The sequence below is a fragment of the Crinia signifera genome, chromosome 3 (assembly GCF_055691185.1).
Source record: "Crinia signifera chromosome 3, ASM5569118v1, whole genome shotgun sequence".
NCBI classification, from domain to species: Eukaryota; Metazoa; Chordata; class Amphibia; order Anura; family Myobatrachidae; genus Crinia; species Crinia signifera.
This window is the reverse complement of record NC_139219.1, coordinates 332,539,259-332,611,347: the sequence shown is the minus strand read 5'-3', so window position 1 is coordinate 332,611,347 and position 72,089 is coordinate 332,539,259. Positions and strand designations below refer to the sequence as shown.

Below are 72,089 nucleotides of genomic sequence, written 5' to 3'. Positions count from 1 at the left end.
TTACACCCTACATAGCTACAACCGGGCTATCCAACAATATATTACAACCTGCATAGCTACAACCAGTGTAACCAACAATATATTATACCCTGCATAGCTACAACCAGGCTAACCAACAATATATTACACCCTGCATAGCTACAGCCGGGTTAACCAACAAAATATTACACCCTACATAGCTACAACAGGGCTAGCTAACAATATATTACACCCTGCATAACTACAACCAGGCTATCCAACAATATATTACACCCTGCATAGCTACAACCAGTGTAACCAACAATATATTACACCCTGCATAGCTACAACCGGGCTATCCAACAATATATTACACCCTGCATAGCTACAACCGGGCTAACCAACAATATATTACACCCTGCATAGCTACAACCAGGCTAACCAACAATATATTACACCCTGCATAGCTACAACCAGTGTAACCAACAATATATTACACCCTACATAGCTACTACAACCGGGCTATCCAACAATATATTACACCCTGCATAGCTACAACCGGGCTATCTAACAATATATTACACCCTGCATAGCTACAACCGGGCTAACCAATAATATATTACACCCTGCATAGCTACAACCGGAGTAACCAACAATATATTACACCCTACATAGCTACAACCGGGCTATCCGACAATATATTACACCCTGCATAGCTACAACCGGGCTATCCAACAATATATTACACCCAGCATAGCTACAACCGGGCTAACCAACAATATATTACACCCTGCATAGCTACAACCAGTGTAACCAACAATATATTACACCCTACATAGCTACTACAACCGGGCTACCCAACAATATATTACACCCTGCATAGCTACAACTGGACTAACCAACAATATATTACACCCTACATAGCTACAATCGGAGTAACCAACAATATATTACACCCTACATAACTACAACCAGGCTATCCAATAATATATTACACCCTACATAGCTACAACCAGGCTAACCAACAATATGTTACACTCTGCATAGCTATTACCAGGCTAACCAACAATATATTACACCCTGCATAGCTACTACCAGGCTAACCAACAATATATTACACCCTGCATAGCTACAACCAGGCTAACCAACAATATATTACACCCTGCATAGCTACAACCAGGCTAACCAACAATATATTACACCCTGCATAGCTACAACCGGGCTAACCAACAATATATTATACCCTGCATAGCTACAGCCAGACTAACAAACAAAATATTACACCCTACATAGCTACAACAGGAGTAACCAACAAAATATTATACCCTGCATAGCTACAGCCGGGCTAACCAACAAAATATTACACCCTACATAGCTACAACAGGGCTAGCCAACAATATATTACACCCTGCATAGCTACAACCGGGCTATCCAACAAAATATTACACCCTGCATAGCTACAACCGGGCTAACCAACAATATATTACACCCTGCATAGCTACAACCGGAGTAACCAACAATATATTACACCCGGCATAGCTACAACCGGAGTAACCAACAATATATTACACCCTACATAGCTACAACCGGGCTAGCCAACAATATATTACACCCTACATAGCTACAACCGGGCTATCCAACAATATATTACACCCTACATAGCTACAACCGGAGTAACCAACAATATATTACACCCTACATAGCTACAACCGGAGTAACCAACAATATATTACACCCTACACAGCTACAACCGGAGTAACCAACAATATATTACACCCTGCATAGCTACAACCGGGCTATCTAACAATATCTTACACCCTGCATAGCTACAACCGGGCTATACAACAATATATTACACCCTGCATAGCTACAACCGGGCTATCCAACAATATATTACACCCTGCATAGCTACAGCCGGGCTATCCAACAAAATATTACACCCTGCATAGCTACAACAGGGCTAGCCAACAATATATTACACCCTGCATAGCTACAGCCGGGCTAACCAACAAAATATTACACCCTACATAGCTACAACAGGGCTAGCCAACAATATATTACTCCCTGCATAGCTACAACCGGGCTATCCAACAACATATTACACCCTGCATAGCTACAACCGGGCTATCCAACAATATATTACACCCTGCATAGCTACAACCAGTGTAACCAACAATATATTACACCCAGCATAGCTACAACCGGGCTAACCAACAATATATTACACCCTGCATAGCTACAACCAGTGTAACCAACAATATATTACACCCTACATAGCTACTACAACCGGGCTACCCAACAATATATTACACCCTGCATAGCTACAACTGGACTAACCAACAATATATTACACCCTACATAGCTACAATCGGAGTAACCAACAATATATTACACCCTACATAACTACAACCAGGCTATCCAATAATATATTACACCCTACATAGCTACAACCAGGCTAACCAACAATATGTTACACTCTGCATAGCTATTACCAGGCTAACCAACAATATATTACACCCTGCATAGCTACTACCAGGCTAACCAACAATATATTACACCCTGCATAGCTACAACCAGGCTAACCAACAATATATTACACCCTGCATAGCTACAACCAGGCTAACCAACAATATATTACACCCTGCATAGCTACAACCGGGCTAACCAACAATATATTATACCCTGCATAGCTACAGCCAGACTAACAAACAAAATATTACACCCTACATAGCTACAACAGGAGTAACCAACAAAATATTATACCCTGCATAGCTACAGCCGGGCTAACCAACAAAATATTACACCCTACATAGCTACAACAGGGCTAGCCAACAATATATTACACCCTGCATAGCTACAACCGGGCTATCCAACAAAATATTACACCCTGCATAGCTACAACCGGGCTAACCAACAATATATTACACCCTGCATAGCTACAACCGGAGTAACCAACAATATATTACACCCGGCATAGCTACAACCGGAGTAACCAACAATATATTACACCCTACATAGCTACAACCGGGCTAGCCAACAATATATTACACCCTACATAGCTACAACCGGGCTATCCAACAATATATTACACCCTACATAGCTACAACCGGAGTAACCAACAATATATTACACCCTACATAGCTACAACCGGAGTAACCAACAATATATTACACCCTACACAGCTACAACCGGAGTAACCAACAATATATTACACCCTGCATAGCTACAACCGGGCTATCTAACAATATATTACACCCTGCATAGCTACAACCGGGCTAACCAACAATATATTACACCCTGCATAGCTACAACCGGGCTATACAACAATATATTACACCCTGCATAGCTACAACCGGGCTATCCAACAATATATTACACCCTGTGTCACGGACCCACCGGTCGCCTGCTCCGATACGTCAATCTGAGCAGCGCCGGCCGTGACTGGGGTTCACTCAGGACACTCGGGTCCTTTCCTTGAGGTACACTGCCACCAGCCAAAACCTGATTTTAGCGCCTGAAACTGCGCAAGGGGCGGCTTGGCTCGCCCCTGACCACACAATACAAGATAACAATGGTAACGTTTTTCAGCCGTTCTCTTCCGAGGCTAATGAGTCTTAGGAACACAGAACCAGAACTGGGAATATGTATTATTTATTCCTAGAAATACTACAGAGCTTTAGAAAATAGTTACAAGATTTTACAATGATTTTAAAAGTACACACAAGTTTTAAATGCAAATTTCAGAAATAAAATAAAAGGGAAAAAAGACAGAACCGTATCCTACAATCCTGAAGTGGGGGGGTCCTCCACAAGAAATCTCTCGTCGCCTACAGCCTGCTTGCTCGACCCCCAGGTAGTGACACTGACTATAGGGAGAAAGGTCTTAGTTATACCTTGCAGACTCCCTCATCCCTCCCACCCTTGGGATTCCACTCTTTCCATGCTGAAGGAGTGTGGAAGGTCCCTGGCAATGTATTTTTTACAGGCTGCTGTTTTCAAAGTGATTGATCCTCCTTCCTTGCATAGCAGACCCACTGATAAGAGATGTGGAGGAAGGGGACAAACTCTAACCTCTTCTTCTGGACCATGGTTTATGAGGGGCTCAGATCTTATCTTACATCCTAACTCCGGAGGAGTCCACAGATGTCACACTGAGGAAATACAGGCCTCAAACTCAAACCAGGGTCACCTACAGTTTACATACAAGACATGTCCTGATTCCAATACTCACAGGAGACATAACTATTACACCAATATCAGACATACATTGATTGAACAGATAATCATAACAGGAGGCATACGTTAATTTGATCGATTACCTGAACTGATCGTTACACCTCCCCCTTTTAAAATGGCGCACAGAGGCGGTGACCCACGTCATCGTCTCATCAGTGCGCTATTAACTACATCACCTGGACAGGTAGCAGTGGTCTCTGTGCTGATTGCCACTGATTCTGCTGAATTTGTACAAACACTTTCTTATACTTGACGTCTGTCATGGGACCACCGGACGCCATAGCCGTGGCTAGGGTGGGCAATGGGCATAGTCCCTGTCCCTCTCGCAGGAGATGGCAAACTAAAAGCACACAGGTGTCCTCGAACCCATAGTCTGTGAGCACACTGATATAGTGGGAGCTGTGTCCATCCCGGCTGGTATTGACACAGCCCACCACAGCTGTGCGTCGGACTCCTGGACACGGATTCTCCCCTGCAGCTGGCAGTTTGGCCTTACTCACTGAGATCAGTACCAGACCATTCCGCCACACCCCAAACGGCCATCCCCCTGGGACTCGTAACTCGGCACGTTTAACTATACCACAGGTGTGGGGCATTCTCCCAGCACTATATACAGACTTAAAAATGTCTTCCCAGCACCTCTCCTGAGCTGACTGACCCCCCCTCCCCTTCACTGGGGGGAAGGTCCACTCACTCAACACCTCACACCTCATCCTTTTGTGAGGAGATTCGCCCTCTGTGTCTGTGTGTGTGGATTGTGAAGGGGGGCACGTTTCTGCAAGGGGGAATACCAGCAGGTCCTTGTCCCCTGTCTTGGGAACATCCCAGCTCAGCTTTCCTGAGGTTAATATAGCTGAGTTTACCTGTGCTTCGCGGGCCCACCCACCCTTCTGGTTACACACAGCAGCTTCCCTACTAGCCACTGGCTCTATTCCTGAAACAACCCTCTCACTGTACCCAGGGGTATCTTTCCCACTTCCCCGGTATGGGGCAGCCTGTGCAGGGTTGGTTCTCAGTTCTGCGTGGAAAGCCAAGCTTTCCATGGCCGTCCAGGACACCTTCCTGAGCCTGACCTTCCCTCCCAGACCCGCAGGTTCTGTGGCTGGGGTGGTGCCACTGAGGTTATCAGGAGAGGCATCCGTTATCCAGTGATGCTGGAAAAATGCACTCTCTGGAGAGTTCTCAGTGTCTGGAGGGAACCCCTGCTGTGTTCCTGTATCTGTGTTTGTGTGTCTACAGGAAGGAGGGGGGTTTGGGGGGAAAGCTGCAGTAAGGGACACTCTCTCCTTATCTGACAGGTCTACAGTGCACACAGGACCCACCGGGTCACTTATTATACCTGGTACCACATTTCCCACAGTAGCGCAAGACATCACATTATCAACAGTAACATCAATATCATAACCTGGGGAGACATCCTGCAATACCTGCAAATTAGCCTGTGCATCTTCCACAACACATGGGGCCCATCCTGCTGGCTTACAATTGCACCGTGGCAAAAACGCTATATCTGGATCCCATTGTCTCTGAGCAGGAATGGGGTTATCTGAGCATGTTGTCACCAGTAACTTATTGGCAGGTACATGCTCTGCCTGCAACCAACTCAGATCTGTCCCATTTGTGCAGTTAGCGTCCCCTGGCACGATGTCACAACCAGACATCACTGGAAGAACAGGGTTAACGTCTGGCACAGCAACCTTAATGACATCACCATCAGCACTCCTACCACTGATGAGTGAGGGTGTCTCATTCCCAACTAGATTAGGGCATTCATTTAACCCCACAAACTGGCAAGGATTACCCACTATACCTGTCTCTAACTCACCCTCCACCTCTACCGAAGGTACGGCACTATCACAGATCATCCCAGGGGCTTCACACAAAATAACAACATTGCAATGTTCAGCATGGTTACATACTACCTGAGATGCATCATATGGTTCAGAAGGGTTAGCGACAGATATGTGTGGAGTTAATAAAAGTCCCACATCAGTAGTCCCACACATACTTGTGTGCATACAGTCAGAAAGTCCCATTCCTATTTCCGACATAGTCTCTTCCCTGCATACTTTCACTATGCAGTCAGAATACTCACTGGGCTCTTCTGGTGCTGTAGGGGATTGGTACTCTGCAGTCTCCCTGACTGCCACACATCCTACAGTCTCCCTGGTGCTAGCAGAGATGTCAGCTCTCTGAGCATCGGCTGTAGTGTCCAGGGCCAGATCATTATTCACAACCAAGCTGACACTCACTTGGCTTCCTCTGTCTGCTTCCAAGACAGGGAACTGTGCATGACGCGGTCCGGTGAAATTCGCGTCAGCGGTCATTTGGGACCTCTGTCCCTTGTTAGGCTCCCCATGATTGATAACAGAGTCCACATCATGATCCAACACATTATTTACTTCCACAGACAGTAAAAGTTCAGTACGAAGCCCATCTCCTGCTAACTCAGTAGCCACGGCAGATAAAGTCTCACGTAAAGGTTCGCCATCATGATGCCCTGTATCATCCTCCACTGGTTCACCAACAGCGATCAGCCCTCTGAGCCTCACCAGTTCCAACTGGTACTCACGCTCAGCCTGACGCTCTGCAGCCTCTCGTACGGCTTTGCGCTCCTCAGCCTCTCGTCTGGCTTTGCACTCCGCAGCCTCTCTGTCGACAATGGCTTTGCGCTCCGCAGCCTCTCTGTCGACAATGCCTTGGCAGAACTGCACCAGCTGCAAAGCGAATACGGGGTTCACATTCTTCAATTGCCTGCTAGCAGCTAGAAGGTCGCTCTGCAGTGTAGACTTGCTGGGTCCAGCAGAAGGGTTTAACCCTGGCGCGGCATCATTTGTACTGTCCAGTGCTGACTGAGCCCCTGGGGTAGGATTGTCCATGGACTGGTTTCCTCCAGCAGCTAGAGTCCGATCGGCATCCACTAGTGCCTGAATCATACGTTTTCTACTCTGGCCAGACCAAGGGATATTCCTCTGCACACACATGACCGCCAGGTCATCTCTCCTCATCTGCTGGTAATCAGCCATCCGGAGTCTCACACTTGTCAAATAAAATGATAGGAAAGAAAAACAAGAGAAGGGAGGGAACAGAAATTGCATCCACTGTGTGACTTTTAAAACTATAGTAAAGCTCTGAGTTCTGATTCTGGTGATGTGGGTATTTCACACAAAATTCTACCCACACTCACTTAAGTTCTTAAAGAGAAAAATAAATTCTCCACCCCACCGCTTGCCACCAAATGTCACGGACCCACCGGTCGCCTGCTCCGATACGTCAATCTGAGCAGCGCCGGCCGTGACTGGGGTTCACTCAGGACACTCGGGTCCTTTCCTTGAGGTACACTGCCACCAGCCAAAACCTGATTTTAGCGCCTGAAACTGCGCAAGGGGCGGCTTGGCTCGCCCCTGACCACACAATACAAGATAACAATGGTAACGTTTTTCAGCCGTTCTCTTCCGAGGCTAATGAGTCTTAGGAACACAGAACCAGAACTGGGAATATGTATTATTTATTCCTAGAAATACTACAGAGCTTTAGAAAATAGTTACAAGATTTTACAATGATTTTAAAAGTACACACAAGTTTTAAATGCAAATTTCAGAAATAAAATAAAAGGAAAAAAAGACAGAACCGTATCCTACAATCCTGAAGTGGGGGGGTCCTCCACAAGAAATCTCTCGTCGCCTACAGCCTGCTTGCTCGACCCCCAGGTAGTGACACTGACTATAGGGAGAAAGGTCTTAGTTATACCTTGCAGACTCCCTCATCCCTCCCACCCTTGGGATTCCACTCTTTCCATGCTGAAGGAGTGTGGAAGGTCCCTGGCAATGTATTTTTTACAGTCTGCTGTTTTCAAAGTGATTGATCCTCCTTCCTTGCATAGCAGACCCACTGATAAGAGATGTGGAGGAAGGGGACAAACTCTAACCTCTTCTTCTGGACCATGGTTTATGAGGGGCTCAGATCTTATCTTACATCCTAACTCCGGAGGAGTCCACAGATGTCACACTGAGGAAATACAGGCCTCAAACTCAAACCAGGGTCACCTACAGTTTACATACAAGACATGTCCTGATTCCAATACTCACAGGAGACATAACTATTACACCAATATCAGACATACATTGATTGAACAGATAATCATAACAGGAGGCATACGTTAATTTGATCGATTACCTGAACTGATCGTTACACCCTGCATAGCTACAGCCGGGCTATCCAACAAAATATTACACCCTGCATAGCTACAACAGGGCTAGCCAACAATATATTACACCCTGCATAGCTACAGCTGGGCTAACCAACAAAATATTACACCCTACATAGCTATAACAGGGCTAGCCAACAATATATTACACCCTGCATAGCTACAACCGGGCTATCCAACAACATATTACACCCTGCATAGCTACAACCGGGCTATCCAACAATATATTACACCCTGCATAGCTACAACCAGTGTAACCAACAATATATTACACCCTGCATAGCTACAACCGGGCTATCCAACAATATATTACACCCTGCATAGCGACAACTGGGCTATCCAACAATATATTACACCCTGCATAGCTACAACCGGGCTAACCAACAATATATTACACCCTGCATAGCTACAACCAGGCTAACCAACAATATATTACACCCTGCATAGCTACAACCAGTGTAACCAACAATATATTACACCCTACATAGCTACTACAACCGGGCTATCCAACAATATATTACACCCTGCATAGCTACAACCGGGCTATCCAACAATATATTGCATCCTGCATAGCTATAACCGGGCTAACCAACAATATTACACCCTGCATAGCTACAACCGGGCTATCCAACAATATATTACACCCTGCATAGCTAAAACCAGGCTAACCAACAATATATTACACCCTGCATAGCTACAACCAGAGTAACCAATAATATATTACACCCTGCATAGCTACATCCGGGCTATCCAACAATATATTACACCCTGCATAGCTACAACCGGGCTATCCAACAATATATTACACCCTGCATAGCTACAACCAGGCTAACCAACAATATATTACACCCTGCATAGCTACAACCGGAGTAACCAACAATATATTACACCCTGCGTAGCTACAACTGGGCTAATCAACAACATATTACACCCTGCACAGCAACAACCAGAGTAACCAACAATATATTACACCCTACATAGCTACAACCAGAGTAACCAATAATATATTACACCCTGCATAGCTACAACCGGGCTATCTAACAATATATTACACCCTGCATAGCTACAACCGGGCTATCCAACAATATATTACACCCTACATAGCTACAACCGGGCTAATCAACAATATATTACACCCTGCACAGCTACAACCAGAGTAACCAACAATATATTACACCCTACATAGCTACAACCAGAGTAACCAATAATATATTACACCCTGCATAGCTACAACCGGTCTATCCAACAATATATTACACCCTACATAGCTACAACCCGGCTATCCAACAATATATTACACCCTGTATAGCTACAACCGGGCTATCCAACAATATATTACACCCTGCATAGCTACAACCGGGCTATCCAGCAATATATTACACCCTGCATAGCTACAACCAGGATAACCAACAATATATTACACCCTGCATAGCTACAACCGGAGTAACCAACAATATATTACACCCTACGTAGCTACAACAGGGCTAATCAACAACATATTACACCCTACATAGCTACAACCGGGCTAATCAACAATATATTACACCCTGCACAGCTACAACCAGAGTTACCAACAATATATTACACCCTACATAGCTACAACCAGAGTAACCAATAATATATTACACCCTGCATAGCTACAACCCGGCTATCTAACAATATATTACACCCTGCATAGCTACAAACGGGCTATCCAACAATATATTACACCCTGCATAGCTACAACCGGGCTATCTAACAATATATTACACCCTGCATAGCTACAACCGGGCTAACCAACAATATATTACACCCTGCATAGCTACAACCGGGCTATACAACAATATATTACACCCTGCATAGCTACAACCGGGCTATCCAACAATATATTACACCCTGCATAGCTACAGCCGGGCTATCCAACAAAATATTACACCCTGCATAGCTACAACAGGGCTAGCCAACAATATATTACACCCTGCATAGCTACAGCTGGGCTAACCAACAAAATATTACACCCTACATAGCTATAACAGGGCTAGCCAACAATATATTACACCCTGCATAGCTACAACCGGGCTATCCAACAACATATTACACCCTGCATAGCTACAACCGGGCTATCCAACAATATATTACACCCTGCATAGCTACAACCAGTGTAACCAACAATATATTACACCCTGCATAGCTACAACCGGGCTATCCAACAATATATTACACCCTGCATAGCGACAACCGGGCTATCCAACAATATATTACACCCTGCATAGCTACAATCGGGCTAACCAACAATATATTACACCCTGCATAGCTACAACCAGGCTAACCAACAATATATTACACCCTGCATAGCTACAACCAGTGTAACCAACAATATATTACACCCTACATAGCTACTACAACCGGGCTATCCAACAATATATTACACCCTGCATAGCTACAACCGGGCTAGCCAACAATATATTACACCCTGCATAGCTACAACCGGGCTATCCAACAATATATTACACCCTGCATAGCTACAACCGGGCTATCCAGCAATATATTACACCCTGCATAGCTACAACCAGGCTAACCAACAATATATTACACCCTGCATAGCTACAACCGGAGTAACCAACAATATATTACACCCTGCGTAGCTACAACCGGGCTAATCAACAACATATTACACCCTACATAGCTACAACCGGGCTAATCAACAATATATTACACCCTGCACAGCTACAACCAGAGTAACCAACAATATATTACACTCTACATAGCTACAACCAGAGTAACCAATAATATATTACACCCTGCATAGCTACAACCGGGCTATCTAACAATATATTACACCCTGCATAGCTACAACCGGGCTATCCAACAATATATTACACCCTACATAGCTACAACCGGGCTAATCAACAATATATTACACCCTGCACAGCTACAACCAGAGTAACCAACAATATATTACACCCTACATAGCTACAACCAGAGTAACCAATAATATATTACACCCTGCATAGCTACAACCGGTCTATCCAACAATATATTACACCCTACATAGCTACAACCCGGCTATCCAACAATATATTACACCCTGTATAGCTACAACCGGGCTATCCAACAATATATTACACCCTGCATAGCTACAACCGGGCTATCCAGCAATATATTACACCCTGCATAGCTACAACCAGGATGTCCAACAATATATTACACCCTGCATAGCTACAACCGGAGTAACCAACAATATATTACACCCTACGTAGCTACAACAGGGCTAATCAACAACATATTACACCCTACATAGCTACAACCGGGCTAATCAACAATATATTACACCCTGCACAGCTACAACCAGAGTTACCAACAATATATTACACCCTACATAGCTACAACCAGAGTAACCAATAATATATTACACCCTGCATAGCTACAACCCGGCTATCTAACAATATATTACACCCTGCATAGCTACAAACGGGCTATCCAACAATATATTACACCCTGCATAGCTACAACCGGGCTATCTAACAATATATTACACCCTGCATAGCTACAACCGGGCTAACCAACAATATATTACACCCTGCATAGCTACAACCGGGCTATACAACAATATATTACACCCTGCATAGCTACAACCGGGCTATCCAACAATATATTACACCCTGCATAGCTACAGCCGGGCTATCCAACAAAATATTACACCCTGCATAGCTACAACAGGGCTAGCCAACAATATATTACACCCTGCATAGCTACAGCTGGGCTAACCAACAAAATATTACACCCTACATAGCTATAACAGGGCTAGCCAACAATATATTACACCCTGCATAGCTACAACCGGGCTATCCAACAACATATTACACCCTGCATAGCTACAACCGGGCTATCCAACAATATATTACACCCTGCATAGCTACAACCAGTGTAACCAACAATATATTACACCCTGCATAGCTACAACCGGGCTATCCAACAATATATTACACCCTGCATAGCGACAACCGGGCTATCCAACAATATATTACACCCTGCATAGCTACAATCGGGCTAACCAACAATATATTACACCCTGCATAGCTACAACCAGGCTAACCAACAATATATTACACCCTGCATAGCTACAACCAGTGTAACCAACAATATATTACACCCTACATAGCTACTACAACCGGGCTATCCAACAATATATTACACCCTGCATAGCTACAACCGGGCTAGCCAACAATATATTACACCCTGCATAGCTACAACCGGGCTATCCAACAATATATTACACCCTGCATAGCTACAACCGGGCTATCCAGCAATATATTACACCCTGCATAGCTACAACCAGGCTAACCAACAATATATTACACCCTGCATAGCTACAACCGGAGTAACCAACAATATATTACACCCTGCGTAGCTACAACCGGGCTAATCAACAACATATTACACCCTACATAGCTACAACCGGGCTAATCAACAATATATTACACCCTGCACAGCTACAACCAGAGTAACCAACAATATATTACACTCTACATAGCTACAACCAGAGTAACCAATAATATATTACACCCTGCATAGCTACAACCGGGCTATCTAACAATATATTACACCCTGCATAGCTACAACCGGGCTATCCAACAATATATTACACCCTGCATAGCTACAACCGGGCTATCTAACAATATATTACACCCTGCATAGCTACAACCGGGCTAACCAACAATATCTTACACCCTGCATAGCTACAACCGGGCTATACAACAATATATTACACCCTGCATAGCTACAACCGGGCTATCCAACAATATATTACACCCTGCATAGCTACAGCCGGGCTATCCAACAAAATATTACACCCTGCATAGCTACAACAGGGCTAGCCAACAATATATTACACCCTGCATAGCTACAGCCGGGCTAACCAACAAAATATTACACCCTACATAGCTACAACAGGGCTAGCCAACAATATATTACTCCCTGCATAGCTACAACCGGGCTATCCAACAACATATTACACCCTGCATAGCTACAACCGGGCTATCCAACAATATATTACACCCTGCATAGCTACAACCAGTGTAACCAACAATATATTACACCCTGCATAGCTACAACCGGGCTATCCAACAATATATTACACCCTGCATAGCTGCAACAGGGCTAGCCAACAATATATTACACCCTACATAGCTACAACCGGGCTATCCAACAATATATTACAACCTGCATAGCTACAACCAGTGTAACCAACAATATATTATACCCTGCATAGCTACAACCAGGCTAACCAACAATATATTACACCCTGCATAGCTACAGCCGGGTTAACCAACAAAATATTACACCCTACATAGCTACAACAGGGCTAGCTAACAATATATTACACCCTGCATAACTACAACCAGGCTATCCAACAATATATTACACCCTGCATAGCTACAACCAGTGTAACCAACAATATATTACACCCTGCATAGCTACAACCGGGCTATCCAACAATATATTACACCCTGCATAGCTACAACCGGGCTAACCAACAATATATTACACCCTGCATAGCTACAACCAGGCTAACCAACAATATATTACACCCTGCATAGCTACAACCAGTGTAACCAACAATATATTACACCCTACATAGCTACTACAACCGGGCTATCCAACAATATATTACACCCTGCATAGCTACAACCGGGCTATCTAACAATATATTACACCCTGCATAGCTACAACCGGAGTAACCAACAATATATTACACCCTACATAGCTACAACCGGGCTATCCGACAATATATTACACCCTGCATAGCTACAACCGGGCTATCCAACAATATATTACACCCAGCATAGCTACAACCGGGCTAACCAACAATATATTACACCCTGCATAGCTACAACCAGTGTAACCAACAATATATTACACCCTACATAGCTACTACAACCGGGCTACCCAACAATATATTACACCCTGCATAGCTACAACTGGACTAACCAACAATATATTACACCCTACATAGCTACAATCGGAGTAACCAACAATATATTACACCCTACATAACTACAACCAGGCTATCCAATAATATATTACACCCTACATAGCTACAACCAGGCTAACCAACAATATGTTACACTCTGCATAGCTATTACCAGGCTAACCAACAATATATTACACCCTGCATAGCTACTACCAGGCTAACCAACAATATATTACACCCTGCATAGCTACAACCAGGCTAACCAACAATATATTACACCCTGCATAGCTACAACCAGGCTAACCAACAATATATTACACCCTGCATAGCTACAACCGGGCTAACCAACAATATATTATACCCTGCATAGCTACAGCCAGACTAACAAACAAAATATTACACCCTACATAGCTACAACAGGAGTAACCAACAAAATATTATACCCTGCATAGCTACAGCCGGGCTAACCAACAAAATATTACACCCTACATAGCTACAACAGGGCTAGCCAACAATATATTACACCCTGCATAGCTACAACCGGGCTATCCAACAAAATATTACACCCTGCATAGCTACAACCGGGCTAACCAACAATATATTACACCCTGCATAGCTACAACCGGAGTAACCAACAATATATTACACCCGGCATAGCTACAACCGGAGTAACCAACAATATATTACACCCTACATAGCTACAACCGGGCTAGCCAACAATATATTACACCCTACATAGCTACAACCGGGCTATCCAACAATATATTACACCCTACATAGCTACAACCGGAGTAACCAACAATATATTACACCCTGCATAGCTACAACCGGAGTAACCAACAATATATTACACCCTACACAGCTACAACCGGAGTAACCAACAATATATTACACCCTGCATAGCTACAAATGGGCTATCCAACAAAATATTACACCCTAAATAGCTAAAACTGGGCTATCCAACCAAATATTACACCCTGCATAGCTACAACCAGGGCTAGCCAGCAAAATATTACACCCTGCATAGCTACAACCGGGCTATCCAACAATATATTACACCCTGATAACTAGAACCGGAGTAACCAACAATATATTATACCCTACATAGCTACAACCAGTGTAACCAACAATAGATTACACCCTACATAGCTACAACCGGGCTAACCAACAAAATAGAAACCTAGAAACATAGAATGTGACAGCAGATAAGAACCACTTGGCCCATCTAGTCTGCCCCTTTTTTAAACATGTTACCTCAAACCATATTTGATCCTTATTTCTTTGTGAGACACAGGGGCAGGGGTCAGTGTGAGACACATGGGCAGGGCAGGGGTCAGTGGGAGGAAATGAGCCAGGGCAGGGGTCAGTGTGAGGAAGTGAGACAGGGGTCAGTGTGAGACACAGCATCACAGGGGACAGGGATCAGTGTGATGCAGGGGGGCAGGAAAGGGTGACGTACAGTGGTAGCAGTCAGTGTGACGAAGGGGGTCAGAGTGATGCACAAGGGCAGAGGGTCAGGGATCAGTATGATACACAGGGGCAGTGTTACACACAGGGACAGCGGCAAAAGGGATCAGTGTGAGACATGGAGCAGGGGTCAGTATGATGCACAGGGGCAGATTTCAGAGTGAGGAACTGGGGCAGGGGTGGCAGGGATCAGTATGAGTCACAGGGATAGGGTGACGTACATGGGCAGGGGTCAGTGTGAGACAGGGATAGGGTGATGCACAGGGGCAGGGGTCAGTGTGAGACACGGGTAGGGTGATGCACAGGGGCAGGGGTCAGTGTCAGACACGGGTAGGGTGATGGTGAGGGTCAGGGGTCAGTGTGAGACAAATCTCAACTTCATGGGTCAGAATCGAGCTATTTGCTTAGTTTTCCACGTCCGCTCGCCTCGCTGCGCTCGCTACACTATATAAATTCAACTCCATGTTGACATGGATAGTGGGGGTATGAGCATACTAACTATAGTGGGCGCCCAACTAACATATAAGTACCGGAAATAGCAATGCAAGTGTGAAAACCTGCCAGGAACTTCTTTTTATAAGGAGGGCCTGCCAGGATGACATAAACAATTAGTGGCGCGGCCCCTTTAAGAGATTCTCCAGTGCGCGCCCTAGGGAGAACGCACACCTCCCGCGACCCTGAAGTCAGCAGCAACCATGCGCTCATCCCTGACGTTCGGCAAGAACCCGCCACTGCAGGGAGTTGCTTGCTTGGCCCTCACGGTCCCAGCCAGGAGAGGACCCAACAACCGCCCAGACACCTGCCGCCTCTGCCCACACCTCTAGTGCCCTCGGTCTCGGTAAGAACATCCCGTGGTCCAAGAGGCTGTGACAGACCCATTCCTTATCCTCCAGCATCTAAAGGACAGAAACCGGTACAAATTCAGAAAGGGGTGTGGTCATGTGCAAGGGGGGGGGGGCCTGGAGGCAGGCCCAACTCATACTTGCCTACTTTTAAAAACTAGTTTCAGGGAGATTATAGTTGGTAATATAATTTTTCACAGCGCCCATTGAGGGGGCGTGCCATGCTCCACCCAAAGGGCGTGTCTAGTTCCATATATGGAGAGATTGTGAAGAGAGATTGTGAACGTGGCCCCTAGAAGTGTGGGAGTGTACTGCTACATCTGAGGGGAATCTTTTAAAATAACTTATATCCAAATGTAGATGAGCCCCAGAGCAGTTAGTAAGAGATACTTCAGTATACTTGCTAAAGAAAAGTCACTGATACGTGTCAGGGATTGTGCATCTATTCCAATGCTGGGAAATGGTGCTGATGATTCAATGTAAATGTATCTATCTCTCATTCCTTTTTTTCTGAAAAATGTAACAGTGTAATGTGGGAGATTGCTGCTATTTCAGGGAGTCTCCTGCAGAATGCAGGAGGGGAGGTAACTATGATGTAACAGTGTAATGTGGGCTAGGTGACATGAGGGAGATTGCTAGACTAATGAGGGAGAGAGGGAGATTGCTGCTATTTCAGGGAGTCTCCTGCAGAATGCAGGAGGGGAAGTAACTATGATGTAACAGTGTAATGTGGGCTAGGTGACATGAGGGAGATTGCTAGACTAATGAGGGACAGAGGGAGATTGCAGCTATGTCAGGGAGTCTCCTGCAGAATGCAGGAGGGAAGCTAACTATGATGTAACAGTGTAATGTGGGCTAGGGGACATGAGGGAGATTACTAAACTGTTCAGAGAGAGAGGGAGATTGCTAGACTAATGAGGGAGAGAGGGAGATTGCTGTTATGTCACGGAATCTCCTGCAGAATGCAGGAGGGGAGGTAACTATGATGTGACCGTGTAATGTGGGCTAGTTGACATGAGGGAGATTGCTAGACTAATGAGGTAGAGAGAGAGATTGCTGCTATTTCAGGGAGTCTCCTGCAGAATGCAGGAGGGGAGGTAACTATGATGTAACAGTGTAATGTGGGCTAGGTGACATGAGGGAGATTGCTAGACTAATGAGGGACAGAGGGAGATTGCTGCTATGTCAGGGAGTCTCCTGCAGTATGCAGGAGGGGAGGTAACTATGATGTAACAGTGTAATGTGGGCTAGGTGACATGAGGGAGATTGCTAGACTAATGAGGGAGAAAGGGAGATTGCTGTTATGTCAGTGAGTCTCCTGCAGAATGCAGGAGGGGAGGTAACTATGGTGTAACAGTGTAATGCGGGCTAGGTGACATGAGGGAGATTAAAAAGAATAGTGCCTGCGCTGGCTGTTCCAAATAATTGTATCAGACGTTTCTCAAAAAATTAACAACAATTTATTAAAAACACTCAAATAAGTAAAAATCACACTAGGCATACAGATGACTTATAGTCCATATTATGGGGTATATTATCACTGGGATAGCGATTGTGCATATATTAGCTGAGAATGATAAGGTGCTGTGCGATTATATTACCATCCTGGTCGGTCTGGAAGATATTCGTTTAACCAGATGTGGGATCACAGTCCTGAATGTGCCCTATTTTGGGCAGGGGCTTAAACACTCCCCTCAGATGATAATGTCCTTTGGAGACTGGGATTTAGGGATCATGCAGATATCCCAAAAGCTGGAACTCCAGTTTTTCCAGGGAGGACGTCTGTAGATGGTAAATGGCTGTGTCCCTTGTTTTGACAGCAAAGTTCAAACGACCAAAGTTTGGATGTATCCCATTTAGGGAGATGCAGAGTCTCAGGCACCGGGTCTCAGCAGCACAATTGGGGTGTATTTGCAAGGCTCAACGCGTTTCCCTGGATGTAACCTCCGGCTTCTTCAGGAGCAAGTGTATCAATGTGAGTTCCCAGCTCACTATTTATACCTGAGGACTAATTGTCCATAACCTACACCTGAGTGTGATAACAATATAAAAACTTTAAATAACATGAGAAACGTCTCTAACTATATATGAAAGTACATTTTACTTTGAGATGGAGGCAGTCACACGTATACAAATATCTTTTTTATATAAGAAAAAACAGTTTCGTTCACAATTAGATGTTTCATTTTGCGGTCATGTGACCCGGAAGTCTCATACATTATGATAAACCTTGGAGCATGGAAACATAAGAACTGGGCATCAGAATAAGATGAGATCTGCGGCCGTGTGCCAGGGCGATCAGGGATGTGAGAAGGCCCGGGGCTCCACGCACCGATTGCCGGTATCGGTGACGCGATCGCCGCGGGACCTGTCAGCTTACCTGAACGCTGCTCTGTTGTTGCCCGGCAACGCTCCCGGTCATGTGCACGTCACATGACTCGGGGGCGTATCGGACGGCACACTGTGACACGTCTTCTCCTTCTCAGGAGGCCAGGGCGTATGACGCCCTATTCACGCACTGAGGCTCGCGAGAACAGACTGTTCTCATGTTTGTCCGTGCGTGTCTCCAGGTGAGGAGTGTCAGCGTCACTAGGTCGCCTAGCAACAAGCAGAGAGAAGGTCTAATAGACCAAAACACTGTCACGGCCGCATTATCATCAATCTATAGATTTTTCAATATTATAAATATCATACATTTGTACAAAAAAGATCTTATGGTTAAGTTAGTATGACTCTATTCTATTACTTAGTAGATCTTAATCATTCCTACTTTATTTCTTAAAGATGACAAAATCTAGATAGAAGGTATATAGATCAGTAATGATAATTTCCCAAATAATTACAAAAATATGTAATTTCTCAAAGATGTATTCTTTTGCATTTTTATAGAAATACAGAAATATAGAAACACAATAAAGGGTCAGATATGTAATTTAGACAGATTATGGTCTATCAAGATGGATTATACATGAGAAACAATGTGTTTTTATACATATATACATTATTATTCATTTTACAACACTGTGTTCAACTCTATTGATTCGTTTAATCCATCTGGGTGTAATGAATTATATTTGAGAGTCCAATAGATCTCCTGTTTACATAGGATGTTAAATCTATCCCCTCCTCGGGCTGTGTGTGCAATGTGTTCCAGACCTGTTATGGATAAACACGCCGGATTAGAATTGTGATGAATTTTATAGTGTCGTGAGACACTATGTTTTATGAAACCTTTTAGAATGTTACGACGGTGTTCCATAAAGCGAGTTCTCAATGATCTTGTTGTCCTTCCCACGTATGGGAGATTGCAACTACAACGTAACAAGTATATTATATATGTGGAGTCACAGTTCATGAAAGATCTTGGGTTTTCAAGTTTCTTTTGGTACATTTATTTTCTTCAAGAAGCTGGGTGCTAGTATTGTTTTCAAGGTTTTGTTCTTTTTATACACAAAGGCTGGTTGTTTCGGGATGATATTAGAAAGAACCTTGTCCTGATGCAGGACTCTATAGTTGCGAAAAATGATGTTTTTAATATCCCCTGCTCTGGTATTAAATTTGCTTATAAAAGCTATATCCTTTTTATTATTTACATCTTTGGAGGTATTTTTATTTTTGGTCTCATTTTTATTTTTTGTACTTAGAAGATCCTCTCTGCTCATTTTCAGTGCTTTGGAATAGGCTTCATTTAGAAGTTCCTCTGGGTATTCTCTCTCCCTGAAGGAGTTGAACATGGTTTCAGCTTGTATTACAAATTGATCCTCATCTGTACAATTGCGCCGTAGGCGCATAAATTGGCCTTTTGGGATGTTGGTTTTCCAAGGCATATAATGCGCACTTTTGAAATGTACATACACATTTGTATTCACGGGTTTTAGGTAATTTGAGGATATTATCTTATTTTCTCTAGTTTTGAGAGTCACGTCAAGAAAATCAACAGAAACCCTACTATAAGTGTGAGTGAACGATAAATTGTATGAATTCTGATTAAGTGAGTGAACAAATTGAGTGGCTGAGTCTAAATCCCCTTCCCAAATTATAAAAAGATCATCTATGTAGCGGCCATAGAAGACCAGGGTCGACGCCCAGCCGCTCCCCCACACAAGGGCCTCCTCCAACTCGCCCATGTATAGGTTTGCATAGCTGGGCTGTAAATAAAAATCACCGTGAAAAACAAAATAATTGTGTGTGAGAATGAAAGCTATACTGGCCTGAATAAAATCCCTATGTTCCGGCCTGAGGTCCCTGTCTTGAGACAGGTGTCTCTGCACAACTTCACATCCCAGTTTATGTGGGATGTGTGTGTACAGAGCGTTGACATCTAGAGTAAGGAAGGCATAATTTTCCTTCCATACTATCTTCTGGATTTTGGTCAACAGATCGGTGTTGTCTTTTATGTATGACCTCAGGTTCGGAACATAGGGCTGTAAAAGGAAATCTACATAGTGAGAAAGATTTGCTGTGATAGAACTAATACCTGATACTATGGGACGTCTGGGAGGTGAAAAAAGTGACTTGTGAATTTTGGGTAAAGGGAGGGACATGAGGGAGATTGCTGGACTAATGAGGGAGAGAAGGATATTGCTGCTATGTCAGGGAGTCTCCTGCAGAATGCAGGAGGGGAGGTAACTATGATGTAACAGTGTAATGTGGGCTAGGTGACATGAGGGAGATTGCTCACTAATCAGGGAGAGAGGGAGATTGCTGCTATGTCAGGGAGTCTCCTGCAGAATGTAGGATGGTAGGTAACTATGATGTAACAGTGTAATGTGGGCTAGGTGACATGAGGGAGATTGCTAGACTAATGAGGGAGAGAGGGAGATTGCTGCTATGTCAGGGAGTCTCCTGCAGAATGCAGGAGGGGAGGTAACTATGATGTAACAGTGTAATGTGGGCTAGGTGGCATGGGGGAGATTGCTAGACTAATGAGGGACAGAGGGAGATTGCTCCTATGTCAGGGAGTCTCCTGCAGAATGCAGGAGGGGAGATAACTATGGCTCAACGTTCTGGGATTTCAACCTGGGTCTTGACCAGGGTTGGACCCTGGACACTCGCGGGTCCAGGGGCAGTGTGAACATGTAACCCGGTCCCGTTAACTGCAATGTAAAGGTGCCACTGATATCTCCCAGCGCCGGCCTGAGCCCTGCCTCCTGATTGTGTACCTGGCTTGCAAGTGCTTTCTAATGGGAAAGGGGTATTAGAGGTAAGGCCAGGCACAGCTCGTTGGTTCCCTCCTGGAGAGGGTCATGTATCACACGGGTATTTATATACAGTCTGGCTGTCAGTGTCCGTCTGGCGGTGGTATAATAAAGCTCAGTGAGAGCAGTGACGTCATCAGGCGGGTTAGGACCCGTCATACTGCGCGCGCGTCCTCTCCTGGCTGTCACGCACCGTGCGTACGCGCTCCGGCGGGGCAGGGGCGTGCCGGCGTGCGCGCTCCCCGGGCTGCCGCTGCGGCAGGTGGCGCGCATTGGGGGAGGGGCCGCCATTTTGTACGGAGTCTCCCGGCGGCGAGGCCCATTAGCGAAGCGCAGGATCCGGTGTGAGCGGTGCTGAGGAGGCCCCGTGTATGAGGAGACCGCCGAGCGGCGGCAGCTAGTGACAGGGGGGGTCCCAGGCGGAGGCAGCCACACGGACACAGGGCCCATGGCGAAGAAGACGTACGACCTGCTCTTCAAGCTGCTGCTCATCGGGGACTCGGGGGTGGGCAAGACCTGCGTCCTCTTCCGCTTCTCCGACGATGCCTTCAACACCACCTTCATCTCCACCATCGGTAAGAGGGGGGGACGCTGGGCCCGGGGCCTGTGTGATAGAGGAGGGGAGACCTAGTGACCTGTGTGAAGGAGGAGGGAGGACGCCGGGGCCTGTGTGATGGAGGGGGGGGACGCCGGGGCCTGTGTGATGGAGGGGGGGGGCGGACGCCGGGGCCTGTGTGATGGAGGGGGGGACGCCGGGGCCTGTGTGACGGAGGGGGGGACTCTGGGGCCGGGGCCTGTGTGATGGAGAGGGGGACGCCGGGGCCTATGTGATGATGGGGATGGGGGCACTGGGACCTGTGTGATGGTGGGGGCACTGGGACCTGTGTGATGATGGAGGGGGGATGGGGGCACTGGGACCGGTGTGATGGGGGTGGGGGGCACTGGGACCGGTGTGACGGGGGTGGGGGGCACTGGGACCGGTGTGACGGGGGTGGGGGGCACTGGGACCGGTGTGACGGGGGTGGGGGGCACTGGGACCGGTGTGACGGGGGTGGGGGGCACTAGGGACCGGTGTGACGGGGGTGGGGGGCACTGGGACCGGTGTGACGGGGGTGGGGGGCACTGGGACCGGTGTGACGGGGGTGGGGGGCACTGGGACCGGTGTGACGGGGGTGGGGGGCACTGGGACCGGTGTGACGGGGGTGGGGGGCACTGGGACCGGTGTGACGGGGGTGGGGGGCACTGGGACCGGTGTGACGGGGGTGGGGGGCACTGGGACCGGTGTGACGGGGGTGGGGGGCACTGAGACCGGTGTGACGGGGGTGGGGGGCACTGGGACCGGTGTGACGGGGGTGGGGGGCACTGGGACCGGTGTGACGGGGGTGGGGGGCACTGGGACCGGTGTGACGGGGGTGGGGGCACTGGGTCCTGTGTGACGGAGGGGGGCGCTGGGCCCGGGGCCTGTGTGACGGAGGGGGGGACGCCGGGGCCTGTGTGACGGAGGGGGGGGACGCTGGGGCCTGTGTGACGGAGGGGGGGACGCTGGGGCCGGGGCCTGTGTGACGGAGGGGGGGACGCTGGCGCCGGGGCCTGTGTGACGGAGTGGGGGACGCTGGCGCCGGGGCCTGTGTGACGGAGGGGGGGACGCTGGGGCCGGGGCCTGTGTGACGGAAGGGGGGAAGCTGGGGCGTGTGTGACGGAAGGGGGAAGCTGGGGCGTGTGTGACGGAAGGGGGGGACGCTGGGGCCTGTGTGACGGAGGGGGGGACGCTGGGGCCGGGGCCTGTGTGACGGAGGGGGAGGATGCCGGGGCCTGCGTGATGGGGGGGACGGGAACGCTGGGGCTTGTGTGATGGACGGGGACGACGACGCCGGGGCTGGTTTGATGGAGGGGGGGACATAGTGACCGGGGCCTGTGTGATGGAGGAGGGGGGGGGGACTGGGACCTGTGTGATGGAGGGGGGGGGGGGGACTGGGACCTGTGTGATGATGGATGGATGGGGGGGGGGGCGGACTGGGACCGGGACCTGTGTGATGATGGATGGGGGGGGGGGGGGGCGGACTGGGACCTGTGTGATGATGGATGGGGGGGGGGGGGCGGACTGGGACCTGTGTGATGATGGATGGGGGGGGGGGCGGACTGGGACCTGTGTGATGATGGATGGGGGGGGGGGGGGCGGACTGGGACCTGTGTGATGATGGATGGGGGGGGGGGGTGCAGACTGGGACCTGTGTGATGATGGATGGGGGGGGGGGGGGCGGACTGGGACCTGTGTGATGATGGATGGGGGGGGGGCGCTGGGACCTGTGTGATGATGGATGGGGGGGACACCTGGGCCTGTGTGACGGAGGGGGGGACACTGGGGCCGGGGCCTATGACGGAGGGGTGGACGCTGGGGCCGGGGCCTGCGTGATGGGGGGGACGGGAACGCTGGGGCTTGTGTGATGGACGGGGACGACGACGCCGGGGCCGGTTTGATGGAGGGGGGGACATAGTGACCGGGGCCTGTGTGATGGAGGAGGGGGGGGGGGACTGGGATCTGTGTGATGGAGGGGGGGGGGGACTGGGACCTGTGTGATGATGGATGGGGGGGGGGGCGGACTGGGACCTGTGTGATGATGGATGGGGGACACACCGGGGCCTGTGTGACGGAGGGGGGGACGCTGGGGCCGGGGCCTATGACGGAGGGGGGGACGCTGGGGCCGTGGCCTGTGTGATGAGGGGGGGGGGGACGCTGGGGCCGGGGGCTGTGTGATGGAGGGACGGGACTCTGGGGCCGGGGGCTGTATGATGGAGGGGGGGGGACGCTGGAGCCTGTGATGGAGGGGGGGGGACGCTGGAGCCTGTGTGATGGAGGGGGGGACGCTGGGGTCGGTGCCTGTGTGATGGAGGGGGGGGATGACACGCTGGGGCCTATGTGATGGAGGAGGAGACGACGATGGGCCCGGGGCCTGTGTGATGGAGGGGGAGACACTGGGGCAGGGGCCTGTGTGATGGAGGGGGGGACGCCGGGGCCTGTGTGATGGAGGGGGGGACGCCGGGACCTGTGTGATGGAGGGGGGGACGCCGGGGCCTGTGTGATGGAGGGGGACGACGATGCTGGGGCCGGAGCCTGTTTGATGGAGGGGGGGGGGGCATAGTGACCGGGGCCTGTGTGGTGGTGGGGGAACATAGTGACCGGGGCCTGTGTGGTGGTGGGGGAACATAGTGACCGGGGCCTGTGTGGTGGTGGGGGAACATAGTGACCGGGGCCAGTGTGGTGGTGGGGGAACATAGTGACCGGGGCCTGTGTGGTGGTGGGGGAACATAGTGACCGGGGCCTGTGTGGTGGTGGGGGAACATAGTGACCGGGGCCTGTGTGGTGGTGGGGGAACATAGTGACCGGGGCCTGTGTGGTGGTGGGGGAACATAGTGACCGGGGCCTGTGTGGTGGTGGGGGAACATAGTGACCGGGGCCTGTGTGGTGGTGGGGGAACATAGTGACCGGGGCCTGTGTGGTGGTGGGGGAACATAGTGACCGGGGCCTGTGTGGTGGTGGGGGAACATAGTGACCGGGGCCTGTGTGGTGGTGGGGGAACATAGTGACCGGGGCCTGTGTGGTGGTGGGGGAACATAGTGACCGGGGCCTGTGTGGTGGTGGGGGAACATAGTGACCGGGGCCTGTGTGGTGGTGGGGGAACATAGTGACCGGGGCCTGTGTGGTGGTGGGGGAACATAGTGACCGTGGCCTGTGTGATGGAGTGGGGGGCATAGTGACCGGGGCCTGTGTGATGGAGTGGTAGGGGGGAACATAGTGACCAGGGCTTGTGTGATGGAGTGGGGGGAGCATAGTGACCGGGGCCTGTGTGATGGAGTGGGGGGGGGCATAGTGACCGGGGCCTGTGTGATGGAGTGGGAGGGGGGAACATAGTGACCAGGGCTTGTGTGATGGAGTGGGGGGAGCATAGTGACTGGGGCCTGTGTGATGGAGTGGGGGGGCATAGTGACCGGGGCCTGTGTGATGGAGGGGGGCACTGGGACCTGTGTGATGATTGGGGGGGGGGACACTGGGACCTGTGTGATGATGGGGGGGGATGACACTGGGACCTGTGTGATGATGGGGGGGGACGACGACACTGGGACCTGTGTGATGATGGGGGGGGACGACGACACTGGGACCTGTGTGATGATGGGGGACGACGACAACACTGGGACCTGTGTGATGGGGGGGACGACACTGGGACCTGTGTGAAGGGGGGGGGGGGGGGGCGACGACACTGGGACCTGTGTGATGGGGACGACGACACTGGGGCCTGTGTGATGGGGACGACGACACTGGGACCTGTGTGATGGGGGGGACGACACTGGGACCTGTGTGATGGGGGGGCGCACTGGGATCTGTGTGATGGGGGGAGGGGGCGCGCACTGGGATCTGTGTGATGGGAGGGGGGGCACTGGGATCTGTGTGATGGGAGGGGGGGGCACTGGGATCTGTGTGATGATGGGGGGTGGTGGCACTGGGACCTGTGTGATGATGGAGGGGGGGGGGGTGGATGACTCTGGGACCTGTGTGATGAGGGAGGGGACAGACATACATCGGTACCTTTGTGATGAAGAAGGGGGGGACCTGTGTGATGTGGACGTCTGATGTGGGTGAAATATATAGTAATGGTGTGATACATGGGCAGGGTACTCGGTAATTTGGAGGCTGTTGCACTTGTACTATAATGGTGTGACATTGATACAGGAATGTGTCATAGCGAATATCTTTAAATGAATGATTTTAGAAGTCACTTTGGATTTCCGCAGCCTCTGACTTCATCTTTGTGTTTACAGGTTATTGTGGTCTATTCTGTATGAGGTGCAACAAATGTCCTCAGCTGCGTACACATACCAAGTGTTTGTCATTAACAGGGAATTAGGTGTAGGGTAAGATGCACAGCAGAATGCCATAGTGTAAGTATCACACCGCAGATTGGGGCAGGACCCGTAGCCATGCCAAGTATTGGGCAACTCACTGGTTCGGAGGTGGGCACAGTGGCAGGGGGGGAGGGCGGCTCAATGCCTACATAAGTGGTGACCTCAGACTCCTCCAGCAGGTGTCTACGGGCGCAAATCCTGGAGGCCGCAACATCGGCAGATTATCATTCATCCGCTGGGTGCTGAATCTCTGCTGCGTAACTGAAGGGAGGAGGAGACAAGGGTGCAGAGCGTTGGGTACATGGTATGTGCTAGGGTAGAACAAGAGTGAAGCCCATCCTATCGGGAGAGGTTGGATTGGTGGAATGAGATAAATGATGGAAGGCAGCAGTGATCTTCTGAGTCTTACACATGGCTTATAGACACTTTTGGTTGTTTAATGGCACCCAAAATAGCATTTCCCCTTCATTTTATATGGGGCAATATGCAATTGTTGGTGTGGCCATTGTTTTATCGTGCTCATTGCGCCCTTTAACTGTATAATGGCTAAACCAGATTGAAGTGCCGGACGCGCCACCAGTAGTGTGGTTTGGGTGTCCAAGCGGGCCTTGGCACATTTCTGCTTGCCAGCAGGAGGCGCGTGAAGCAGAAATGGCGTCAGCGTGCCCGTTTATTGGTGTTATTCCTAGCATAGTCCTGCCTGATGCTAGTATAGTGCATTACACACTACCGGTGTATTGGTTACGGCCGCTGGGCCACGAAGTGACATCTAAGGACCAGCTAATTGCTGGGAGGTGACGAGTACTACCACAGCTGGCGTGTATGCAATGACTATTTCCGTTTGATGTTGTTTTATTGCGGTTGGTGACATAAACCTCGGTGACTGGCGCACTCCTCAGTCCCTGAGAAGTGTGGGGGTCCCCGAAGGGCTGTGCTCTTGGTGCTGCATGAGATGTAACCAGGCCCCTGGCTCAGTGACAGAACCGCATCATTGCTGATAAACAGAGCAAAGTTCAGCTGGGAGTTCTGTAACAGTCAGTGTTGTGTTTCCCGGCCAATAGGGGTGTGGCGTGTTTCACGCATTGGGTTCTGCAATGCAAACAGTGCACCTACTGCCCACGCATGGAAGATTGCAATTAGATTTGCCATGCAGGATGGTAGTGTCTGGCATCAGGGGGGCATTCGCTTTATTCAGAGCTAGCCTGGTCAACCTGTGCAACTACAAGTCCCAGGACGCACTGCCACAGTTTTTGCTTTTTCTGGTAGCGTGGCAGTGCATGCTGGAACTTGTAGTTGCACAACAACTGGCCAGATTGATTTGTCATGTGTCTGAACTGTAAAATGATTTTCCCCGGTGATGTGGTTTGGCAGCTGCACAATAGGGGGGGGGGGGGGGAGGGAAGGAAGGTTAGACACCTGTGTGTGATAGGGTCAGGGCCTATGTGCGCTGTAATCACTGCCGTTCGGCCTGGTCACTAAGCCTGCCCTAACATGGAGCAGTGGTAAGATGATAGCTGCACGTCGGGGAGGCCCGCACTGACTCATCACAAGCCCTGAGTGAGTCGCAGCGAGGGCCGCTGAGGGGAATGCCAAGTAATGCCCCAGGCTGCGTGTGAGCCACATGTCTAGGCCTGTAGTGCAGAGAGTGCCAGCGTCTGACATGCTGAGGCTCCATATAGCTGTGTCACTGCTTCCTATGGCCCTAGGGATCACCTGCACTGGCTGTGCTTAGAGTACACGTCATGGGGGAACCATGCAGCGTTAGGCCCCTGTGCATCCCTCACCGGGCCCGCCCTGTCCTTTGTTCCATAACTGTATGCCTGTAATAAGAGTATGAGGTCTGCTGTCTTATGTATAACATGGTAGCACTGGGCCCGAGCGAGCTGCAGTCATTTCCCTCCTGTCACACTGGGAATCACAGAAATAACCCGCTGCCGTCAATCTGTTCTGCTCTCAAAGGCAGCTGGTCCCATTGTCGTTAACCCTATGGTTGCCGTGTTATCTGGCTTGGGAGGCCCTGGAGTAGCTGTGGGGTGACTACAGGAGAATCCTCTGCATGCTGATGGTCAGAGGTGTAATCCCTGCACGTCCCCTCACAGTACGGAGAATCCGCCTTATATACAGTCATTTATATAGCGCATACATATTCCACAGCGCTGTACAGAGGTGATATGAGCAGTAACATCAGTCCCTGCCCCAGTGGAGCTTACAATCTATATTCCCTACCACATGTACACGCACACAGACATTTTAGGGTTAATTTTTGTTAGGAGCCAATTAACCTACCTGTATATTTTTGGATTGAGGGAGGAAACGGGAGTACCCGGAGGAAACCCACGCAAGCACGGGGAGAATATACAAACTCCACACATGCATCATGGCCTTGTTTACTATGGCCGCTGTCACTTAGTGAGTAATGATCGGTCCCCAGCATGATGTCAGTGTCACATGATGCATAGGTATAGCGTGGGATCACCTGTTCCAGGACGATGATGAGGATGGCTGCTGTGTCCACAGTGAAACGGATACCTGGAGCTGCTGGGGGCCGGAGATGGGGAAGAGATTTGGAAGAACTACTGTAACTGTATTGCTGTGTTCCTGCATAAATCTGACCCTGTGTGGCAGTGCCGGCTCCGTGTCCTGTACACACAGCGATGTACGTTAGGTGACTGCTGTGGGGGACTTTACATCCGTCACCCCCCGCGATTACTATCTGGGCTCTGCTGCAGCCCGCCGTCCCCATAGTGCCACCAGCGTTATGTATGGCTTACTTCACACATAAACCTTACTATAGCCCACCCACGTAGGCCTGGCCTCTATTTACCATCCCTGTAAACATTGGCAGCTGAAGGGTACCAGCGGAGGATGTCAATGCTGAAGTTAGTGTAGCATTATGTTCCTCATGTAGATTACAGGGGTGGCAGACCGGCTGGCATCAGTCAGATGGTGGGGGGTGGGTGTACCTGGCAGACCCCTAGTGCATCAGTCAGTAATTCGGATACCCCTTCCTTGCTTTATTCATACCTCAGATCTCTGTTATGCTGGGTACACACCACAACGATTTGGCCGCAATCCCTGAAATTTCCACCAATTAAATTGGACTTGTTTTAGATCCGGTCCCGATCCGCTGGTCGATTTGGGGATCCTACCTGCTGCAGTCAGGGCTTGTAAATGATCCCTTCTGCTGGGTACGGATGGTGATTGGATGGGATGCAGATCGTCTGCTTTAACAGAGCGTGCGACCATCGTACTATTGTCTAATGATGATGATCGTTCTGGTGTGTACCCTACATAAGGGTGCCTCACACCTCCTCCCCATCAGAACACGCGTGTGTGGTGTGTGTGTATTACATCTGTGTACACCTGTCAGCGCAGTGATTGTAGTCTGCCAGTCATTATACAGCCGCAGTGTTTGCTGGGGTCATGTGCAGACAGGGACATACTTTCTCTTTATGCCGGTGCTGTGTTATCTGATGTCAGCTCTGTCCACATTAATGCTGCATTATAACAATAGCATGTTGCTGAATTATTTATTGGTATGTGCTTGGGATGTAGGTGTATCAGATAACCCCCTCCTCGTTCTCCTGTCTGTTCCGTAGCTGTTGCTGTGTCTGTAGCACTGATGGTACATAAGGGGTAGATACACTGTCCTGCTGCTGGACATTACCGTAGGCCGGTCTGCACCTCCGTAGTGTCCGGTATCTCAGCTGTCCCTGTCCTCATCTCCATTGTGCAGTTGTCAGCCCTGTTGTGTGCTGATTGCTGGGCTGTTTCTGCACTGTCTCCTGTCACATGCTGCCTGATAGCCTGGCAGGTTCACCAGGCCTCCCTATATTGTGTGCTGGTTCTGTACAAGGTCTAGTCACCAGGTACGAGGCAGCTGGTGGCCTGGTGCGGGAGTCGGTGGGTGCATGGTAGCCGGTGGCCTGGTGCGGTAGTTGGTGGGTGCGTGGTAGCCGGTGGCCTGGTGCGGGAGTCGGTGGGTGCATGGTAGCCGGTGGCCTGGTGCGGGAGTTGGTGGGTGCGTGGTAGCCGGTGGCCTGGCGCGGGAGTTGGTGGGTGCGTGGTAGCCGGTGGCCTGGTGCGGGAGTCGGCGGGTGCGTGGTAGCCGGTGGCCTGGTGCGGGAGTCGGCGGGTGCGTGGTAGCCGGTGGCCTGGTGCGGGAGTCGGCGGGTGCGCGGCAGCCTGTAGCCAGAGTGAATCGTGGCTGGCGAAATATGGGAGCCTGTCCCTACTTTCATACTATGGCTAAGATGTGTCTGCTGGTTCCTAGTACTGTACCTGTGGGGATCGGCCTGCTGGATGAGGGCACAGTGCTCAATGTATAACTTGGCTTATCTGTGTAACGTTTTCATGTTTCCGGGCGTGAGAACGCTGTCTGTATAACGTGCTGCTTGTGACCCACAACCATTATGCCTCAGTCTCTCTGAGCTGCGTGTGAGCAGAGCTGCAATGTGCAGTGAAATGACCCTGACCGCGTGCCGTGGAGCCGCAGAGGTGCTGGGATCCGGGGCCACGCTACACAGATAAGGGTTTGCTATAAATACATGCCTGTGATATAATGGCTGAGGAATGCCTGGGTTATATACATTGTTACTTCCCTGACCTCCCGCTATACAGCGTTCCTATGGCGACCTCATCCCTGTGTCGGAATGTTCCTGTGGTCCGCCCCACTTACAGCTAGCATTGTGGCTTGTGCTGCAGGATGGGGCGATAAGCGCTGAGTAACGCAGTACGCACGGGCGCGAGTACAGAGCCGCTGCGGTGATCGCCATTGGCCCATGAGTTGCTGTTTTGCAGCCGTATTACAGGATAGTTATCCCCTCCTTACCTTGCAGCGCGCTCAGCCCATTGAGAAGCCTTCAGGAATTATCCCAATCCAGATTTTTGATGACCTTTTACCTGATTCTGGCACCCGTAATTACTGCCCACCGTCTCTTGGCGCTTTTCACACTTTATTTTTGTGGTGGTTACTTTAGCTGGGTTTGACGCGGTATAATCTAGTGCTTTTGGGAGGTGCCAAGCGCAGAAAACAATGGGCACCGTGCCGAGTGTCCACATACAGAACCATCTGAGGCATTTGGATCGCACCCTGTATATCTAGCCATAGCTGTGATACTAATACATCGTGCCGATGCTGTATGCCCGCAAGGACGCTCTGCTGTGTCATATGGGAATCTGTATGTGAATGGGCAGCACAGTGCTTGGCATTGCCCTCTGATGTTGGTTCAGTGTGTTTCCTCTCTGGGTGCTTTTTCTATTGCATGTACTGTGGGCATGTGTGTATGGCAGGGCATGTGTGTATGGCAGGGCATGTACTTGTACTGTGGGCATGTGTGCATGGCAGGGCATGTACTGGTACTGTGTGCATGGCAGGGCATGTACTGGTACTGTGGGCATGTGTGCATGGCAGGGCATGTACTGTGGGCATGTGTGTATGGCAGGGTATGTACTGGTACTGTGTGCATGTGTGTGTGGCAGGGCATGTAGCTCTGGCACAGATACTGACTCTCGTATGACCACTATATAAACATGTATGACGGTAATGATTGGTGTGGGCCCAGCATAACGTGCTCATTAGTGATTTCTGTTGTCCTATGTATGTGCGTGTAGTTGGGGGCCACAGCTGCCTGTTCTCAGCCACTGGTATAATCCGGCTTAGCAGGGCAAACCTACCCCTCCAGATTGTGCCACCAATTACATACAGCATGTCCGAATACATGGGTAAATGTATGGCGCTTATTGGCCATTCTGCTCCAATATGTAAATTGCCAGTTAGGAGCTGATTTTGTTTATGGGGATGCTAGACCCCACCCTCCCAGCTTCATACACTTATCCCACACTAGTGTAAGTTGCACGGTTTGGTGCCTGAGATAGCCGTGATAGGTAATACCCATGTTCAGCACCCACGTTTGTGTATTGGGCAGCCATCTGTGCCACTTGGCTACGTTCCCCAGTTATATAATAATGATGCTTTGTTAGACGTACGGTACTCTGTCGCGTATATAAATAGCAGGGAAGTGGATGCATCCTCGCTGCGTCCTGCGATCTGTAGTAGTTGGGTGATGGGCTCAGTGCATTCCTCGCTGAAATGTCTGCATTGATCTCTGGGCAATGAATGGAGAGCTGCCCTTTTGTTGCGCTCTTTCATACCAGTAGAAAACCCGTCTTTGTGTCTCAGTATAACATGTTACTTCCCTTCCCTGCTCTCCTCTCATACAATCATTCTGCCTTTGTGTGCGGCCCCTGGGAACCTGCGCTGGACGCTCTGCCCTTTCCCCACGTAGCTGTGTCACAGCTGGACTTCTGCTTCACCAGCACAAATCTGCGGCTGGGATAACATGGAAGTGATTGTGTAAGAGTAAGCGTGCCAGCTGATGGTGATCTCACGTGCTATTTCCAGGCTCACTATTGCCCAATGGTCCTGAGAGTAAGACTGGAGCATTGCTGCATAAATGTGACCAGGGATCCTGATATACTGCTCACCTGCTCCGGTATGAGGAGAATTACACCACCCACATAAAACGAGGCTCTGCGGGAGTGCTGGTTGGGTGCATAGTACTCTGTGCTGCATCTGTATGGTATAACAATGCTGGTTGGGTGCATAGTACTCTGTGCTACATCTGTATGGTATAACAATGCTGGTTGGGTGCATAGTACTGTGCTGCAGGGAGGCTGTGAGATCACTGTCAGCGCTCTGTACAGTATAATGCTGGTTGGGTGCATAGTATTCTGTGCTACATCTGTATGGTATAACAATGCTGGTTGGGTGCATAGTACTGTGCTGCAGAAAGGCTGTGAGATCACACTGTCGGCTCTCTGTACAGTATAATGCTGGTTGGGTGCATAGTACTGTGCTGCAGGGAGGCTGTGAGATCAGCGCTCTGTACATTATAACAATGCTGGTTGGGTGCATAGTACAGTGTTGCAGGGAGGCTGTGAGATCACACTGTCAGCACTGTGTACAGTATAACAATGCTGGTTGGGTGCATAGTACTGTGCCACAGGGAGGCTGTGAGATCACTGTCAGCACTGTGTACAGTATAACAATGCTGGTTGGGTGCATAGTACTGTGCTGCAGGGAGGCTGTGAGATCACACTGTCAGCGCTCTGTACAGTATAACAATGCTGGTTGGGTGCATAGTACAGTGCTGCAGGGAGGCTGTGCTGGTTGGGTGCATAGTACTCTGTGCTACATCTGTATGGTATAACAATGCTGGTTGGGGGCATTGTACTGTGCTGCAGGGAGGCTGTGGGATCACACTGGCGGCTCTCTGTACAGTATAATGCTGGTTGGGTGCATAGTACTGTGCCGCAGGGAGGCTGTGAGATCACACGGTCAGCACTGTGTACAGTATAACAATGCTGGTTGGGTGCATAGTACTGTGCTGCAGAGAGGCTGTGAGATCAGCACTCTGTACATTATAACAATGCTGGTTGGGTGCATAGTACAGTGTTGCAGGGAGGCTGTGAGATCACACTGTCAGCACTGTTTACAGTATAACAATGCTGATTGGGTGCATAGTACAGTGCTGCAGGGAGGCTGTGAGATCAGTCGGCTCTCTGTACAGTATAATGCTGGTTGGGTGCATAGTACTCTGTGCTACATCTGTATGGTATAACAATGCTGGTTGGGTGCATAGTACTGTGCTGCAGGGAGGCTGTGCTGGTTGGGTGCATAGTACTCTGTGCTACATCTGTATGGTATAACAATTCTGGTTGGGGGCATTGTACTGTGCTGCAGGGAGGCTGTGGGATCACACTGGCGGCTCTCTGTACAGTATAATGCTGGTTGGGTGCATAGTACTGTGCCGCAGGGAGGCTGTGAGATCACACGGTCAGCACTGTGTACAGTATAACAATGCTGGTTGGGTGCATAGTACTGTGCTGCAGAGAGGCTGTGAGATCAGCACTCTGTACATTATAACAATGCTGGTTGGGTGCATAGTACAGTGTTGCAGGGAGGCTGTGAGATCACACTGTCAGCACTGTGTACAGTATAACAATGCTGATTGGGTGCATAGTACAGTGCTGCAGGGAGGCTGTGAGATCAGTCGGCTCTCTGTACAGTATAATGCTGGTTGGGTGCATAGTACTCTGTGCTACATCTGTATGGTATAACAATGCTGGTTGGGTGCATAGTACTGTGCTGCAGGGAGGCTGTGCTGGTTGGGTGCATAGTACTCTGTGCTACATCTGTATGGTATAACAATGCTGGTTGGGTGCACAGTACTGTGCTGCAGGGAGGCTGTGAGATCACACTGTCAGAGCGTACAGTATAATGCTGGTTGGGTGCATAGTACTCTGTGCTACATCTGTATGGTATAACAATGCTGGGTGGGGGCATTGTACTGTGCTGCAGGGAGGCTGTGAGATCACACTGTCGGCTCTCTGTACAGTATAATGCTGGTTGGGTGCATAGTACTGTGCTGCAGGGAGGCTGTGAGATCACACTGTCAGCACTGTGTACAGTATAACAATGCTGGTTGGGTGCATAGTACTGTGCTGCAGGGAGGCTGTGAGATAGCACTGTGTACAGTATAACAATGCTGGTTGGGTGCATAGTACTGTGCTGCAGGGAGGCTGTGCTGGTTGGGTGCATAGTACTCTGTGCTACATCTGTATGGTATAACAATGCTGGTTGGGTGCACAGTACTGTGCTGCAGGGAGGCTGTGAGATCACACTGTCAGAGCGTACAGTATAATGCTGGTTGGGTGCATAGTACTCTGTGCTACATCTGTATGGTATAACAATGCTGGGTGGGGGCATTGTACTGTGCTGCAGGGAGGCTGTGAGATCACACTGTCGGCTCTCTGTACAGTATAATGCTGGTTGGGTGCATAGTACTGTGCTGCAGGGAGGCTGTGAGATCACACTGTCAGCACTGTGTACAGTATAACAATGCTGGTTGGGTGCATAGTACTGTGCTGCAGGGAGGCTGTGAGATAGCACTGTGTACAGTATAACAATGCTGGTTGGGTGCACAGTACTGTGCTGCACTGAGGCTGTGAGATAGCACTGTGTACAGTATAACAATGCTGGTTGGGTGCACAGTACTCTCGCGCCGGTTGCTGTGCACCACATCTAGCACAGTCCTGGGGAAAGGTTACCAGCATGTGACAGCTGTGATAAATGAGCACATTCCTGACATAATCTCTGTGGTTGGGTTCCCATATGTGGAAATGGTTAGTGTCCTATCACTGAGGGGGATAGACTCCATCCTGCTGCATGCTGTCATAGCTGGAAGTGTGTGCAGGGATCGCCCAGTCATTACCTCCCCTCATACTGCAGTCATCACAGCTGGGGCGTAATATTGTGAACGTGTGTAACAGCAGCCATTGTGGCAGTGAGCGTAGTCCTCTCCTCGGGGCCCTCTGGCATTATACCACCCAGGGACGGGCCGCCCCTGCTTACAGACTGTGCACGTGTGATACAAGGAAAGGGGGTTATGGATCTGCACAGACTTTGGTAGTCATTTAGAACATTCGAAAATGATCATTTATTTCACCAATATGAAGGACTACCTTTATAGATTATTGTAGTCATGACACATTTGTCTTACCGTTTGCCTCTTGCAAACAAACCCCCTCCTAGACTGTGCTTGTGTGTAACAATATGTGGGAGCTACTGCAGCAGCCATTGTGGCAGTGAGCATTTGTGTGCTCGCTGTGTGTACGGGACGCAGAGGGACGGGATGTGTGCTCGCTGTGTGTGCGGGACGCAGAGGGACGGGACTTGTGCTTGCTGTGTGTACGGGACGTGTGCTCGCTGTGTGTACGGGACGCAGAGGGACGGGACATGTTCTCGCTGTGTGTACGGGACGCAGAGGGACGGAACGTGTGCTCGCTGTGTGTACGGGACGCAGAGGGACGGAACGTGTGCTCGCTGTGTGTACGGGACGCAGAGGGACGGAACGTGTGCTCGATGTGTGTATGGGACGCAAAGGGACGGGACGTGTGCTCGATGTGTGTACGGGACGCAGAGGGATGGGACGTGCGCACGCTGTGTGTAGGGAACGCAGAGGGATGGGATGTGGGCTCGGGACGCAGAGGAATGGGACGTGGGCTCGGGACGCAGAGGAATGGGACGTGGGCTCGGGACGCAGAGGAATGGGACGTGGGCTCGGGACGCAGAGGGGTGGGACGTGTGCTTGCTGTGTGTTCAAGGGATCCAGGGTAGAACATACGATGTACTCGCTGTGTACGGTGGAAGATACTAATTGCATAATTGCATCTCTTTCAGGTATAGACTTCAAGATCAAAACTGTGGAATTACAAGGAAAGAAGATCAAACTACAGATCTGGTGAGTGATCGTTATGTGCTACAGCTGGAATTCTCCATTACACTTGGCAGCTCATGTATACAGGAGTATCTTGTAGTGTTCACTCTAGCAATTGGAGGGTGCTGACCGCCAGGCAGGGTGCTTTTTTCAATCGGGAGTGCATATTTTATATTAGAAATTTACATTACAAATAATTTTTTTTAATATAAAACCCACTAAGATTACGCCCGTTAATTGTCGTACTCTGCTATGCCCATTACATATTCTGTCGTAATGACAATTACACATTATGGCACACACTGTAATGCCTCCTACACATTATACCACCCACCATAATGCCCATTACACATGATGGCACACACCGAAAGTTCTCAGTGGCATGTCATTGTGGTGGGGGATAGCGTAAGGGCGCACAGTGCCACGCACAAAATGGGCAGGGTACGGCACCCTGCAAAAGAAGCTTAGAGGGAACACTAACTAGGTAGGTTATTGTGCCAGCTGTTTATGCACAGGGGAATCCTGTCACATGACCTGCTAGGCAAAGCTTAAACAATAGAGTTGGAAATACGTACAGTGCCCACTCGCTGGCATTCTCCGTTCCCCTCAGTTTGTGGCATAATGTGCTGTTACTTATGGTTTAACAATCTGTAGTTAATAAAAGCAATGTCTGTCCCTGATGGTGTGATGGACAGAGCGTGCTGTATGATGGTCCCTGGTATAAATAAATCCATTAGCGGTTGTTCAGCACATGCTGCAAAATCCACAGCATCGGTCACTGACTGTACATGACAGGTTATTTCCTAGGAGCTGGGTGTTACATGCCGGCTGTGCGGGTGAGGCTGATGGGTACGGGCAGAGTCTCTCCCAGCTGTGTTACATGCCGGCTGTGCGGTTGAGGCTGATGGGTACGGGCAGAGTCTCTCCCAGCTGTGTTACGTGCCGGCTGTGCGGGTGAGGCTGATGGGTACGGGCAGAGTCTCTCCCAGCTGTTACGTGCGGGTGAGGCTGATGGGTACGGGCAGAGTCTCTCCCAGCTGTTACGTGCGGGTGAGGCTGATGGGTACGGGCAGAGTCTCTCCCAGCTGTTACGTGCGGGTGAGGCTGATGGGTACGGGCAGAGTCTTTCCCCACTGGGTATTATGTGCGGGTGAGGCTGATGGGTACGGGCAGAGTCTCTCCCAGCTGTGTTACGTGCCGGCTGTGCGGGTGAGGCTGATGGGTACGGGCAGAGTCTCTCCCAGCTGTGTTACGTGCCGGCTGTGCGGGTGAGGCTGATGGGTACGGGCAGAGTCTCTCCCAGCTGTGTTACGTGCCGGCTGTGCGGGTGAGGCTGATGGGTACGGGCAGAGTCTCTCCCAGCTGTGTTACGTGCCGGCTGTGCGGGTGAGGCTGATGGGTACGGACAGAGTCTCTCCCAGCTGTGTTACGTGCCGGCTGTGCAGGTGAGGCAGATATCAGTTTGCCCAAGCAGTAGCTGGCACAGTTTATATGTATCTAGCAGTATGAAGCCTTTATCTCGCTCGTACATTGAATCTGTGATTGGTGGTTGTATTCGGGGCAAAGGTCCCTTCTGTGGTTATACGGCACCTATCAGTACACCATCAGAATGGCCGGAGTCCGTGTTATGTATCTGGTGATCCTTCCTTTGTGTGCTGGCAATAACCAGTACTCTGTGTATCAGTATCTTATGGTGCCCATACACGTCCCGATGCTGCCGTACTTTGTGCAGCACATACTTTTTGTACTATGCGATCAGATGCCGCTGGAGCGTGCATCTCAAAGCACACATCGCACTGGCAGTATCGGGACGTGTATGGGCACCTTTAGAATTATGTGATCTCTTACCTGTGACATGAGTACGTGAGGGGCTTCCATTGTCATAGACATGCAGGGGTCATTTACCTGTTCTCCTGCAACTTCTACATGTTACTAAATAGGATTGCTGAGAGTACATACAAGACGGGTACACGGCTACGTGTCGTGGTATACGGGTGCTGAGCGTACATACAGGACGGGTACACGGCTACGTGTCGTGGTATACGGGTGCTGAGCGTACATACAGGACGGGTACACGGCTACGTGTCGTGGTATATGGGTGCTGAGGGTACATACAGGGAGGGGTCACGGCTGCATGTTGCAGTGTAGGGGTGCTGAGCGTATATACAATGAGGGGTCACGGCTGCATGTTGCAGTGTAGGGGTGCTGAGCGTTTATACAATGAGGGGTCACGGCTGCATGTTGCAGTGTAGGGGTGCTGAACGTACCTACAGGGAGGGGACACGGCTGCATGTTGCAGTGTAGGGGGGGTGCTGAGCGTACATACAGGGAGGGGACACGGCTGCATGTTGCAGTGTAGGGGCGCTGAGCGGACATACAGGGAGTGGTTACGGCTGCATGTTGCAGTGTAGGGGTGCTCAGCGTACATACAGGGAGGGGTCACGGCTGCATGTTGCAGTGTAGGGGTGCTGAACGTACCTACAGGGAGGGGACACGGCTGGATGTTGCAGTGTAGGGGTGCTGAGCGGACATATAGGGAGGGGTCACGGCTGCATGATGCAGTGTAGGGGCGCTGAGCGTACATACAGGGAGGGGTCACGGCTGCATGTTGCAGTGTAGGGGCGCTGAGCGTACATACAGGGAGGGGTCACGGCTGCATGTTGCAGTGTAGGGGTGCTGAGCGTACATACAGGGAGGGGACACGGCTGCATGTTGCAGTGTAGGGGCGATGAGCGTACATACAGGGAGGGGTAGGGGCGCTGAGCGTACATACAGGGAGGGGTCACGGCTGCATGGTGCAGTGTAGGGGTGCTGAGCGTACATACAATGAGGGGACATGGCTGCATGTTGCATTGTAGGGGTGCTGAGCGTACATACAGGGAGGGGTCACGGCTGGATGTTGCAGTGTAGGGGTGCTGAGCGTACATACAGGGAGGGGTCACGGCTGCATGTTGCAGTGTAGGGGTGCTGAGCGTACATACAATGAGGGGACACGGATGCATGTTGCATTGTAGGGGTGCTGAGCATACATACAGGGAGGGGTCACGGCTGCATGTTGCAGTGTAGGGGTGCTGAGCGTACATACAGGGAGGGGTCACTGCTGCATGTTGCAGTGTAGGGGCGCTGAGCGTACCTACAGGGAGGGGTCACGGCTGCATGTTGCAGTGTAGGGGTGCTGAGCGGACATACAGGGAGGGGTCACGGCTGCATGTTGCAGTGTAGGGGCGCTGAGCGTACATACAGGGAGGGGACATGGCTGCATATTGCAGTGATGGGGTGCTGAGCGTACATACAGGGAGGGGTCACGGCGGCATGTTGCAGAGTAGGGGCGCTGAGCGTATATACAGGGAGGGGTCACGGCTGCATGTTGCAGAGTAGGGGCGCTGAGCGTACATACAGGGAGGGGTCACGGCTGCATGTTGCAGTGTAGGGGCGCTGAGCGTACATACAGGGAGGGGTCACGGCTGCATGTTGCAGTGTAGGGGTGCTGAGCGTACATACAGGGAGGGGTCACGGCTGGATGTTGCAGTGTAGGGGTGCTGAGCGTACATACAGGGAGGGGTCACGGCTGCATGTTGCAGTGTAGGGGTGCTGAGCGTACATACAATGAGGGGACACGGATGCATGTTGCATTGTAGGGGTGCTGAGCGTACATACAGGGAGGGGTCACGGCTGCATGTTGCAGTGTAGGGGTGCTGAGCGTACATACAGGGAGGGGTCACTGCTGCATGTTGCAGTGTAGGGGCGCTGAGCGTACCTACAGGGAGGGGTCACGGCTGCATGTTGCAGTGTAGGGGTGCTGAGCGGACATACAGGGAGGGGTCACGGCTGCATGTTGCAGTGTAGGGGCGCTGAGCGTACATACAGGGAGGGGACATGGCTGCATATTGCAGTGATGGGGTGCTGAGCGTACATACAGGGAGGGGTCACGGCGGCATGTTGCAGAGTAGGGGCGCTGAGCGTATATACAGGGAGGGGTCACGGCTGCATGTTGCAGAGTAGGGGCGCTGAGCGTACATACAGGGAGGGGTCACGGCTGCATGTTGCAGTGTAGGGGTGCTGAGCGTACATACAGGGAGGGGACACGGCTGCATGATGCAGTGTAGGGGTGCTGAGCGTACGTACAGGGAGGGGTCACGGCTGCATGATGCAGTGTAGGGGTGCTGAGCGTACGTACAGGGAGGGGTCACGGCTGCATGTTGCAGTGTAGGGGTGCTGAGCGTACGTACAATGAGGGGACACGGATGCATGTTGCATTGTAGGGGTGCTGAGCATACATACAGGGAGGGGTCACGGCTGCATGATGCAGTGTAGGGGTGCTGAGCGTACGTACAGGGAGGGGTCACGGCTGCATGTTGCAGTGTAGGGGTGCTGAGCGTACGTACAATGAGGGGACACGGCTGCATGTTGCAGTGTAGGGGCGCTGAGCGTGCGTACAGGGAGGGGTCACTGCTGCATGTTGCAGTGTAGGGGCGCTGAGCGGACACGGCTGCATGTTGCAGTGTAGGGGCGCTGAGCGTACATACAGGGAGGGGACACGGCTGCATGTTGCAGTGTAGGGGTGCTGAGCTGACATACAGGGAGTGGTTACGGCTGCATGTTGCAGTGTAGGGGTGCTGAGCGGACATACAGGGAGTAGTTACGGCTGCATGTTGCAGTGTAGGGGGGGTGCTGAGCGTACATACAGGGAGGGGACACGGCTGCATGTTGCAGTATAGGGGTGCTGAGTGTACCTACAGGGAGGGGTCACGGCGGCATGTTTCAGTGTAGGGGTGCTGAGCGTACATACAGGGAGGGGTCATGGCTGCATGTTGCAGTGTAGGGGTGCTGAGCGTACATACAGTGATGGGACGTATGATGTATGTTGCGTGTAGTTGGGTTGTGCTCAGAGTTGATCTGAACTGTTTCTCTCCCCTCCCCCACAGGGACACAGCCGGACAGGAGCGATTCCACACCATCACCACCTCCTATTACAGAGGGGCTATGGGAATCATGTTAGTCTATGACATCACCAATGCCAAAAGCTTTGAGAACATCAGCAAATGGCTCAGAAACATAGACGAGGTGAGTAGCTGGCTCTCTAATTATAGTCATGGCACAGCTTGTCCTGTAGGTGTCACTGTGTCAGTCTGCAGCATGTATGGTACGGTGACTTACAGGAAGGCCACATGACCTCACACAGGTATGACTGGACCGCTGAGGTGTACTGGCAGTGACTGCTGATAGTTATGGTGCACCCACTTCTGCAGCACGTACGGTGACTGTTACAGGAAGGACACATGACCTCACACAGGTATGACTGGACCGCTGAGGTGTGCTAGCAGTGACTGCTGATAGTTATGGTGCACCCACTTCTGCAGCACGTACGGTGACTGTTAGAGGAAGGACACATGATCTCACACAGGTATGACTGGACCGCTGAGGTGTGCTGGCAGTGACTGCTGATAGTTATGGTGCACCCACTTCTGCAGCACGTACGGTGACTGTTAGAGGAAGGACACATGATCTCACACAGGTATGACTGGACCGCTGAGGTGTACTGGCAGTGACTGCTGATGGTTATGGTGCACCCACTTCTGCAGCACGTACGGTGACTGTTACAGGAAGGACACATGACCTCACACAGGTATGACTGGACCGCTGAGGTGTGCTGGCAGTGACTGCTGATAGTTATGGTGCATCCACTTCTGCAGCACGTACGGTGACTGTTACAGGAAGGACACATGACCTCACACAGGTATGACTGGACCGCTGAGGTGTGCTGGCAGTGACTGCTGATAGTTATGGTGCACCTACTTCTGCAGCACGTACGGTGACTGTTACAGGAAGGACACATGACCTCACACGGGTATGACTGGACCGCTGAGGTGTGCTGGCAGTGACTGCTGATAGTTATGGTGCACCCACTTCTGCAGCACGTACGGTGACTGTTACAGGAAGGACACATGACCTCACACAGGTATGACTGGACCGCTGATGTGTGCTGGCAGTGACTGCTGATGGTTATGGTGCACCCACTTCTGCAGCACGTACGGTGACTGTTACAGGAAGGACACATGACCTCACACAGGTATGACTGGACCGCTGAGGTGTGCTGGCAGTGACTGCTGATAGTTATGGTGCACCCACTTCTGCAGCACGTACGGTGACTGTTACAGGAAGGTCACATGACCTCACACAGGTATGACTGGACCGCTGAGGTGTGCTGGCAGTGACTGCTGATAGTTATGGTGCACCCACTTCTGCAGCACGTACGGTGACTGTTACAGGAAGGACACATGACCTCACACAGGTATGACTGGACCGCTGAGGTGTGCTGGCAGTGACTGCTGATAGTTATGGTGCACCCACTTCTGCAGCACGTACGGTGACTGTTACAGGAAGGACACATGACCTCACACAGGTATGACTGGACCGCTGAGGTGTGCTGGCAGTGACTGCTGATAGTTATGGTGCACCCACTTCTGCAGCACGTACGGTGACTGTTACAGGAAGGTCACATGACCTCACACAGGTATGACTGGACCGCTGAGGTGTGCTGGCAGTGACTGCTGATAGTTATGGTGCACCCACTTCTGCAGCACGTACGGTGACTGTTACAGGAAGGACACATGACCTCACACAGGTATGACTGGACCGCTGAGGTGTGCTGGCAGTGACTGCTGATAGTTATGGTGCACCCACTTCTGCAGCACGTACGGTGACTGTTACAGGAAGGACACATGACCTCACACAGGTATGACTGGACCGCTGAGGTGTGCTGGCAGTGACTGCTGATAGTTATGGTGCACGTACGGTGACTGTTACAGGAAGGACACATGACCTCACACAGACTGCTGATAGGTTGTGGTGCTTCCACTTCTGCAGCAATTACTGCTTGTACCCTGAGTCCCTACTTTATACATTATTATTTTTTATTTTTTTTTATACAAAATGTATTTGCTGTTCCCCCATGTTCATAGCAATGGAGGTTTGGTCTCCACGCAGCTATTGGTTTGGGGGTGTGCTGTGGCAGTAGATGCAGAATTCTCCTACGGTCTGTAGGCTGCCCCCCCCCCCCCCCCCCCCCCCCTTTCTGTGACTACATCACCTACCTTCTTCCTCCTGTCTTACTGTACATCTATGCCAGTGATTGTACCCACTAGTATGAGTGCTGCTTCCATGTCTGTGCACCTGTGATCAGCACCCAGGGACCCCCATCACCTGAGCGCTACCTTACCGTCCATGTCTGTGCGCATACACCCTGGTGCCCTAGGAGATATCAGCATGAGCATTGTGTGGGGCTGTGACTCAGGCCTGATGCTTGGTTAGGTGGGGTGAGTGCTGGTGTGCCGCTGCGACGTCTGGTGTACCGCCCTGTGCGAGGATTAAGGAAATCCATATCTCACCCCTGACAGCATTTTTCCACTTGGTCAGGAATGCAGTGAGTAAGAAGGGGAGTGTCTGTGATCCTGCACACATACAGGCTGGGTACGAGAGCTGACAGCCACTGGCTGCATCCTGATTGTGACGTGCATGGCCCCCCCTTCTCCCACCACCTATACTGGAGGTGTGCAGTGTGTAAGACGGGGAGTGTCTGTGATCCTGCACATATACAGGCTGCATACGAGAGGTGACAGCCACTGGCTGCATCCTGATTGTGACATGCATGGCCCCCCCTTCTCCCACCACCTATACTGGAGGTGTGCAGTGTGTAAGACGGGGAGTGTCTGTGATCCTGCACACATACAGGCTGCATACGAGAGGTGACAGCCACTGGCTGCATCCTGATTGTGACGTGCATGGCCCCCCCTTCTCCCACCACCTATACTGGAGGTGTGCAGTGTGTAAGACGGGGAGTGTCTGTGATCCTGCACATATACAGGCTGCATACGAGAGGTGACAGCCACTGGCTGCATCCTGATTGTGACATGCATGGCCCCCCCTTCTCCCACCACCTATACTGGAGGTGTGCAGTGTGTAAGACGGGGAGTGTCTGTGATCCTGCACACATACAGGCTGCATACGAGAGGTGACGGCCACTGGCTGCATCCTGATTGTGACATGCATGGCCCCCCCTTCTCCCACCACCTATACTGGAGGTGTGCAGTGTGTAAGAAGGGGAGTGTCTGTGATCCTGCACACATACAGGCTGCATACGAGAGGTGACAGCCACTGGCTGCATCCTGATTGTGACGTGCATGGCCCCCCCTTCTCCCACCACCTATACTGGAGGTGTGCAGTGTGTAAGACGGGGAGTGTCTGTGATCCTGCACATATACAGGCTGCATACGAGAGGTGACAGCCACTGGCTGCATCCTGATTGTGACGTGCATGGCCCCCCCTTCTCCCACCACCTATACTGGAGGTGTGCAGTGTGTAAGACGGGGAGTGTCTGTGATCCTGCACATATACAGGCTGCATACGAGAGGTGACAGCCACTGGCTGCATCCTGATTGTGACGTGCATGGCCCCCCCTTCTCCCACCACCTATACTGGAGGTGTGCAGTGTGTAAGACGGGGAGTGTCTGTGATCCTGCACATATACAGGCTGCATACGAGAGGTGACAGCCACTGGCTGCATCCTGATTGTGACGTGCATGCCACCCCCCATATCTCCCACCACCTATACTGGAGGTGTGCAGTGTGTAAAAAGGGGAGTGTCTGTGATCCTGCACACGTGCATGGACCCCCCACCACCACCAACCACTATACTGGAGGTGTGCAGTGAAGTCTGCACCTGATTGGACGGTAGCCTCTGCGCTGCCGTCCCCTGCACACACCTAGCAGAGCGGGACCCTACAATTGTCTCATTCTGCTACTGACAGCTCTCACTGCGGCACCAGCTCCCGCCCCCAGCTTACAGGGAAGATGCTTCATTGACCAGCCTTGTAGGGGGATGGGGCTAGCTAAAAAAAAAGGGGTCATTGTCCTAAAGTAGCAAACCCTTCTTCAGTTTCACACAGGGGGGCCACTGCTGCCCATTCCCAGCTTGCACTGTTAGATGTGTGTGTAGAATGCTGCTGGTAATTGTTTGCACCCCCCACGGGTTGAAATGACTCATTGATTGGAGATTTGGCGGAGCCTTGGCCTCTGTTCAGTCAGTGACTGTTCGTCAGCGGCACCCAGTCACATTGCGCTGGAGGACGTGTTGGTATGTGTGTAGCAGGGCTCATCATGTAGAGCAATTAGGACAGCAGGGGGCAGCAGATACTGAGGCCCCGTTGTGATGATCCCGGGATCTTGCAGCAGCGCAGCGCGACTTATGCCTCACGCAGAGCCCCCAGGGTCACTCCGAGTTCCAAAGATCGCACAGGAATACACAATAGCAAAGGTACAAAAGTATTACCTTTATTTTACACACGGGTTATACATGTAAAATCAGCAATTACAGTCTATATACATTATATACAGAAAGGCCATCAGTATTAGTCACGTTATCAGAACCTTACCACGACACCACTCAGGTTAGCTTCAGATGGACAGGACCCGCAAGTCCACAACTTCCAGCGCTGACGCTCAGTCACTTCTCTCTCTTCTCTCCCTCCAAACACCCACTTACATCCCAAAAGCACCCCTCTCCCCCTCCCTCAGGAATTCTTAACCCTTCCTATGCTGGGTGCAGTTGCATGAATGTAACAGAGTCCCCTATTACCTGTCCAGGGGCTGATTAACTCGCTCCCTTCATCTGGCTTTGAAGCTTGTGTATGTGAGGGATTTCACACCTTCATGTAAACAGATCTCTTCTCTGGAGACTGACCCTGGTGTTATCCATCCTTTAGCTTCTTGTTATTTGGGGGGGAAGTGTATGTCTCTGCCACTACCTGTAGTCTCTGTTACTAAACAGCCTATAAAGAGGCCCTTTGATCCCTGAACCAAAAACTATAAACAAACTGACCAGATTCTAATCTAAGCGTTTGGTCCCTTCTAGCTGGACCATTTGTCTCCACATATACAGTTACAATATTTAAGTAATACGCATTTGGGAAGACTGCCATAATTAACTTCATAGTCACAAATCCCTTATTCATGATACCATCGCAGTTTACTAAGAACATTACCTGGAGGCAGTGACGTAACCACGGGCAACGCTGATCCTCCCTCCCAGTTTCTCCTGTGCCCAGAAACTATCTTCTTGTCTTTATATGCATATGTAACAGTATGGGATACAGTATACAAAGCTTTGGGAACATATTACAGTCATTTACATAACATGAGGGAATATTTCCCTCCAGTAGCACACATACTCAGCCTAATGGAATAACCTGTTTGGATTATTCAGTATAACATATTATTATTGTCTGACATACAGCCCTGTGATGTCCCCTGTATGCAGCAGTCTGGGGAACACAGCTCAGATATGATTACAGTCAGTATAACATCCTATTATTGTCCGACATACCGCCCTGTGATGTCCCCTGTATACAGCAGTCTGGGGAACACAGCTCAGATATGAATACAGTCAGTATAACATCCTATTATTGTCCGACATACAGCCCTGTGATGTCCCCTGTATACAGCAGTCTGGGGAACACAGCTCAGATATGAATACAGTCAGTGATAATATCCGGTTATCGCCGGCATTTTGCAATTCTCTTTGCTGAAGCGCAGAAAGAGGCGGGAGAACAACATATGACGGAAAGGGGCGTGGCCTGGTTCCGTCACACAGCACCCCTGTTGTTTACCGCCGCTGCGATTCACGGCTACACAATGTCCCTGCGTATTGCTTATCCCTGGCCCTCCTGGGCTCAGCCATTCACAGTTTATCGCACAACCTCCAGTACTCCTGGTACAGGGTTTTCCACTGTCAGGTGGGAATGTTTCCTCCTCGCCTTCCCTTTTGGTTGTTCCTCCTCCCTCCGCCTCTGGCGCAACTGGGAGGGGCCCGATCTGCGCACGCAGACCAGCATCCGGGAACCTGGCCGCTCTTAACAATAGTGCTGATGTTGGCTGCAGAGGAGCGGCGGGTACCGACAATGTCCCTCCCTCAAACGCTTTCACATCCACCCCACTTGGGTCTGAAACCTCCCCCAGCCCCTGAAGCTGCTGGGCCTCCCCTGGGCAACCTTCCATCCATGTCTGTTCATCCACCTTGCAGGGCCTCAGCACACTCTGCCCCCACCTGCCCTCAGCAGTAGGCAGTGGCCCAGGGAATTCTCCTTCACACCATGGCTGCAGAAGAGCAGGGGGTATCCGCAATCCTTCCCTGGCTCTTCCCTCAAAAGCCCCCACAAACACCTCCCCCAGTTCTATATGGTCCTCTGGACCCTTACGTGATGCTTGAAGGTCCTTGCTGGTGGGATCCTTCTCTCCCACCTCCCAGGGCCTGAGCACACCCAGCCTCCACCTGCCCTCAGCAGCAGGCAGCGGTCCTGGGGATTCTCCTTCACACAATGGCTGCAGAGAAGCAGGGGGTATCCGCGAGTCTCCCCCTGATTTACCCACAATCCCCCCCCATGGGTCGAACACCTCCCCCAGCCCTTTGAACAATAACTGCTGGGCCTCCCCTGGGCAAACTTCCATCTTCCCCAGGGTGCACTGCTTCCCCAGCCTGGCTATGAGAGGGACTGGTGGGGTGGCATTGTACGGCAGCACTGCTGGCATCTCCCTTACAGCCCCAGGTGCAAACTCACATTCTCTTGCTCGTGCCATGCTGGGTAGTGAGGTGTCTTCCTCTGAGGTGCAGGGGGGTGATGAGCTATGCCTCTGACCATCCCCTCCATGTTTGCTTGCTTGGCTGCCTGTTTGCTGCAGCGGCTCCCCGGGCACATAATTACAGTCAGTCACTCTTGCAGGGGACTCGCAGAAGCGCTGCACCCCAGCCTCTACTCCCTGCTCTGGCACCCCGGTCACATACCTGCCTTTTGACTTCAGCTCCTCCTGGCTCTGATGGCTAAGTGGGAACAGTCCTGGATAATCCTCCTGGGGTGGTAGAGTGGCAGAGTACCCACCAGACACATTTCCTTCCATCTCCCCCTGCTGAATATGCTGGGGCTCCTGGGGCAAGATGCCCTCATTCCCTGGGCCGCTGGTGGTCATGTAGGGGAGAAGTACTGCCCCCTCTGCTGGGGCACAATCCTTGCAGACCCTCTGGCCGCTAGTTTCAAAGTCTCCATCTCCCACATCTGCAAAAGGGAAGATGTACTGCCATTCTTCCTGGGGTGCCAATTTTGGGTGCACCCCCATCCTTTGGCTAGCTGCTTGGAGCAGTGGCTGACCACTGCTTTGTACCTCCTGTGGCGAGGACTCAGCCATCACAGTCCCAGCCTCCAAGATATGCTCTGCTCTGGGGCTATTCTCTGGGGCAGCCCCTGCACTGTATACTGGCACTGCTCCATCTATCACGGGCTCCGTGTGCACCAGTCCATCATCACCATGTGGGGCCACAGTGCCCAGCTCCGCCACACTACTTGGCACAATGCAGGGGGAATAAATATCCCCTCCCCGATATCCATCTGCCACAATCACAGTCCATGATGTTAGGGCTCCTTTAGAGTCCGGGGTCCCTGGTGCGATATCACAGGGACACTCCACAGCTAGTTCCTCATTTCCCAACTCACTGAATGGGAACAGTTCTGTGATTTCTCCCTGTGTCAGTGGGGGATCTAGTTCTGTGGCTCTCTGAGGATGCATAAGCTGCAGCAGCCGACGTTCCTCTGCCTCCACCCTCTGACACTGGTCCAGCCACTCTGTGGAATTCAGCTGTCCCTGTGCCCGGGCGACCCTCTCTGCATTCTCATAACAGTGCAGGAGACACTGCAACTGCTCCTGGACACTTCTCAGTTCTCCTGGACACAGGACATAGTTCCTATACACGCTGAATGCATGTAGTGGGTCCTCTTGTTGCTCGTACACCCATCGGATAAGAGTGCAGTGTGAGCGGCCTTCAGGGGGTGTGCTGCATCGTAGCCTCCATTCGTCAGTTAGGTCCTCCAGACTCATTCTCGCTAATGGAGCTCCAGATTCTGCAGGCCACAGTTCCTCTGCCTCCCCCCCTGGGATCTCGGTAGTGGACCCCTCGGTCATCCACCCCGGTGGCACCATCAACTCCTCCTCCCTTTGAGTTCTCTTCACGGGCTCCTTCCCAGGAACCACTTTACCCGGTGCTGGCACGCTGGCCGCAGCGATCCGGCTTCTATGCATTAGCTGATGCGTGGCGTTACTTACTTCTGTGACAAAAGTCTTCCACGCCACCGTATGCAGCAAGTTTCCTGCTGCAGCCTCAGATACGTACTGCTTAAATTCATCGGTCAGGTAAGCTGCTTTCACCTCTGTAGTAGCTCCTGTCCATACATTAATCCACCGATATGCTGCTTCCCAATCCTCCCAGAGGGGCTGCATCAGCGTGGATGGGCTTCTCCAGTCCCATTCCTCAGCCAGACGACTCCATGACGATTCCTCATCTATGAGCCTCACTGCTCTGGGTGACTGTGGGCACCTCTTGCCTCTCTTTGGACGTCTCTGTCCTTTTCCTGGAGCCATTCTCCACACGGGCTGCACTCGTAGAGCTTGGTCAGCGTCACTTGCTGGACCCCCTTACGTCAGCTTCCGCTTCTGGGCCACGGCACACTCCGCCGTTCCCTCGCTTGCAGGGATTGTCCCCTGGACAAGCCGGCACTTAAGCGGAATTCTTCCCTCGCTTAATGCCCTCGCAAAGTATACTTTTTCTTCTCCCCGGCATCCTTGTTAGCAACAATGGTTACCAGGTCCCTCAAACATGAGCTAATACTGGCCAATTACTGGCTATTGTGTTTCCAGAGCCTGGTCGCATCAAGATACGAGCCCCTAGCTCTCCCTCCTTTGGGTGTGCGATCCCCACCGCTTGCCACCAATTGTGATGATCCCGGGATCTTGCAGCAGCGCAGCGCGACTTATGCCTCACGCAGAGCCCCCAGGGTCACTCCGAGTTCCAAAGATCGCACAGGAATACACAATAGCAAAGGTACAAAAGTATTACCTTTATTTTACACACGGGTTATACATGTAAAATCAGCAATTACAGTCTATATACATTATATACAGAAAGGCCATCAGTATTAGTCACGTTATCAGAACCTTACCACGACACCACTCAGGTTAGCTTCAGATGGACAGGACCCGCAAGTCCACAACTTCCAGCGCTGACGCTCAGTCACTTCTCTCTCTTCTCTCCCTCCAAACACCCACTTACATCCCAAAAGCACCCCTCTCCCCCTCCCTCAGGAATTCTTAACCCTTCCTATGCTGGGTGCAGTTGCATGAATGTAACAGAGTCCCCTATTACCTGTCCAGGGGCTGATTAACTCGCTCCCTTCATCTGGCTTTGAAGCTTGTGTATGTGAGGGATTTCACACCTTCATGTAAACAGATCTCTTCTCTGGAGACTGACCCTGGTGTTATCCATCCTTTAGCTTCTTGTTATTTGGGGGGGAAGTGTATGTCTCTGCCACTACCTGTAGTCTCTGTTACTAAACAGCCTATAAAGAGGCCCTTTGATCCCTGAACCAAAAACTATAAACAAACTGACCAGATTCTAATCTAAGCGTTTGGTCCCTTCTAGCTGGACCATTTGTCTCCACATATACAGTTACAATATTTAAGTAATACGCATTTGGGAAGACTGCCATAATTAACTTCATAGTCACAAATCCCTTATTCATGATACCATCGCAGTTTACTAAGAACATTACCTGGAGGCAGTGACGTAACCACGGGCAACGCTGATCCTCCCTCCCAGTTTCTCCTGTGCCCAGAAACTATCTTCTTGTCTTTATATGCATATGTAACAGTATGGGATACAGTATACAAAGCTTTGGGAACATATTACAGTCATTTACATAACATGAGGGAATATTTCCCTCCAGTAGCACACATACTCAGCCTAATGGAATAACCTGTTTGGATTATTCAGTATAACATATTATTATTGTCTGACATACAGCCCTGTGATGTCCCCTGTATGCAGCAGTCTGGGGAACACAGCTCAGATATGATTACAGTCAGTATAACATCCTATTATTGTCCGACATACCGCCCTGTGATGTCCCCTGTATACAGCAGTCTGGGGAACACAGCTCAGATATGAATACAGTCAGTATAACATCCTATTATTGTCCGACATACAGCCCTGTGATGTCCCCTGTATACAGCAGTCTGGGGAACACAGCTCAGATATGAATACAGTCAGTGATAATATCCGGTTATCGCCGGCATTTTGCAATTCTCTTTGCTGAAGCGCAGAAAGAGGCGGGAGAACAACATATGACGGAAAGGGGCGTGGCCTGGTTCCGTCACACCCGTCCTCCCAGCTTCATTCACCGACATGGAGTAAAAGAGCTGGTGATTCTGGCCACGCATGATCCCGGTCTCCTCATACAGGCCGCCATATGCTGTCCCTGTTCCAGATCCTGGCTCCAGTGCAATATACTAAGGAGGATGCAGCATCTCAGGGGTTACCTGCTGCTGTGGTAACCCCGGCATTGTGCCCTCCTGTCACTAATTACCGCATCCTCCCTCATAGTAAATAGGTAGCGCTGTAAGCAGAGTAATCAGTATCACTGTCCTGGGTTAGCCTGTAGTGCCGGGCTGCTGCTGTGGTGTCCTCGCTGGCAGTCACAGGGTCCCGCTGACTATGTAGGACTGCTACAGCTGTAGGCCTGGGCTGCTGCTGTGGTGTCCTCGCTGGCAGTCACAGGGTCCCGCTGACTATGTAGGACTGCTACAGCTGTAGGCCTGGGCTGCTGCTGTGGTGTCCTCGCTGGCAGTCACAGGGTCCCGCTGACTATGTAGGACTGCTACAGCTGTAGGCCTGGGCTGCTGCGGTGGTGTCCTTGCTGACTATGTAGTACTGCTACAGCTGTAGGCCTGGGCTGCTGCTGTGGTGTCCGCGCTGCCTGTCATAGGGTCCCACTGACTATGTAGTACTGCTCCAGCTGTAGGCCTGGGCTGCTGCTGTGGTGTCCTCGCTGGCAGTCACAGGGTCCCACTGACTATGTAGTACTGCTACAGCTGTAGGCCTGGGCTGCTGCGGTGGTGTGTTCGCTGCCCGTCACAGGGTCCCACTGACTATGTAGTACTGCTACAGCTGTAGGCCTGGGCTGCTGCTGTGTTGTCCTCGCTGGCAGTCACAGGGTCCCGCTGACTATGTAGTACTGCTACAGCTGTAGGCCTGGGCTGCTGCGGTGTCCTCGCTGCCCGTCACAGGGTCCCACTGACTATGTAGTACTGCTACAGCTGTAGGCCTGGGCTGCTGCTATTTTTTCAGAAGTGACATCATTGGTTCCTTATCAGGTTGAAGTTCCTAAAATAGCGCCAGGCCTGTGACCCAGCACTGAGTGAGGGGCGAGAGGTGTCGTGTCATTGCGTTTTACCTGTCAGTTCCTGTACCCTTTCCCTGCTTGTCTGTGTGATTCATGTATCTGAACCATGTGACATGTTTACCACGGAGTCACACTTACACCATGTCCCCCTCCTCTCTCCTAGCACGCCAATGAAGACGTGGAGCGTATGCTGCTAGGAAACAAGTGTGACATGGAGGACAAGAGAGTGGTGCCCAAAACAAAGGGAGAGCAGGTAACTAAACACCGTCCTGGGGTGAGAGTCGCTGGAGAGAGTGTGCGGCATAGGCTGGCGATGCACAATGCTACTGATGGTAACCTGAGGGGTGAATAGATGCACCCCCCCTGCTCTCTGTGCTGAGATCCAGGTCTGTACCACATGGCGCCTGTCTGCCACTTAATGTAAATGTGTGTACAATGGCGCCACATCCCTTCCTCGCATCTCCCAGGTAAGCAGAGCCTTACAGATGGCTGTGCCTGCCTAAATGTTTACATCCCACACCTCCCAGTACAGTACTGTATATAGTATATTCACAATATACTGCAATATGTGCACAGATCCCCGCAGGGGGACACCTCCCTGTATGTTACTGTATATAGTATATTTACCATATCTCCTATATATTTAGCCAGATCTGTCACTCATCCCCTGTGTGTATAACGTTCTTGCCCAGCGTTCTACACAAACCCGCCCCCCCCCCCCCCCTAGGGAAAAGACCAGTGTGATACACACCACCACCCCCTTGACATCACCTTCCCTGCCCAGCCAGGGCTACAGTACACGCCCACCATCACTCCACAGCCACCAGGTGACAAACCCCCCCCCACACACACACACACGATTTGCGGACCCCCGCGCCCCCTTCCACGATTCGTGGACCCCCCGCGCGATTCATGGTGCGCCTCTCCCGCGATTCATGGACCCCCCACAACCCCCCTCCTGCGATTCGCGGACCCCCGCAACCCCTCTTCAGCGATTCGCGGGCTCCTCCCGCCATTCACGGCACCCCGCGATTTGCGGACCCCCGTGACCCACCCTTCCCACAATTCACACCTGCTGCCCACCACCCCCCTCCCTTGATTCACGGCACCCCCGCGCCCCCTCCTCCAGCGATTCACGGACACCCACAACCACCACTCCGGCAATTTGCGGACCCCCCTTCCCGCGATTCACGCCCCCCCTCCCCCCCTCCCCCCCATCTGCGATTTACGGACCCAACCATCCCCCTTCCCGCAATCCCCCCCAGCGGACCCCCGGGAAAATGGGGAATCCTGTGCCGCCACAAGAAGGTGCCGCCACTAGGTGGGAAATCCGGCCCTGGCTGCTGCGCTGCAGGTTCCCCCACTGCCAGAAGCATCCCCACAACTTTTATCAGTGTCTTGCCCACATACCACTATTATACAGCCTCCTGCTCTCATGCACCCTCTCTCCCTCCCAGTGGGAGGAGATGCTCACCCACTGCCGGGAGCTGCATACTGTCCCCCACCCTCCTCCAGTTCTAGGGATGCCCATCGACCATCAATGATTTCAAATCATCAATGGTTTATGGCCGATGTTGAATACTTTTGCCATCAATGTGGGAGGACTAGATGGTTTCCCTACATCAATGGCAAAGGAGAACCGATCAAGTTTCAAATTTTTTTAAGGTGCAGAGACACGGAGCATAGCTCCGTCCCCCCCACACCCGGAAATCCCGCCACAGAGTTCTGATTGACCCACGGCCTATTCAGTCAGATACAATGGATGACCATCGATAGCTACAACAATCGATAGTTATCCAAGTAATATTTCACTACTATCGATGGCAGGGTGCAAAATCACCATCAATGACAGCCATCGATGGCGTCTGCACCAATGGCCATCCCTACTCTGCAACAGCCAAAAACCTTTACTACCCCTCATGCCCACACACCTCTATCACTGCCCTGCCTCCTGTTCTCCTGCCCCGTAACTTCCGCCAGTGGGGACCCGCTCACCCTGTGTTGTCCACATTCCCCTATCATGCTTTACCGCCCAGCCTCCTGCTCTCATGCATCCTAATGCCCACCCACTCAGGGCCACCGTCCTGTACTGCCACGCTGGACCCTCACCCACTGGCAGAAGCTGCAGAGTGTCCCCCACCCTCCTCTTTAGTCCCCCTTATGCCCACACACCCCTATCACTACCCAGCCTCCTGTTTTCCTGTGTCGTGACCTCCGCCAGTGGGGAGCCGCTGACTCAAAAACACCCTACTATACTATTGCACACACACCTAAACAACACGCACACACAGCCCCACACCCACAAATGTCACTGTACCCTCCACACTATCAATGTACATCTTACTCTGTAACCGCTTTATAATTAAACAAAACAATACACACCCCCTTCCACATCATATGCTCTCTATTTAACACATTTCACCTATAACTCAAGTTGCAATACAGGCATCTTTCATACAATTCTAACCATATTTCACACAATACAAACGTTCACAAATTAAGGTGGCGCAGCGCCTTACGACGGTGTGAAGAGCGCCCGTAGGGCGCGATGAATCACCTAGTACTGCAATATGTACACAGATCCCCGTAGGACGACAGCTCAGTACGTTACTGTATATAGTATATCACAATATACTGCATTATGTACACAGATCCCCACAGGGGGACAGCTCCGTACGTTACTGTATATAGTATTTTCACAATATACTGCAATATGTACACAGATCCCGCAGGGGGACAGCTCAGTACGTTACTGTATATAGTAAATCACCATATACTGCAATATGTGCACGGATCCCCGCAGGGGGACAGCTCAGTACGTTACTGTATATAGTATATCACAATATACTGCAGTATGTGCACAGATCCCCACAGGGGGACAGCTCCGTACGTTACTGTATATAGTATATCACAATATACTGCAATATGTACACAGATCCCCGCAGGGGGACAGCTCAGTACGTTACTGTATATAGTAAATCACCATATACTGCAATATGTGCACGGATCCCCGCAGGGGGACAGCTCAGTACGTTACTGTATATAGTATATCACAATATACTGCAATATGTACACAGATCCCCGCAGGGGGACAGCTCAGTACGGTACTGTATATAGTATATTCACCATATACTGCAATATGTGCACGGATCCCCGCAGGGGGACAGCTCGGTACGTTACTGTATATAGTATATCACAATATACTGCAATATGTACACAGATCCCCGCAGGGGGACAGCTCAGTACGTTACTGTATATAGTATATCACAATATACTGCAGTATGTGCACAGATCCCCGTAGGACAGCTCAGTACGTTACTGTATATAGTATATCACAATATACTGCAATATGTGCATGGATCACTGCAGGAGGACAGCTCAGTACGTTACTGTATATAGTATATCCACAATATACTGCATTATGTACACAGATCCCCGCAGGGGGACAGCTCAGTACGTTACGGTATATAGTATATTCACAATATACTGCAATATGTACACGGATCCCCGCAGGGGGACAGCTCAGTACGTTACTGTATATAGTATATCACCATATACTGCAATATGTACACAGATCCCCGCAGGGGGACAGCTCAGTACGTTACTGTATATAGTATATCACAATATACTGCAATATGTACACAGATCCCCGCAGGGGGACAGCTCAGTACGTTACTGTATATAGTATATCCACAATATACTGCATTATGTACACAGATCCCCGCAGGGGGACAGCTCAGTACGTTACGGTATATAGTATATTCACAATATACTGCAATATGTACACGGATCCCCGCAGGGGGACAGCTCAGTACGTTACTGTATATAGTATATCACAATATACTGCAATATGTACACAGATCCCCGCAGGGGGACAGCTCAGTACGTTACTGTATATAGTATATCACAATATACTGCATTATGTACACAGATCCCCGCAGGGGGACAGCTCAGTACGTTACTGTATATAGTATATTCACAATATACTGCAATATGTGCACAGATCCCCGCGGGGGGACAGCTCAGTACGTTGCAGTATATAGTATATTCACAATATACTGCAATATGTACACAGATCCCCGCGGGGGGACAGCTCAGTACGTTACTGTATATAGTATATTCACAATATACTGCAATATGTACACAGATCCCCGCGGGGGGACAGCTCAGTACGTTACTGTATATAGTATATTCACAATATACTGCAATATGTACACAGATCCCCGCAGGGGGACAGCTCAGTACGTTGCTGTATATAGTATATTCACAATATACTGCAATATGTGCACGGATCCCCGCAGGGGGACAGCTCAGTACGTTACTGTATATAGTATATTCACAATATACTGCAATATGTACACGGATCCCCACAGAGGGACGGCTCAGTACGTTACTGTATATAGTATATCACAATATACTGCAATATGTACACAGATCCCCGCAGGGGGACAGCTCAGTACGTTACTGTATATAGTATATCACAATATACTGCAGTATGTGCACAGATCCCCGTAGGACAGCTCAGTACGTTACTGTATATAGTATATCACAATATACTGCAATATGTGCATGGATCACTGCAGGAGGACAGCTCCGTACGTTACTGTATATAGTATATCCACAATATACTGCATTATGTACACAGATCCCCGCAGGGGGACAGCTCAGTACGGTACTGTATATGGTATATTCACAATATACTGCAATATGTGCACAGATCCCCACGGGGGGACAGCTCAGTACGTTACTGTATATAGTATATTCACAATATACTGCAATATGTGCACGGATCCCCGCAGGGGGACAGCTCAGTACGTTACTGTATATAGTATATCACAATATACTGCAATATGTGCACAGATCCCCACAGGGGGACAGCTCCGTACGTTACTGTATATAGTATATCACAATATACTGCAATATGTGCACGGATCCCCGCGGGGGGGGGGGGGGAGAGCTCAGTACGTTACGGTATACATTATATATTCCTTTACAGCAGCCAGAAGCGTTGCTGTGCACTGGGTTCTGACTCATTGTGCGGTAGTGATGCTGAGCCCACGCTGCCATCTTCTGGCCGGAGCTGGTATAGCTTCTCCCGGAACTACTGGCCGTATGGAGCCAGCGTACGCTGACAGGCCGGTGTCTAGGTACATATGCGTTCGGTTGACTTGCAAAAGGTCGACACTGACAATTTCGACACAAGCACATGGTAGAAGCATGTAAAAGTTGATAAGTTTTTCCCAGGTGTCCACGTGGTGGCCCAATTATCGGAGCGCGGACCCTCGCATGCCCTCGGCTCACTTTAATGTTCCTGATCGGATTCCACATGGATGGTTTAAGTATGGGAAGGAAAATTGTGAAAACTCATGTTTGCATTCTCATGTCGTCCCATTGCTTGTCAACCTTTTGTCAATGGCAACCTAGCACATGTTGTCGATTTTGGTGTTGACCTAGACCAGGCATGTCCAAATCATGGCCCTCCAGCTGTTAAGAAACTACACATCCCAGCATGCCTTGCCACAGTTTTAGCATTCCCTAATAGCAAAACTGCGTCAAGGCATGATGGGAGCTTCACAACAGCTGGAGGGCCATAGTTTGGCCTGACCCATGACCCAGATCCTGATAGGCCGCACACTCATGGGCGGTGCTTCAATGCTCCTCCTGCTGTAATGCTCAGGCTGTGGAGGCAGAGGAGTCAGGTGTCCTCTACCTGCAAGCTCCCATTGCATTGGCTCCAGGCGATCACATGAGCGCGGTGTCTCTGCCACTTGCCTTAGAGGGAGGTTCCCAGTTTGTTGATGTTTCTTCTTAGCAATGGGAGATGTTGTACGAATGCCAAAGCTGACACATTGATGTTCTGTTTCCTTCCAGATTGCTCGAGAGCACGGAATTAGGTTTTTTGAAACTAGTGCAAAAGCAAACGTAAACATTGAGAAGGCATTCCTCACGTTAGCAGAAGACATACTTCGAAAGGTACGAGATTCGTCCCGGTCCAATACCGTCCTCTTCTTCTTCTTCCTGGTGGTGTATTTGTAGCATTTGGGGGCGCACACATGGGCCTCCAGCCGGCGTGGCTTCACAGAGGGACATGCACAGGACCCCTATGGTGACACATGGTGAATGCTGAGTGCTATTACCTGTCCATTGATGAGGATTAGCTTGAGCAGCGCACTGTGTTGCCGGGTTATGCCTGTGGTAGAAGCGCCATGACTGTATGACCAGCCTGGCTTTATACCCGTGTGTGACTCTTCACCTGTCTAATGGCTTCCTCTGTCTCTTGTCTTGCAGACTCCAGTCAAAGAACCCAACAGTGAGAATGTAGATATCAGTAGTGGGGGAGGCGTCACAGGCTGGAAGAGCAAATGTTGTTGAGTCTTTTATTTGCAACATTCACCCATCCACTGCCCCCTACTCACCCTCTCCCCACCCGTGGTCCCCGCAGCCTAAACCACTGCCCCCTACTCACCCTCTCCCCACCCGTAATCCTCGCTGCATAAACCACTGCCCCCTTACCCGCCCCCCCTTTACATTTTAACTTTCCCATTGAATGTCTCCCTTCCCCGTCTCATGTTAGCATCCTCCCATCTATACGAGTGCTTGCTGGTGTCATTTCTCTGAAAACTCTACAGAACACGGAAGAAGACTCCTCCTCCGCACAGGAACATGTGAACAGCATCATGTGTGTGTGACATATATATCATTTTCCGGTCACCCCGGTCGCTACATTTTGGTTGTATTCTCATCGCCCCTTGTTCTGTTCTCACTAACAGACGCTAATCTCTTCTGGAATACAGATGTGTACCACAATAAACGTTAGAATGAACTCCTGCTTCCATGGTGTAGTGAGAACGGGCCAAGGGGAAGGGGGGTACTTGGCTATAGAGCTAGCACTCCAGTGCCTTCTGGCTGGCCCCCCGCCCCCCCTGATGTGCTGTTCCCCTCTCTTTGTGGTGATATTTTTGGGTTTCTTTTACGTAAGTGCTACACAGAATTTACATATAGGTGCAATAGGGGGAATAAGAAACCTACCCGCCTGTAGAGTCGGTAGATGCGACTACTCTGCCCTGCTGGCCAACACTTGAAATATAGATACCTGTGCCTGTTCATGCCAGTCCTGCCCGTGGCATCATTAGTGCATTTCGCCAGGTCGCCAGCCATGGTGGATTAGGTCCTGTGCCTTAAACAAGGCTTTAACCCTTAATCTGATGTTCCGTTGCAGCAAGCTGGTTATTCCAAGCACCATCCCTCTCCTGCTGGTCTGTGACTGGTGGCAATATCGCCCCCATAGTGCCCTCCAGGTGTCTGAGGTCAGTGTCTACACGAATCAGGGGACTTAGCTGCTGATGCCACTGTCCAGACTGTGTCATTATAATGTACAGTGACCTTAGGCTCAGCCAGCCTGACATCGCTGGCCACGCCTACACGCTTCATTGCATGATGTATACAGAGAGCACCAATCAGATTGCTAGTGACATCACTGTGGCAAAATGCCTCCTTTCTATCACTGGTACCCTGCAAACGGGACAAGCACGCTTCCCATGTAATGGCTCCATCCTATACTCAAACAGGGGTACAGATAAAGGTTGCCACATAATCGGATGTATTACAGTCGGCCAATTCCAGACTCACGACGCAGAGCAGGTTCCTTAGATCAGGGTTTGATGTGTTCCCGATGCGGTCTTGTTATGCCTTATTCCGTAATATCCCTGTGTGTACCGGTCTTCCTGCGGCCGTCACCTCACCGGAGGATTACCGTGCATGTCTGGGTATAGACCCTCAGGGTGGGGGACCAGGATAAGCGCAGAATACCCCAACTTCACCCAGAACCATTTTCTGCTCTTTGGTGGAATCTTCCTTCAACAAATGTTTTAGGAATTAACTGAATCTTCTTCTGGAAATGGGGGGGGGGGGGTAAAATGATTAGCGGAGGTCAAATTCGCCTTCACTTAAACGCATCTCACCAGCGACGGTCCCTACACTTAGATTAAGGGTTACTGCCCTCAGATATCGTTCTTCATCGTAGGACGGGAGCACGGCCATATTGAGGTCACGTTACAGGAAGTGTTGGTGTGATGGCTGTCATTAGGGTGGGATTGAGTGAGAACACGCCTCCTGCGGCTTCATTCTGTGACCTCACCGGCGTGGGTACAGTTGCACGCACAGGATGACATCAGCGGGGGGAATGATTTGGGATGTGGTCACCTGACCGGTGGCTTCGGGGTACGTGCTTGTCACGTGACTCCTGCTCTGCAGGCTCTCTTCAGTAAGGGACGTACAGCAGCCACTGACTCCTATGTATATATTTCTTTATAAGATGTATACTCTGCTTATAGTTTCTAGTAATGTACAATAACGTTATGGAAACCCTGACAGTATAACACTTTCATCTTAATGAACTTAAATATTTTTTTCTTTTTTTTTTTTGGTTAATCTCATGTTGTTCGTTATAAAGGAATAATCTACCAAGCTGTAGTTTGTCACGTTCTTTTCTCTCTCTCGGCGTGCCCCGTGGAGTTTTGGCAGCGGCTGAAGGTTGCGGTACTCGGGTGAGTTGGCTGAAGGCGCGTCGGACCAGTAATATATAGCGGGGATATCTGTGGGAACCTGTGTGGCGTATCCTGTCCGCGGTCACATTCCTTCCATGTGTCACTCCAGGCTGCAGTAACCTGTAATCACCGGCTTACAGGGCCCTGCACCTAGGACAGTGGGGAAACCTGTCTCGGGGCGTGGGCCTGGCTTATAGGAGAGATAAAGGCGCAGCGTACACAGTGGTACAGCTTATCACCGTGGTGTGCGCTGTGTGTCACTGCTGCTCCCTTAGTACTGCTCAGTGAGTCATTGCCTGCTTGCTGGGAGCTGGCGCTGGGGACTTGCTCACCTATAAATGACAGTTAGGGCACAGGCTTGGGAACCGGCAGGAGACCACTGGTGGCGGCTACGGTCCCACTGTCCTGCTCTCTGCACAGTTAGGACCAGCTCACAGTATGAAGTCTGTCTACGTGCGGATGATCCCAAACTCTGTCCTCGCTGCACTTAGTGTTCCAGGTTTTAAGTATATACATGCTTGGCCACAGGTACTAAATGCAATGTAACAATCTACTCCAGCATCAAGATCCCTAAAACCTGGGCTGTTAGGGTTCCTTGAGGTCCGAGTTTGGGAATCACTGGCATAGGGGGGATCCCGTCAGCCACAGGGCTCACCTCGCGACTCATGCTGGTGAAAATCCCAGTAAATAACCTTTTTGCTGCACTAGAAAACTGGGTTTCTGCTTTAATTGCACCCCCCCCCCTCGCCAAGCATGCAGTGTGGAAATGGCTGAATCAGGCCCATAATGTGCGGAGACCACCATTGTGCCCCGATGATACTGTCACTGCTGCGAGGCATCGCCACAACTTTTAAACTTTGAATAAATGACATTGTGTCGTATGCACTTTTTCCATGACTTCCTCCTGGGTTTCCTCTTACTGGATGTAGTGATGGTTGTGTCATTGCCCAGGACATTGTGTTGCTGGTCAGAAGATCTCCTGTCCTGAGAACTGGGGCAGATTTACTAATGAGTGATCCTGGTGCTTCAGCTAATCACAGCTGACCTGTGATGGGGGCGGGTCCTAGCGCTGTACCTCCCAGTTCCTGGCTATAGCGCTGTGCAGGGTGGTACTGGTCCTGGGCGGGTGTCTCAGCGATTACTGGTCCCAGGAAGGTGCCTCCATGGTTAATGGCTCTAGCCCTGTGCCTCAGCGGTTAGTTGCTCTGGCAGGTGCCTCGGTGGTTCCTGGTTCGGTGCCTCAGCGGTTCCTGGTTCGGTGCCTCAGCGGTTACTGGCTCCGGGCCTGGTGCCTCGGTAAGCTGCTGAACACTGATGGGGGATATTACAAGAGCCTGTTCCTGATGATACCTTTGTACAGGTTGGGACTGGCGGATCTCCCACAGCGTTCTCCTGCCAAGCACAATACTTGTGTCTCTGGATTCTTTCCCCTGATGATAGCCGCAGGCTGACGGGGCCAGGATACGTCATGTGTGAGTGTAGCGAGGAAAGGATTACACGGATCACATTACATGTGCACAAGTGAGGCGAGCAGCTCCTTCCTCCTGGGAATAGTCATACTCTGTGCTCCTTAATGTGTCCTCCCCCCTCACTATCTCCCTACCCACTGGTGGAACTACAAGTCTCAGAATGGCAGTGTGGGTCTTCTGCAGCCTGGGAAGGTGTAATACAGGTGATGGTTGTGACAAGTGTCATATTGTGTATACATCAGAGGAAGTACAGGTGTGAGGCGTTCTCTCACTGGAGGTGACAGGAATGGGTTACAAGCACCTGACTCCCCCCTGGCAGAGCCGGGCCCTAACCAATTTGATGCCCTATGCAAGAATTTGGCTGGTGCCCCCTAGCGCCACCTTTTGACCCAGCACCCTTCAGCCAGCAACATTTAGCACCTCTAATCCATAGCAATCCCCATCCACTGAGCCACAATTAGACATTTTGGTGCCCCGTGCCAGCAGGAGCATTGGCACTTCCACTCCCCAAAGGAGCATGGTCCTGCTGTGAATCGGAGTGCTTAAACAATAGTACCCCAAACAACAGTACAACCCTATTTACATCAAACCACACAGTACTCTCCTTATTCACATTCCACATACATAAATGTTGCCAGGTGCCTGAACAGGTAGGGGATTATCATCCTCCTATCCCACCACTCACTGTCTTTGGCAGTCCTTGTCCCCCTTCCAAATGCCCTAGGCAATTGCCTAGCTTGCCTATGGCCGTCTCTGCCACCCTGGGCATCTGCAGATGACATTATCACATGGTGTGTGCCCCGGGCAGGGAGTGGTGCTCAGCGCCCTCTTTGGTTGCATGCAGCTGAGTTATTTCCAGGATGTATACTGTATGATGCTCCTATTCCTACAGTGGTCACCATGGAAATGCAGCGTTTTATCTGGAAGGAACTGGTTTTTCTGCTTGCAGATACCTGAAGATGTTGTATCTGGCATGAGGATATTAGCTTTGTTCCTTACACGGGCATAATAAGCAACAATGGCGTGTCAGGGCGATTCTGCAACACCTATGAGGGCAGCGCAAAAATGGACGCAGCTTGCATCTGAATGTAAATGAGCCCCAATGCTAAATAATATAAATATATATATATATATATACACACACACATACACTTTCTTGCGGAGGTGCGGCACTCGCAACTATAACTCAGGAATCACGAGTGGGCCAGATATATTATCAACGTGACAAAATTGTAATTTTGTCATCAGGATACGAAATAAACATAAACACCACCCTTATATAGATGTATACCACGTGCAGATCTGCCGGGAATTAGCGGGACCTTGCACCCGCCCCTCCGTCCAGAAAGACAGATGACGTCATCACACTAAGACGCGCCATCCATAACAACACCAATCACCAAGGAAACAACATAAAGAACCGCTGTTCTCTGCAAATAAGCACAAGAAAAAAGATACATAAGATAAGATCAGAGTGATACATAAAAAAGATACATAAGATTGCAATGGCAACAAGGTATAAAGTATCGCATTATCTACAGCCGGGTTTCCCTCCACCCTCTACAGACCCTCCACCCTCTACAGCCATGTTTCCCTCCACCCTCTACAGCCGGGTATCCCTCCACCCTCTACACCCGTGGGGTGTGTTCAAATTGAAATCTAAATGACAGTGTAAAAATAAAGCAGCCAGTATTTACCCTGCACAGAAACAAAATAACTAACACAAACCTAACTCTCTGCACATGTTACATCTGCCCCACCTGCAGTGCAGCATGGTTTTGCCCATTTTGAGAACAGATTTTTACTGTGATCAGATCTGAATAAGAGCCATAGTACACATGCGCAGTTGATCGATGATCGCTCGATTTGCAAATTCTATAATTAGCGATCGATACTGAATTAGGCCCATAGACCCCAAAATCTGGAGTAACATTACCCTGATCTGCAGCTACATGCTGCCCTCTAGTGGCAATAAGAGTACTACAGGCATTATATTTATTGCCTTATTCCCAACATACCGTACTAACATTCATACTACGTAGTACAGTACATGGTGATCATGACGCCGCGCGACAGAGCAGCCTGCCCGAAAACAAAAGGAGATTCTCTGCTGCAGGCAGGGGGGACTCCCAACTGCCACCCCCTCCTACCGCGGGACACTGCTGGCCCCGGGCGGGACTGGCCTGCGAAAATCAGGACAGTTGGGAGGTATGGTCAACCAGCACAGGGCAAGGCCGCACCGCAGTCTGGGCTCCTCCCCGTGATGCTGTGATTGCTGTGCTGTGTTGCAATCGCGTCGCTATTATGCTGCGCAGGGTGATGGATACGCAGAACGTGTCGCTATTATGCTGCGCAGGGTTACAGATACGCAGAACGTGTCACTATGACGCTGCGCAGGGTGAGGATACGCAGAACGTGTCACTATTATGCTGCGCAGGGTGACAGATACGCAGAACGTGTCACTATTATGCTGCGGAGGGTGACGGATACGCAGAACGTGTCGCTATTATGCTGCGGAGGGTGACGGATATGCAGAACGTGTCACTATGATGCTGCGCACGGTGACAGATACGCAGAACGTGTCGCTATTATGCTGCGGAGGGTGACGGATATGCAGAACGTGTCACTATTATGCTGCGCAGGGTGACGGATACGCAGAACGTGTCACTATTAGGCTGCGGAGGGTGACGGATACGCAGAACGTGTCACTATTATGCTGCGCAGGGTGACGGATACGCAGAACGTGTCACTATTATGCTGCGGAGGGTGACTGATATGCAGAACGTGTCACTATTATGCTGCGCAGGGTGACGGATACGCAGAACGTGTCACTATGATGCTACGCAGGGTGACTGATATGCAGAACGTGTCACTATTATGCTGCGCAGGGTGACGGATACGCAGAACGTGTCACTATGATGCTGCGCAGGGTGACTGATATGCAGAACGTGTCACTATTATGCTGCGCAGGGTGACAGATACGGAGAACGTGTCACTATTATGCTGCGCAGGGTGACAGATACACAGAACGTGTCACTATTAGGCTGCGCAGGGTGACGGATACGCAGAACGTGTCACTATGACGCTGCGCAGGGTGACGGATACGCAGAACGTGTCACTGACGCTGCGCAGGGTGACGGATACGCAGAACGTGTCACTATGACGCTGCGCAGGGTGACGGATACGCAGAACGTGTCACTATGACGCTGCGCAGGGTGACAGATACGCAGAACGTGTCACTATGACGCTGCGCAGGGTGACGGATACGCAGAACGTGTCATTATGATGCTGCGCACGGTGACAGATACGCAGAACGTGTCGCTATTATGCTGCGGAGGGTGACGGATATGCAGAACGTGTCACTATTAGGCTGCACAGGGTAACGGATACGCAGAACGTGTCACTATTAGGCTGCACAGGGTAACGGATACGCAGAACGTGTCACTATGACGCTGCGCAGGGTGACGGATACGCAGAACGTGTCATTATGATGCTGCGCACGGTGACAGATACGCAGAACGTGTCACTATTATACTGCGCAGGGTGACGGATACGCAGAACGTGTCACTATTAGGCTGCGGAGGGTGACGGATACGCAGAACGTGTCACTATGACGCTGCGCAGGGTGACAGATACGCAGAACGTGTCACTATTAGGCTGCACAGGGTAACGGATACGCAGAACGTGTCACTATGACGCTGCGCAGGGTGATGGATACGCAGAACGTGTCACTATGATGCTGCGCACGGTGACAGATACGCAGAACGTGTCGCTATTATGCTGCGGAGGGTGACGGATATGCAGAACGTGTCAGTATTATACTGCGCAGGGTGACGGATACGCAGAACGTGTCACTATTAGGCTGCGGAGGGTGACGGATACGCAGAACGTGTCACTATTATGCTGCGCAGGGTGACGGATACGCAGAACGTGTCACTATTATGCTGCGGAGGGTGACTGATATGCAGAACGTGTCACTATTATGCTGCGCAGGGTGACGGATACGCAGAACGTGTCACTATGATGCTACGCAGGGTGACTGATATGCAGAACGTGTCACTATTATGCTGCGCAGGGTGACGGATACGCAGAACGTGTCACTATGATGCTGCGCAGGGTGACAGATACGGAGAACGTGTCACTATTATGCTGCGCAGGGTGACAGATACACAGAACGTGTCACTATTAGGCTGCCCAGGGTGACGGATACGCAGAACGTGTCACTATGACGCTGCGCAGGGTGACGGATACGCAGAACGTGTCGCTATTATGCTGCGGAGGGTGACAGATACGCAGAACGTGTCACTATTAGGCTGCACAGGGTAACGGATACGCATAACGTGTCACTATGACGCTGCGCAGGGTGACGGATACGCAGAACGTATCACTATTATGCTGCGCAGGGTGACTGATATGCAGAACGTGTCACTATTATGCTGCGCAGGGTGACGGATATGCAGAACGTGTCACTATGACGCTGTGCAGGGTGACGGATACGCAGAACGTGTCACTATTATGCTGTGCAGGGTGACGGATACGCAGAACGTATCACTATTATGCTGCGCAGGGTGACTGATATGCAGAACGTGTCACTATGACGCTGCGCAGGGTGACAGATACGGAGAACGTGTCACTATTATGCTGCGCAGGGTGACAGATACACAGAACGTGTCACTATTAGGCTGCGCAGGGTGACAGATACGCAGAACGTGTCACTATTATGCTGTGCAGGGTGACGGATACGCAGAACGTATCACTATTATGCTGCGCAGGGTGACTGATATGCAGAACGTGTCACTATGACACTGCGCAGGGTGACAGATACGGAGAACGTGTCACTATTATGCTGCGCAGGGTGACAGATACACAGAACGTGTCACTATTAGGCTGCGCAGGGTGACAGATACGCAGAACGTGTCACTATTAGGCTGCGCAGGATGACGGATGCACAGAATGTGTCACTATGATGCTGCGCAGGGTGACAGATACGCAGAACGTGTCACTATTATGCTGCGCAGGGTGACGGATACGCAGAACGTATCACTATTATGCTGCGCAGGGTGACTGATATGCAGAACGTGTCACTATTATGCTGTGCAGGGTGACGGATACGCAGAACGTGTCACTATGACGCTGTGCAGGGTGACGGATACGCAGAACGTGTCACTATTATGCTGCGCAGGGTGACAGATACGCAGAACGTGTCACTATGACGCTGCGCAGGGTGACGGATACGCAGAACGTGTCACTATTATGCTGCGCAGGGTGACGGATACGCAGAATGTGTCACTATTAGGCTGCGCAGGGTGACGGATACGCAGAATGTGTCACTATTAGGCTGCGCAGGGTGACGATACGCAGAACGTGTCACTATGACGCTGCGCAGGGTTACGGATACGCAGAACGTGTCACTATTAGGCTGCGCAGGGTGACGGATACGCAGAACGTGTCACTATTATGCTGCGCAGGGTGACAGATACGGAGAACGTGTCACTATTATGCTGCGCAGGGTGACGGATACACAGAACGTGTCACTATGACGCTGCGCAGGGTGACGGATACACAGAACGTGTCACTATGACGCTGCGCAGGGTGACGGATACACAGAACGTGTCACTATGACGCTGCGCAGGGTGACGGATATGCAGAACGTGTCACTATTATGCTGCGCAGGGTGACGGATACGCAGAACGTATCACTATTATGCTGCGCAGGGTTACAGATACGCAGAACGTGTCGCTATTATGCTGCGGAGGGTGACGGATATGCAGAACGTGTCAGTATTATACTGCGCAGGGTGACGGATACACAGAACGTGTCACTATTATGCTGTGCAGGGTGACGGATACGCAGAACGTGTCACTATGACGCTGCGCAGGGTGACAGATACGCAGAACGTGTCACTATTATGCTGCGCAGGGTGATGGATACGCAGAACGTGTCGCTATTATGCTGCGGAGGGTGACGGATACGCAGAACCTGTCACTATTATGCTGCGGAGGGTGACGGATACGCAGAACGTGTCACTATTATACTGCGCAGGGTGACGGATACGCAGAACGTGTCACTATTATGCTGCGCAGGGTGACAGATACGCAGAACGTGTCACTATTATACTGCGCAGGGTGACGGATACGCAGAACGTGTCACTATTATGCTCTGCAGGGTGACGGATACGCAGTACGTGTCACTATTATGCTGCGCAGGGTGATGGATACGCAGAACGTGTCACTATTATGCTGCGCAGGGTTACAGATACGCAGAACGTGTCACTATTATGCTGTGCAGGGTGATGGATACGCAGAACGTGTCACTATTATGCTGCGCAGGGTGACGGATACGCAGAACGTGTCACTATTATGCTGTGCAGGGTGATGAATACGCAGAACATGTCACTATTATGCTGCGCAGGGTGACGGATACACAGAACGTGTCACTATGACGCTGCGCAGGGTGACGGATATGCAGCACGTGTCACTATGACGCTGCGCAGGATGACGGATACGCAGAACGTGTCACTATGACGCTGCGCAGGGTGACAGATACGCAGAACGTGTCACTATTAGGCTGCACAGGGTGACGGATATGCAGAATGTGTCACTATTATGCTGCGCAGGGTGACGGATACGCAGAACGTATCACTATTATGCTGCGCAGGGTGACGGATATGCAGAACGTGTCACTATTATGCTGCGCAGGGTTACAGATACGCAGAATGTGTCACTATGACGCTGCGCAGGGTGACGGATACGCAGAACGTGTCACTATGACGCTGCGCAGGGTGACGGATACGCAGAACGTGTCACTATTAGGCTGCGCAGGGTGACGGATACGCAGAACGTGTCACTATTATGCTGCGCAGGGTGACGGATACGCAGAACGTGTCACTATTATACTGCGCAGGGTGACGGATACGCAGAACGTGTCACTATGACGCTGCGCAGGGTGACGGATACGCAGAACGTGTCACTATGATGCTGCGCAGGGTGACGGATACGCAGAACGTGTCACTATGACGCTGCGCAGGGTGACGGATACGCAGAACGTGTCACTATTAGGCTGCGCAGGGTGACGGATACGCAGAACGTGTCACTATTATGCTGCGCAGGGTGACAGATACGCAGAATGTGTCACTATTAGGCTGCGCAGGGTGACGGATACGCAGAATGTGTCACTATGACGCTGCGCAGGGTGACGGATACGCAGAACGTGTCACTATGACGCTGCGCAGGGTGACGGATACGCAGAACGTGTCACTATTAGGCTGCGGAGGGTGACGGATACGCAGAACGTGTCACTATTATGCTGCGCAGGGTGACAGATACGCAGAACGTGTCACTATTAGGCTGCGCAGGGTGACGGATACGCAGAACGTGTCACTATTATGCTGCGCAGGGTGACAGATACGCAGAATGTGTCACTATGACGCTGCGCAGGGTGACGGATACGCAGAACGTGTCACTATTAGGCTGCGCAGGGTGACGGATACGCAGAACGTGTCACTATGACGCTGCGCAGGGTGACAGATACGCAGAACGTGTCACTATGACGCTGCGCAGGGTGACGGATACGCAGAACGTGTCACTATGACGCTGTGCAGGGTGACGGATACGCAGAACGTGTCACTATTAGGCTGCGCAGGGTGACGGATACGCAGAACGTGTCACTTTGACGCTGCGCAGGGTGCAAGATACGCAGCACGTGTCACTATTAGGCTGCGCAGGGTGACGGATACGCAGAACGTGTCACTATTAGGCTGCGCAGGGTGACGGATACGCAGAACGTGTCACTATGATGCTGCGCAGGATGACGGATACGCAGCACGTGTCACTATGACGCTGCGCAGGGTGACGGATACGCAGAACGTGTCACTATGACGCTGCGCAGGGTGATGGATACGCGGAACGTGTCACTATTAGGCTGCGCAGGGTGACGGATACGCAGAACGTGTCACTATGAGGCTGCGCAGGGTGACGGATACGCAGAACGTGTCACTATTAGGCTGCGCAGGGTGACGGATACGCAGCACGTGTCACCATTAGGCTGCGCAGGGTGACGGATACGCAGCACGTGTCACTATGATGCTGCGCAGGGTGACGGATACGCAGAACGCGGTGAATGACGCTGCGCAGGGTGACGGATACGCAGCACGTGTTACTATGACGCTGCGCAGGGTGACGGATACGCAGAACGTGTCACTATGACGCTGCGCAGGGTGACGGATACGCAGAACGCGGTGCATTACGCTGCGCAGGGTGACGGATACGCAGAACGCGGTGCATGATGCAAGCAGGGACACTGGAGTGAAATGTTCTACCCCTGCACAATGAGATAACACAGACTTCCGTACATTCCCTGACGTCATGTAGTAACACACTGCGCCCCGGAAGCCTGCGGGAAGGACACGGCTAGGATTACGCTGCCTGGTACTGCGAGGGTTACAGCAATGACAGGATCTAGAAGCCTCTGCCAGGAGATAATGATGGGTCCCCATAGACCTCACCTTACTGGCACAGTCTACATCCGACTGTCTGCCGTGTCTGTCCATCCATTAATGATTCCTGGCTCCAGCAGATCCATACAGGGAACACTTTGCTGGGACTGGGGTAATAAATCGCGTCCCTGCCAGACTGATATATAGGATGTGATATACATGTGAGCCATGGACAGGGAGTGACATCACCCAGACAGTGACATCATAGTCTGGACACTGCGTCATGCTGGGGTCTCCTACACGCTCTGAGTCTCCTCTGTGGG

At 50.8% G+C, this 72,089-nt stretch overlaps 1 protein-coding gene across 1 annotated transcript; it reads left to right on the top strand.

The window, feature by feature from the left end:
• Positions 1–22,110: 22,110 nt before the first annotated feature.
• On the top strand, positions 22,111–60,140 carry RAB10 (RAB10, member RAS oncogene family). The gene is made up of 6 exons (XM_083178903.1): positions 22,111–22,436; positions 37,004–37,064; positions 41,966–42,104; positions 53,481–53,570; positions 59,189–59,290; positions 59,606–60,140. Exons 1-6 carry the CDS (start codon positions 22,310–22,312, stop codon positions 59,687–59,689), a joined length of 603 nt encoding a protein of 200 aa, XP_083035029.1. The 5' UTR covers positions 22,111–22,309; the 3' UTR covers positions 59,690–60,140.
• Positions 60,141–72,089: the final 11,949 nt, after the last annotated feature.

What these genes read in the sequence shown, in the direction of transcription:
- RAB10 (XM_083178903.1), top strand. Translation starts at nt 22,310, where the DNA reads ATGGCGAAGAAGACGTACGACCTGCTCTTCAAGCTGCTGCTCATCGGG. An exon ending in GGCTCAGAAACATAGACGAG is followed by an intron (nt 42,105 to 53,480) that starts GTGAGTAGCTGG and finishes CCTCTCTCCTAG; the next exon opens with CACGCCAATGAAGACGTGGA. An exon ending in CCAAAACAAAGGGAGAGCAG is followed by an intron (nt 53,571 to 59,188) that starts GTAACTAAACAC and finishes GTTTCCTTCCAG; the next exon opens with ATTGCTCGAGAGCACGGAAT.